This window comes from Pongo abelii, chromosome 16, assembly GCF_028885655.2.
Source record: "Pongo abelii isolate AG06213 chromosome 16, NHGRI_mPonAbe1-v2.0_pri, whole genome shotgun sequence".
Lineage (NCBI taxonomy): Eukaryota > Metazoa > Chordata > Mammalia > Primates > Hominidae > Pongo > Pongo abelii.
This window is the reverse complement of record NC_072001.2, coordinates 92,554,157-92,608,452: the sequence shown is the minus strand read 5'-3', so window position 1 is coordinate 92,608,452 and position 54,296 is coordinate 92,554,157. Positions and strand designations below refer to the sequence as shown.

Here is a 54,296-nt window from a genome sequence, read left to right as displayed (position 1 = left end):
AGAAAGCAATGACAAGTTATGATTACTGCTCTGAAGAGAGTGAGCAGGATACTGTGAGAGAGGGTTACTATTCCAAGTGGCACCTGGGCCAGCAGCATTGGCATCACCTGGGACTTGTGAGAAATCCAGCATCTCAGGCTCCACTGCAGGTCTCCTAAATCAGAATCTACAGTTTAACAAGATCCTCAGGAGATGTGTGTGTAAAGTAAAGTTTCAGAAGCTGATGACTATTGGGGGGACAGAGGAGTGAAGGAGGGGGAAGAAACAGCACAGCTAGTTTATGCCACTTGGTGTGCTTCTCACATCCTCATAGTTTCTGCCATGACCTGGCTACCAAGCCAGCAGGGGGCCTTCTTCCACTGTCCTGGGGCTCCATAGGAGAGCCCCACATTCACAGTCTTACAGTGAGGACAGCTTTGGTTCAGTGGGTATCACCCAGAGGCAAGCACCTAAAACTGGAGTTCCACTGGGCTTGGCAGGGAGCTTGCCCCTGATAGGTGGGAACAAATGGGGCCTCTGTTTATGCATACACAGTGCCAGGTGGGGACAGAGGCCAGTGTTGGAGCAGCCAGTTCTGAGCTCCCTAAAGACCCCTAGGAAAGCCAGACCCTCAGGGCTGCTTGGTCTGTCAGCCCCTCACCTGGCATGGAGGATGATAGTGAGTTGTCAGGTCCACAGCCACAAGGCTGTGAAGAGGCTTTCCTGGTGGGCAAGTGGGTGGCATTCTAGAATGCCATGCTAGAATGACTGTGTGTCCCATTTGCACAGGGCAGTCCTGTTGATACCTGCCATCCTGTTGTAATTATTAATAATGCCCCTTCTCATTCTGGTTTGGATCATAAATTGAAAGGGTCACCCTAGTTAAAGCCTGAGTTTAATCTCAGAATTCAGGAAGGTGCCTCTGAAAGAGCACTGGACCCTGAATCAGGAATAGGAACTCTTGTCTTGGCCTGCTTCTGGCGAGCTGGGGGACCTCAGGCATGTCCCTTTTTCCTTCTGGCTTCAGTTGCCTTATATGTCAGAATCGAGGGGTTGGATCAGACAATCCCTGCTAGCTGTGGAGTAAATGAATGTGAAACATTATCCTTGGGGGTTCTGCTCCATCAGCTCCATGTTGATGAGGACATTGTTCTCTCTCTAGCATCTTTGATTCTATGTCCTCTGGGGACCCCACATTCTGCTAGTTCCTCTCCTGGTCTGCAGCTTGCAGGAATCCTGAACTGGTGTCTCTGAGGCTCTGCCTTGGGGCTCTGTGCCAGTGGGGCTGCACTGCCTGTCCGCCTGCCTACTCCCCCATACTCTGCTCCACTGGGACCCTTCTTTAGCCTGTACTTCCTAGTTGTGTGACATTTGGGACAAATAACTTAATCACCTGTGACTGTTTCTCCATCTGCCATGTGAGATAGCAATGTCATTCTTGCAGGATCATGGATAGTGCACACGGTGTCCGGCCCGTAATAGGGACTCACCAAGGCACTTCTGTGCCTCATATGTCTTCAAATTGACCACCTGGAGGGCTCAGCTCAAGTCTTCAATGAGTTGAGAACTAAAGGAAGTGATTTGCAAGTGTGAAGGCTCTAGAAGTTTCCTCTCTGTAACACTCTGCAACGCTCTGAACATTTCGTTTTTTAAAAAAAATTATTTACTTGTTCATTTACTTAGAGACAGGCTATTTCTCTGTCACCCAGGGCAGAGTGCAGTGGTGTGATCACATCTTACTGCAGCCTCCAACTCCTAGGCTCAAGCTATCCTCATGCCTCAGCTTCCCAAGTAGGTGGTACTACAGGCATGTGCCACCATACTCAGTTAATTAAAAAAAAATATTTTGTAGAGACAGAATCTCACTATATTGCCCAGGCTGATCTCAAACTCCTGGCTTCAAGTGATCTTCCTGCCTTGGCCTCCCAAAGTGCTGGGCGTACAGGCATGAGTCACCATACCTGGTTGTAAGTGGAAGTTTCTATGAAAGTTCTCATTCCTCAGCTCTGCCTCACAGACTACATGCTCCACCTGCCATTTGACTAATTGCAGGGAGGAAGGAGGGAAGCAAAATGGACACTTTATCCTTTAAAAGGATCACATAGCTCCTGAGGGCTTTATCCTAGCAACACCATGTTGTGAAATCAAACTTTCTTGCCTGACTCTTGCTTCTGCGGTCTTACTTTGGGACGTTTTGCTCCAGCAGAAAGAGCACCATCTCTGCAATCTGACAGCCTTGTCCCCTCTGAACTCTACCTTTCTCTTTTTGACAAAGAAACATTGTCCCCAACTCACAGAATCATGAGGGTTATGCTAGATGGGATTGTAAAGTATCTGTCCTGTGGTAGGACTCAATAAACTTAGAGCTTTCCCTGCCTATTGCCCTGTTGTCTTTCTGATTGCTGAGAATATATACTTTTCTGTGGGGCAAGATAAGAAAGCAAGAGTTTTAATGTTCTAGTTTCTATTGCTGCAAAACAAATGATCCCCAAACATACCTGCTTGAAGCAATAGGTTTTTTGCTCATGATTTTGTGGGCCAGAAATTTGGGAGGCTTCTCTGGGCAGGTCTTGCTGAGGATTTCTCATGTAGTTATGGTCAGATACTAGATGGTGCTATCATCATCTGAAGGCTCAAATGGGCTGGGTATCCAAGATGACTCACTCACCACTGGCAGACAATGCTGACAGTTGGCAGAGGACTCCATTTGAGACTGTCAACCAGACCACCTACATGTGCCTCTACGGCATGACAGTCTTGGCTAGTTGGATTTGTTACATGGAGGCTGACTTTCCCCAGGAGCAAGCAACTCAAGGAGACCGAGCAAAAACTGCATGACTTTTTATGACCTAAGTCTCAACAGTTACATACCATTGTTGCAGGACTTTTCCTTAGTTCAGTTAAAGATGGGGTTCTTGTCCGTCCTATGGCCATGAAAATTTAAGTTCACAGATGGTTTGGAGGGTGAGTAAAGCAGGATTTTATTGGGTGAAAAGGGGAAAAAAGGGGGAAACAGTGACTCTCGCAAGGCCAGAGTCTCTCCCTTAGAGCACTTCCTGCCCCCGTCTTTCGAATCCCAGGTTCCACAAAGGAAGAGGAGGAGCCTGACTCCTTCCTGCTGCAAAGGGCATGAACTTCTGTGGCTCCACCCAGTGCCCAGGCTGGTTGGAGCTTTTTCCGGGGAGCCCCTCCCACCTGGCTGTCTCGCCATCACTTCTGCCATACTTATTTGCGGAAACCAGATTCAGGGAGGGGACATAGAGCGCACTTCTCCTTGGAAGGAATAGCAAAGTTACATTGTTGACCAGCATGTCGATGGAAGATTATTGAGGCCATCCTGTGAAATACAATTTGTCACATCTCCCAAAGTCATATGTAAATGTGAGCTTTTTAGCAGTCAGGATTCTTGCTCATAAACTACAGAAACTGGCTCTAGTTAAAGTGAAGATAACTTATTTGAAGACCTTTAGGACTCACAGAATTGATGGAGGTTGGAAGAACAAGATTGGAAAATGGGCCAGAACCACGGAGTTCTGGAAGACTGGGCGGCAGGTGCCCCAACAAAGCAGAGAGCATAGGGGCTGTCCAGTCCAAATAGCCTGAGCGGCCACTGCTAAAATAAATATGACCTCCACATACCCAGCTCTGAAGAGCAACACTTAGGAAGAGCGAGTTGATTGGTTGAGTCACATGCTTGCCTCCTGATTGGACCAGCATAGACAGAGGGAGGAGCCATTTGGACCTCTTGCTTTCCTAGTGGGAAGCTAGGACGTCCTCCCACAGAGACTGTGCTCAGTGTGAGATTCTGTAAAGGAGAGGTAGAATGCTTTGGGGGCTGAGTGGGGGAAGGGTGGGTAGATGTTGGATATTCGCAAACGGCAAATGTCCACCAGAGAACCCACAGACTCAGACACCCCACCTGCTGTAGTTAATGCCCACATTACTACAAGGGACAGAGAGCTGAAGAGGAAGCTCAGAGGGAGCAGAATATCCTCAAAATATTAAAGGACTGGCACTTTGAGAAGGAATTTGATTTGTTCAACACACGTAGTTGTAGGACAGATTTTTGGCTCAATACCAGGAAGAACTTAAATTTTTAAAAAATTTTATGTTTAGTGTTTTGAGTAGGTAATGCAGTCATTGAAAAAATACTAAAAGCAATGCTATGAAAGTCTCCCTCCCACTACTGTTCTTTATCCACTTACCCCTTACTTAATTCCCCACCTTCACTCCTGATGCTAGTCTTAATAGTGTCTTGTTTATGTTCCCATAGATTATTTTTCCTTTTGAGTTTTTGAATTTTACTTTTGGCCAAGTGTGGTGGCTCATGCCTATAAGTGAGACCCCATCGCTCCAAAAAAAAAAAAAAAAAAAAAAAAGCCGGGTGTGGTGATGTACACCTGCAGTCCCAGCTACTCAGGAGGCAGAGGTTGGGAGAATTGCTTGAGTCCGGGAGATAGACTGCAGTGATCGCACCACTGCCCTCCAGCCTGGGAGACGGAATGAGACTCCGTCTTAAAAAAAAAAAAAAAAGAAAGATAAAATTTACTTTAAAAATTGTGTTAAGATTCACATAACATAAAATCTACCATTTTAACCATTTTTAAGTGTGTGGTTTAGTGACATTAAATACTTTCACATTGTTGTGTGAACATCGCCACCATCCGGCTCCAGAACTTTTTTCTTTTATTTATTTATTTATTTTTATTTTCTTTCTTTATTTTTTTGAGACGGAGTCTTGCTCTGTCTCCCAGGTTGGAGTGCAGTGGTGTGATCTTGCCTCACTGCAACCTCTACCTCCCAGGTTCAAATGATTCTCCTGCCTCAGCCTCCTGAGTAGCTGAGATTACAGGTGCCCACCATCACAGCCAGCTAATTTTTTTGTATTTTTAATAGAGATGGGATTTCACCATGTTGGCCAGGCTGGTCATGAACTTCTGACCTCAAGTGATCCCCCCGCCTCAGCCTCCCAAAGTGCTGGGATTACAGGCATGAGCCCCTGCCCTGGGCCCAGAAATTTTTCGTCCTGCGAAACTGACACACTGTACTCATCAGACAGGAACTTCCCATTCTCCCCTTCCCCCACCCCTGGCAACCAACGTTCAACTTTCTTTCTATGAATTTAATTACTCTAGATACCTCATGTAAGTGGAATCATACAGTATTGCCCTTTTGTGACTGGTTTATTTCACTGGGTATTATGTCTTCAAGGTTCATTCGTGTTGTATCATATGTCAGAATTCCCTTCATTTTTAAGACTGAATAATATTCCATTATATGTAGACACCACATTTTGTGGGGTTTTTTTGTATTTTTATATATATTATGGAAATCGTGTCTGGCTATGTTGCCCAGTCTGGTCTTGAACGCCTGGACTCAAGTAATCCTCCCACCTCAGCCTCCCAAAGTGCTGGAATTACAGATGTGAGCCACTACACCCGCCACGTTTTATGTATTCACTCATTCATAGATGGACATCTGGGTTGCTTCCACCTTTTGGCTATTGTGAATAATGCTGCTATAAACATGGATGTACAAATATCTCTTCAAGACCCTTCTTTTAATTCTTTTGGCTATAGACCCAAAAGTAGAATTGTTGGGTTATATGGTAATTCTATTTTTAATTTTTTGAGGAGCTATATTATTGAGTTTTGAGAGTTCTTTCATATTTTAAATACAAGTCACTTATCAGATATGTAAATTGAAAATATTTTCTTCCAGGCCGTTACTTATCTTTTAATTCTCTTAGCAGAGTCTTTAAAAAATCAGAACTTCTTAATTTTGTTGAAGTACAATTTATCCCCCAAAATTTATGGATTATGCTTTTGGTGTCATGTCTAAGAAATCTTTTCTTTGAGAAGTCCTATTGTTTTCGATTTTACGTTTAGGCCTACGATCCACATTAAGTTAAATGTTGTAAGTAATGTGAGGTATAGATTGAGGTTCGTTTTGTTTTGTTTTTCATATGGATGTCCATTTGTTCTAGCACCATTTGTTGAAAAGTTTATTCTTGGCTGGGCGCAGTGGCCCATACCTGTAATCCCAGCACTTTGGGAGGCTGAGGCAGGCAGATTGCTTGAGCCCAGGAGTTTGAGACCAGGTTAAGTAACATGGTGAAATCCCATCTCTACAAAAAATACAAAAAAAATTTAGCTGGGCATGGCGGTGCACACCTGTAGTCCCAGCTACTTGGAAGGCTGAGGTGGGAGGATCGCCTGAGCCCCAGAGGTCAAGGCTGCAGTGAGCTGTGATCAGGCCACTGTACTGTAGCCTGGACATTGGAGAGAGAGACCCTGTCTCAAAAAAATGAAAATAAAAGTTTATTCTTTCCTTATTGAAATGCCTTTGCAGCTTTGTCAAAATTCAATTGACCATATATGTGTGAGTCTGTTTCTGGACTCTATTTTGTTCTATTGATATACACCAGGAGTGTCCAATCTTTTGGCTTCCCTGGGCCACATGGGAAAAAGAAGAGATGTCTTGGGCCACACATAAAATACACTAACACTAACGATAGCTGATGAGCTTTTAAAAATTGCAAAAAAAAAAACCACCTCATAATGTTTTAAGAAAGTTTATGAATTCGTGTTAGGCCACATTCAAAGCCATCCTGGCTGCATGCGGCCCATGGGCTGCAGGTTGGACGGGCTTGATGTATACTATCCTCTCACCAGGACCAACTATCTTGATTGTTATAGATTTGGAGTAAGTCATGAAATTAGTATAAATTCTCTAACTTTGTAGTTCTTGATTGAAATTATTCTGACTATTCTAGTTCCATTTTTTTTTTTTTTTTTTTTTTTTGAGATGGAGTTTCGCTCTTGTTGCCCAGGCTGAAGTGCAATGGTGCAATCTTGGCTCACTGCAGCCTCCACCTCCTGGATTCAAGCAATTCTCTTGCCTCAGCCTCCCGAGTAGCTGAGATTACAGGTGCCCGCCACCACACCTGGCTAATTTTTTGTATTTTTAGTAGAGACGGGGTTTTGCCATGTTGGCCAGGCTGGGCTCGAACTCCTGGCTTCCAGTGATCCACCCACCTTGGCCTCCCAAAGTACTGGGATTACAGGTGTGAGCCACCATGCCCAGCCCCATTGCCTTTTCATACAAACTTTAAAATCAGTTTGTCTACTTTTTTGTTGTTGTTGTTGTTTGTTTTTTGAGACAGAATCTCTCTCTGTCACCCAGGCTGGAGTGCAACAGCGTGATCTTGGCTCACTGAAAACTTTGCCTGCCGGGTTCAAGTGATTCTCCTGCCTCAGCCTCCCAAGTAGCTGATATTACAGGCGCACGGCACCATGCCCGGCTAATTTTTGTATTCATTTTTAGTAGAGACGGGGTTTCACCATGTTGGCCAGGATGGTCTTGATCTCCTGACCTTGTGATCCACCCGCCTCAGCCTCCCAAAGTACTGGGATTACAGGTGTGAGCCACCACGCCTGGCAGCTTGTCTACTTTTACAAAAAAAAAAAAAAAATTCTGCTGGAAGTTTTATTAGAATTGCATTGAATCTAAATCAGTGTGGGAAGAATTTATATCTTAGCAATATTGAATTTTCCAATCTGTGAACATGGTATGCCTCTTCTTCTTTTTTTTTAAGGTTTTCTTTGTTTTTGTTTTGTATTGTTTTGTTTTATTTTGTTTTGAGATGGAGTTTTGCTCCTGTTGCCCAGGCTGGAGTGCAGTGGCGCAGTCTCGGTTCACTGCAACCTCTGCCTCCCCGGCTCAAGCAATTCTCCTGCCTCAGCCTCCCAAGTAGCTGGGATTACAGGCACCAGCCACCATGGTCCTGGCTAATTTTTTGTATTTTTAGTAAAGACGGGGTTTCACCATGTTGGCCAGGCTGGTCTTGAACTCCTGACCTCAGGTGATCCACCCACCTTGGACTTCCAAAGTGCTGGGATTACAGGTGTGAGCCACTGCACCTGGCCTCTTTGATTTTTTTTCATTAGTTTATAGTTTTCAGCAGACCTTGCGCATATTTTGTTAGATTTATACCTAAGTATTTCATGTTTTCTGGTACTACTGTAAATAAAGCTTCAATTTTTTTTAAAATTCCAATTGTTTATTGCTAATATATAGAAATTTATTTGATTTTTTTATGTTGACCCTTCCCTTTTATTGTTAATCTTCATTATAGATTAACTTCCCTCTTACCTTTCTTACATAAAGACTTTATGGCTATCACATTTTCTTAAGATGGAATGTTAAATACACTTTTAAATTGAGTGAGGAAATGAAAATCAGCTGTAAAGAAAGGAAAACAAACTGTAGAGAAAAGAAAACAGACTATCACTAATTAATTTGTTGTAACTCTTATACCACTCTTGTATAGAAAATGCTGTAATCCCATTAAATTTCTTTGTTTTCTACCTGTATAAGCAAGAACTTAACTCTTAACTTTGGAGCACGGATCCCATTACTCTGGAGTCTTTGTCTCCTGGATGATCATTTTCACCTTTTCACTTGAATAAACTTTAATGGGGCATATCTGAGACTGAATTCTTTTAATTCTGATCCTTTTAATTCTTTCAGGTTTACAGAGAGAAGATTCAAGTCTCAACAGGCCAGGTCAGTTGGACAAGGTGACCTTTAAGCCCTCTTCTAGCTTCATGAAAACAGATCTGAAACTTGCCTGATCTCAGGAATGGTAGTGAAAACACCGTGTACCTGAATGGTCTGGTGGCTGGTATGTCCTGTGCACTTAGTATTCTCTAAGTTCTGGGAGCGGCAGGTTATCTGCCAGAAAGAGGCAGGAGATTCCAGCATCCTGATGTGCTTAGCAGTATCATCTCATTCACCAGACAGGCAGCCCTTGTGCCTCTCCACTAAGGCTAACTGCCAGGAGGCTAAGGTGTGGGTGGGTTTTATTCACTGCTCCATCCTCAGAGGCTAGCAAAGTGCCTGGAAGAGGGAGAAATCTCTAGTGTTTATAGACAGACCAACACTCGTACCCTGAAAGGACACAGTACCACAGGGGATTGGTAGAGGTAATGATTACCAGCAACAGATTGTTCAAAACAACTATATTTAGGCAAGTGTATTTTTGCAAAACAATGAAAGCCCAGTGTTCCTTTCAAAATGAAAACTTTCCTTTTCCATACCTCACTATCAATTATTTCAGTCTCAGATATGCCCCGTTCTGTTTCTCCCACAATATTTGACTTAATTAACAATACAGTCGATTATTTACAAGGAAGTTATTTCTAAAACTGTAGTTCAAAATCACATCTGATTTTTTCACCTGACATTTGTGGTATGGTTGTTTTTGTTTTTAATGATGTTGCCGGGGTTAACTTTTTCCAAAAGTAGTTTTTAAGAGTAAAACACTGGGGGGAAATCATACATGGCCAAAGAGGTTAAATAAATTATGTTACCTTCATTAAGTAAAATATTTGCAGCCACTATAATGATGTGAAATTTTATTTACTGGTAAGAAAAGTTCGTAAGGCATTACTGAGTGGGGAAAAAATCAGTTTATAAAACACTGTGTATAATGTGATTCCACCTTTTGTTTTTAAAAAATATTTTATATATTTAAATATATTAATATGCAAATATAAGAATACCTAAATATAAGTATATAAACATTCTAGAACAATATACAACAAAATGTTGACAATGGTTATCTCTAGGATTTCAAATCATTTTTGTATTCTTTGTATTTGTTATAACAGGGTTTCTTTCTTTATTTTTTATTTTTATTTTATTTATTTTTTTGAGATGTAGTATGTCTCTGTCATCCAGGCTGGAGCGCAGTGTTGTAATCTCGGCTTACTGCAACCTCTGCCTCCTGGGTTCAAGTGATTCTCCAGCCTCAGCCTCCTGAGTAGCTGGGATTACACGTGCCTGCCACCACGCCCAGCTAATTTTTGTATATTTAGTAGAGACAAGGTCTCACCATGTTGACCGGGTTGGTCTTGAACTCCTGACCTCAGGTGATCCACCCTCCTCAGCCTCCCAAAGTGCTGGGATTACAGGCATGAGCCACCATGCCCAGCCAACAGGGTTTCTTCATAATCAGGAAAGGCTACTGTCATCTTATGAAAAACATTTCAATAAAAGTACATTTCCCTCTGAGAACACAGCTCTGGAATTATAACGTGAGTAAGTAGAAATGAACAAGAACTAGATCTAATACAGGTTTCATAAAGTTTTCTGTTGCCCAGCTCTCTTGTGGCCCCCAGAGCTGTCCGTCTTCACTTGCCAACCTGTGCCCACAGCAAGCCCCCTTAACTCCAAGTCCTGGCACTCAGCACCACCAGCCTGGGCCTCAGCACCTCTCCCTAAGCTGGGCCTGCATGGAGCCAGAGTCCCAGCTGCCGGGGAGGCTGAGGTAGTGTTGCTGCTGATAAAGCCACTGTCCATCCAGCAGGGGTGAGACTCTTTAGACATCTGTACAATCTCTGGGCGCAAGAGTTTTCCTTTCTCTGTCTTCCCTCTTTTCCTCGTCCCTTTCTCTTTTCTTTCCTCGCTTCAACTTTCCTTCGCTTGCTTCCACTTCCCTTCCCTCATTTTCTCCACATCTCCCAAGCACCTGGAGGTCACAAGGGACACAATGATGAATCACCCACAGTCCCCCTTAAGGGACCTGCAACTAGAGAGGGAAGCAGGTGAGTCCTGGAGTCCACCTCTGTGTGCTCTGTGCCCTGAGGGAGGGCCTCCTGGAGGAAGTGACATCTGCCTTAAATCCTGAAGGATGAGAAGGAGTTGGTCAGGAAAGACAGTGGACAAGAGCCCAATCCTCATGGGCAAGTTGGTTGCTGCTTCAGGTTCCTGACTGGCCCTCCTGTTCCACAGGACCAATCCTGCCCAGGAAATGGCTTTAAGCCATTCGTTGGCTGGGCTGAGCTCTCTGGCCATCTCACACCACCGCCTCCCTGGCAGCCCAGCCCACCTGGCCCTATGATGGCAGCAGGGCTTGGCTGATGCTCACCCCATAAATGCAGCTGAGTCAGGGTATGTTTCCATGCTCAGGACTTCCTGGAGGGGCTTGCACAACTGCTCCTGCCAGGTCATGCCCAGGTTTTATAGTTCTCACCATCAGCTTGGCAATTCTTCCTTCTTTGGAATCCAGATCCTTCCTGCTGCATTCAATCCAGTGTCTTTTGCTGTATCCCCAAGGTTTTAAAAAATGAAGAAAAACTGGTCTCCTTGTTCTATAGGAGAACAGCTGTTCATCTAGAAAGCTGTCCCTCCTTCATTGTTAAGCCCTTGGGCTTTAAGCAAAGATGTGAGGACTGCTTTAAGCAAGAAAGTATTTGGGATCTTTCTCATTACTCTCGCTTCGACCATGGACCACCCTGGGCACTCAGATCCATTTGCCATTTGGGGGCTATAATTGAATTAAAGACCAATTCAGAGGTTATTAGCTCATATGGAACATTGATTGTCTCTGTGAATAAATCCACTACCTTCTCCAATTTTCTCCTAGTAACTAGTAACAGTTTTAAAAAGTATCCCGTAACTAGTAACAGTTTTAAAAAGTATCCCGTAACTAGTAACAGTTTTAAAAAGTATCACTTAAGAAGATAGACGTTGGAGAGGTCAGTTTCGGGATGAGTCAACCTTGAAGTTAGACATGGGAGCTGGAGACCAGGATAGGAGTATTGCAGCAAGGGTGAGGAGGCTCCCTAAGATTGTTCAAAGGAGAACAAATAAACATCCATTGTTGTGTAATTTTGAAATGTTTTAATACATTCTACTCATGGGGTGTGGAGGCTCACACCTGTAATCCCAGCGCTTTGGGAGGCCCAGGTGGGCAGATTACTTGAAGCCAGGAGTTTGAGACCAGCCTGGCCAACATGGCAAAACCTCATCTCTACTAAAAATACAAAAATTAGCCAGGTGTGGTGGCGCATGCCTGTAATCCCAGCCACTCATGAGGCTGAGGCAGGAGAATCTCTTGAACCCGGGAGGCAGAGGTTGGAGTGAGCCGAGATTGCACCACTGCACTCCAGCCTGGGCGATAGAGTGAGACTCCGTCTCAAAAAAACAAAAACAAAACAAAAAACAAAACAAGAAAACATACATTCTATTCAACAAAGGAGAGGGAAAGATGGTTTGGAGGGAAGTGCTAGATACAGTCAGAAGGAAGCATCCATTGGGGAAGTTGGTTTGGAAGAGTTGGAATAAGGTCGGAGGCGGGAGTCTTGCCAGGATGGAACAGAATCCGGAACTGCTGCCTGGGCAGCTCCCACCAGAGCCAGTAGAGACAGAGGGACCCTGAGGTTGGGGGACGCAAATGACTTTGGGGTCAGCGTGGCTACGCAGGCCTTTATCTCCTTCCTGTATTCTGTCATCGTGGGTGGTAGCCTTCAATGGAGAGGCCACATGGGCAAGCCCTATCCTCCTACTCCACTCTTATGTTCATCTGTCAAAGCCCTTTGAGTGCATCCTCAGTGCTCTGTAGGTCCAGTGCTCTACCCACTTTAAGTTCCTGTAGGGAGTTGGAGAAATAAGTTGTGACATGCACACCCATGTGACTTTTGCCCTCTCCCTGCACCTTTAACTTCTGATTCATCCCATGCATGCAGCTTCACCTGCTTGTGCCCATGGTGTTTTCTGGTGTCTTCCCTCATGCCGAAATCAATTCAGTCCAGAGAGGAGGTGACTGGGAGCCACCATGGGGCATATCACTGGTCTTTAACTGGCTGTTAGGTCCAGAGGCAGGACAGTCAGAGACCCCTCTCAGGGCCTTTGCTCTGTTCTTAGAGGTAGAAGGCAGCCTGTGCCCCAACTCCCTCACCCCCTACAAACCACACTCCAGGCAAGGGTGGCCAGCAGTAGTCTGTGGGTCCTCTCTTCCTTGTGAGCACACCCTGCCATGGCACTGCTTCACAGGAGAGAGCCATGTGGACAAGCCCTATCCTTCTATTCTACTCTGTACTCATCCAGCAAGTGCTGCAGAGCCACCCCATGGTGGCTCTGCAAGTGGCTAAGGATACAGGGCTTAATAACACACCATCTTTTGTAGCCAGCCTCCAAGATGTATCCCAGGGATCCTTGCTTCTGGCATTCACACACTCCTCGGCCCCCTCTCACGTTGAATCAGGGCTGGCCTTGATTACTGGATTACAGTAGAAATCTCAGCAGATGACTTCCAAGGTGAAGGCATTGTAGTTTCCACCTTGCTCTCCTGAATGGCTCGTTCCAGGGAAAGCCAGCCACTAGACCATGAGGACACTCAAGCACCTCCATAAACTCCATAGGGAAAGATACTGAGCCCCTGGACAATATAAACTCCATAGGGAAAGATACTGAGCCCCTGGACAATAGCTAGCGTTCATTTTCCAGCCATGTGAGTGCCTACCCTAGAAGTAGACCCCCAGCCCCAATCAAGCACTCAGATGACATATGATTGCAACTACATGAGAGATCTCAAACAAGAGCTGCCCAGCCATGACACTTCCAAATCCACAAAAATTATGACCGATTTTTTTAAAAAAGATTATTGCTGTTTAAATCCACTGCATTTTGAAGTGATTTGTTATGCATTAATAGATAATAAAAAGCAAACTGACTTGGCCATTTTTATTACTGTCCTAAATTCTCTGCAACAACATCCCTCCTTGTGTCCTGCACACTGGGTAAACCACAGCACCTGCCATGTCCTGGATAAATGCATGGGAGTGGAATTGCTGGGAATTAGAATAGGGGTATGTTGGCTTTTACCAGTTTATTTTCCCACCAGTAATGTATGAGAGCTTTATCTCCTCCACCTCCTCAACAACTCTTGGCATTGTCCGTCTTTACCATTTTAAGCCATTCTGATGAGCGTATCATAGAATCTCATTGAGATTTTATTTTGCATTTCCCTGACAACTAATGGTGTTGAGTGCCTTTTCAGGTGCTTACTGGCCCTTTAGGCACCCTTTTTGGTAAAATGTTTATTCAAGTCTTTTGCCCCCAATGTTTGTTGGTTTGGTTGCCTTTTTCTTACTGATTTGTAGGAAACCTTTATATATTCAGGATATGAGTCCTTTGTCAGATATATGCATTGGGAAAATCTCTTGTCCTCTTCTTAATCTTTTGATTAAAAGAGGGTTTTGTTTTAATGAAGTCTAACTTAAAATTTTTAAAAATTTATAGTAAGTGCCTTTTATGTCCAGCTTAAAAGATCTTTGCTTGGTCATGGAGACTGCCCCCCACCCTACTCTGTTTGCTTCTAGGAGGTTTATTGGTTTACTTTTCACATTGAAGTCTATGATTTATCTTGAATTAATGTGTATGGTGTGAGGGAGGGGTCAGAGTTCCTTTTTTCCCCTATGACTATGCATAGAAAAGAACATCCTTCTCTCTATAGAATTGCATCAGCTCCTTTGTTGTAAATCAAGTGACCATATATGCATGGATTCATCACAGACAGTTTTAAAAGTATAGATTTCCAGATCCTCAACTTCTCTATGTCTTCTTTTCTGATGTGGATCTATTTGCCTCTGCAGTCAAACCTCAAGCCAGTCTTCTTTTCCCATCTCATTCACCTTTCCAAATAAGGCCTTTAACCCAATCCCAGTCTGACCATGGTGCCTGAACTAGACATGTGCAAACCGCTGGGAACCCAAACAAAGTGGTGATTGGAGAATGCACACCCCTGAGAGAGAGACCCCTTCAAAGCACAGAGAGCAATGTCTGCTGTAGACATTGAGGGGAACAGCACCTTGTTCCATTTAAGGGACAAATTCCAGGTGGCAAGACTCTGTGCGTTGTCTGTCTATTTTGCTTAGAATTAGAATTTAGAATTGAAATGTTATGGGCGGGCTTTGTCTTGAGGCTGTGCATTAACACATTTATTTGAGTTTGAAAATGACTTCAGATTTTCTTTTGATGGTTAGTAAGACTAATTGGGCTGACTGGGTTGGCGATGAATTCTGGCTTTGCCAATTAGCTTATATGGCAGACATTTTCCATAAATTAAACAAACGAAATATGCAACTCTGAGGTTCTGGAGAAAATATACACAACATGAGGGAAATTATGTTTTTTTGCAGCTGTTAAAATTATGATATGAAATTTAGATGTCAACTTAAAATTGTGTAACAGAGTATGCAGTTTTCCAAAATTTATTTAGGGGATGTACAACAGGAAATGTTGAAGACCACTAGTCTAAGGCAGTGGTTCTCAACTCCGGTTGCAATTGGAATCACTTGGAAAGTTCAAAAGATGATGATGCCTGTGCTTCTCCCCAGGCCAATTAAATCAGAAAAGCCTAGAGGGAATAGTTTAAAAGCTCCCCGGGTGATTCAAAGTGCAGCCAGGCCTCAAACCACTTGCTCTGTCCTCCACCCTGCCATGTTCCTCTGTACTCACGGCCATCTCAGCCCCTCTCTCTTCCTCACCCCCAACGCTCAAGACTGTCTCCCCAACCCCCAGACCCATATCTAGCCCCAAGCCTAGATGTTACCTCTTGGACATCCACAGGCCTTTCAAACATAGCATGTCCCAAACCAGCCTTGGCAACATTTTTGATCATGCGTTAGTAAAAACTGTGGGGAGTGTATACCCCAAAATATGTATATTTAAAAAAAGCATGCATATGAATCACTGTTAATATGTTATGTGCATTATTAAATGGTTATAAAACAGAAAATATAAAAGTATGAGGCCAAAAATTAGTATAAATATAGGTTTTAATATTTTCTGTCTACATTCTATGGACAACCTCCATGCCTTTACACATGCTGATCCCTCCTCCTGGAATTCCCTTCCTACTTGTCCTCATGCACAATTTTCTGTTCGTCCTTCAAGATGCAGCTTGCAAGCCTCCCTTTAGATGCCTCTACAGGTGGAGCCGACCATGCCCTGCCTCCATGGCACTGCCAGGGGACCCTTATAGGCCTCTGTCTTTATACCTGTCATGGTGGCCGGGCACAGTGGCTCATGCCTGTAATCCCAGCACTTTGGGAGGCCGAGGTGGCTGGATCACGAGGTCAGGAGATCGAGACCATCCTGGCTAACACAGTGGAACCCCATCTCTACTAAAAATACAAAAAAAATTAGCCGGGCGCGGTGGCGGAAGCCTGTAGTCCCAGCTACTCGGGAGGCTGAGGCAGGAGAATGGCATGAGCCCAGGAGGCGGAGCTTGCAGTGAGCCGAGATAGCGCCACTGCACTCTGGCCTGGGCGAAAGAGCAAGACTCCATCTCAAAAAAAAAAACAAACCTGTCATGGTATATTAATCCTTGGTGTTTGAATGTCTCTCTCTCCCCTGCCAGGTCAATAACCTGTTGAGAGGAGCACCTAGCATAAGACCTGGCTTGTGACAGGTTTGTAATAAATGTATTGATGATGCAGTGAGTTGAATAGTGGAGTGAGCAAAGAGGAGGTGGTCAAAATATCTAACAACCCATATAGTGGCTGGGTGGGGGATGGCGGTGGGAAGTTCAAGGGCATGGCACCAGCATCTGCTTGACCATCTATCTGGTGAAGGCTTTCATGGCAGAAGGGGAGAGGGCAAAGAAGTACATGCAGAAGAGACCGCAAGGGCAAGCTGAGCTCACCTTTATGATGAGCTGCTCTCATGAGAACTAATGCACTTCCTAGAACTAACTCACTCCTGTGTTAATGGCATTAATCCATTCATGAGGGCTCTACCCTCATGACCCAATCACCTTTTAAGGCCCCACCTCCCAGTTCCATCAGTGGCAATTAAATTTCAGCATAAGTTTTTATGGAGACACTCAAAACATACTATATATATATAGTATGCCTCTGCAGTCAAAGCTCAAGCCAGTCTTCTTTTCCCATCTCATTCACCTTTCCAAAGAAGGCCTTTAACCCAATCCCAGTCTGACCATGGTGCACGAACTAGACATGTGAGATTTTATTTTGCATAAATATATATATATGTATGTATATATACTGTGTTTCAGGTGTCCCCATAAAAATTAACATTTATATATATCCTATTGTATATATAATATAACATTTATATATATCATATTATATATAATATAACATTTATATATATCATATCATATATAATATAACATTTATATATATCATATCATATATAATATAACATTTATATATCATATTATATATAATATAACATTTATATATATCATATTATATATGACATATATAAAATTTATATATATAAATTATATATGACATATATAAAATTTATATATATCATATTATATATGATATATATAAAATTTATAAATGTCATATTATATATGATATATAACATTTATATACCATATATAATATATAACATTTATATATCATATTATATATAATATATAACATTTATATATATCATGTTATATATAATATATAACATTTATATATATCATGTTATATATAATATATAACATTTATATATATATGTTATATATAATATATAACATTTATATATATCATGTTATATATAATATATAACATTTATATATATCATGTTATATATAATATATAACATTTATATATATCATGGTTATATATAATATATAACATTTATATATATCATGTTATATATAATATATAACATTTATATATATCAATGTTATATATAATATATAACATTTATATATATCATGGTTATATATAATATATAACATTTATATATATCATGTTATATATAATATATAACATTTATATATATCATGTTATATATAATATATAACATTTATATATATCATGTTATATATAATATATAACATTTATATATATCATGTTATATATAATATATAACATTTATATATATCATGTTATATATAATATATAACATTTATATATCATGTTATATATAATATATAACATTTATATATCATGTTATATATAATATATAACATTTATATATCATGTTATATATAATATATAACATTTATATATCATGTTATATATAATATATAACATTTATATATCATGTTATATATAATATATAACATTTATATATCATGTTATATATTATATGTAACATTTATATATCATATTATGTATATATAATTTGGTATATTATATATAACAGTTATATATCATATTATATATAACAGTTATATATCATATTATATATAACAGTTATATATCATATTATATATAACATTTATATATCATATTATGTATATATAATATGATATATTATATATAACATTTATATATCATGTTGTATATAACATTTATATGTCATATTATATATAATATATAACATTTATATATCATATTATATATAACATATAATATTGATATATATCATATCATATATATTATATATAACATTGACATATATCATATCATATATATAATATATATAACATTTATCTATATACACAAATATTTGACCCTTGAACAACACAGGGATTAGGGGCACCAACTACCCAGGCAATCAAAAATTCACATATAACTTTTGATCCCCAAAAACTTAACTACTAATAGGCTACTGTAGATCAGAAGCCTTCAATAACATGAACAGTCAATTAACACATATTTCATATGTAATATGTATGATATATTGTATTCTTACAATAAAGTAAGCAAGAGAAAAGAAAATGTTAAGAAAATCATAAGAAAGAGGAAATATATTTCGTATTCATTAGGTGGAAGTGGATCATCATAAAGGTCTTCATTCTCATCTTCATGTTGAGTAGGCAGAGGAGGAGGAGGAGGAGGGGTTGGTCTTGCTGTCTCAGAAATGGCAGAGGAGAAAGAGGTGGGGGAAGTGGAAGGGGAGGCAGGAGAAGCAGGCACACTAAGTTCATTTTTGTTGTTGTTGTTTTGTTTTGTTTTTTTGAGACAGAGTCTCGCTCTATCAACCAGGCTGGAGTGCAATGGCATGATCTTGGCTCACTGCAACCTCCACCTCCCGGGTTCAAGCAATTCTCCTACCTCAGCCTCCTGAGTAGCTGGGATTACAGGCACCAACCTCCGCACCCGAATAATTTTTGTATTTTCAGTAGAGACAGGGTTTCACCATGTCGGCCAGGTTTGTTTCAATCTCCTGACCTCGTGATCCACCTGCCTCAGCTTCCCAAAGTGTTGGGATTACAGGTGTGAGCTACTGCACCTGGCCAGTGCACTTTTTATTGAGAAAAATTTGCATATAAGTGAATCCATGCAGCTCAAACCTGTGTTGTTCATGGGTCAACTGTGTGTGTGTGTGTGTGTGTGTGTGTGTAGAGAGAGAGAGAGAAGGAGAGAGAAAACTCTTATAAGGAATTGGCTCACATGATTATGGAGGCTGCCAAGTCCCAAGATCTGCAGTCAGCAAGCTGGAGACCCAGGAGAGTTGATGGTGAAGTTCTAGTCTGAATGTCAGCAGGCTAGAGACCAAAGAAGAGCCAATGTTAAAGTTCAAGTCTGAAAGCAGGAAAAGCACTGATACCACAGCTGGAAGGCAGTTAACAGAAGGAGTTCCCTTCTCCTTCGTAGTGAGGGTCAACCTCTTCATTCCATTCAGACCCTCAGCTGATTAGATGAGGCCCAACCACATTTGAGGGAATCTGCTTTACTGAAATGATGATCTCATCCACAAACACCCTCATAGACGCACCCAGAAAGAATGGTGTTTGACCAAATGTCTGGCCACCCCATGCCCAGTCAAGTTGACCCGTAAAATTAACCATCATAGCAGCCAAGGCAGAAATGGAAGTGAGACAGTGGTGGTGGAGGAGCTGCAGCCAGCACCTGAGGCTCTGCCCTGCGGGAGGTCCTACAGAGATAATGCAGAGCTTACCTGGCCCTGTCCACCTGCCCACCCTCAGGGGCACAGATACAGTCCTCCAGCCAAGAGCAAGGCTGTGCCAAGAGATTCCCTTCAGCTTAGGGCAAAGTGTAGATGCCATACCCCAGTGGTTCTCAACTGGGGCAGTTTTATCTCCCAGGAGACATCTGGTAATATCTGAATACCTTTTTTGTTGTCACAATGAGGGAGTGGTCATACTCCTGACCACTCGCATCCAGTGGGTAGAGGCCAGGGGTGCTGCTAACGCACAGGACAGCCCCCACAACAGAGACTGATCAGGCCCCAAATGTCATTGGCGCTGAAGTTGAGGAACCCTGCCCTCACCTTCTTTCCTCCACATCTTCCCTCAAGCTGCTCCTGGCATGCCTTTCTCCACTAAGCCAACTTGTTAAACCTCTTCACGGCTGAGATCATTGCTACTTTCTTCTTCAGATCTGCCACCCTGTAGCTGGGTGACTTTTAGACAAGTGATCTGACCTCTCTGAGCCAGAGTTTCTACCTTGTAAAAAAAAAAATCCCTTCCTGCATGGTCAGCTGTCATGAAAAGGACACATGGTGATGGGCAGACCAAGACAAGGCTTAGCTTCATGTTTGACTCCTAGGAGCACCCAGTTCATAGACGCTGCTGCTGTTACTAATCTGTTTCCATCTTCCCCTGGGAATCCTGAGGTTTATCTGTGAGTCTTTGGACTGCTGTATGGACAACATACTCTGCAGTAGCATGAAGAAGTGAGTGAAGACCCTCCCTTGAACCATGTGCACTGAAAGAACAGAAGTCACATCTTGATATCTCAGTGCCTTTACAGTGCCAGGGATGGGGTACGTGCTGAGCGCCTGGTATGTGCTCACCCTATGCTGTACAAAACACAGAAAGCCCCACAGGGTTTGAACTGTAATTAGGTAGAGGGTGTGTGGGACTCCCCTTGGGTCTCTGACTTTGGCTTCTGCTCCTGGCCTTGGATAGGCTGATATTTTCTAGTAGATATCAGAGACTCCGGTTGATAGCACTACAATGGCTTTTCTCCCAACTTTTTGTTTTACATATTATCAAACCAACAGAGAAGTTGCAAGAATAGCACAATGAACATGCATATACCCTTCACCTGGATTCACCACTTTTGTTTCTTTCTCTCAGTATATATGTTTGTGTGTTTTGGAGACATATGACATTTTACCTCGAAACCAGGCATCTCCTAGGAAAAAGAGCAGCCTCCCATATAAAAACAATACAATGATAACCCTTAAAAAACTTTGCATTAATAAATCCCATTAGTTAATATACCATTCCTAGTTCATTTTCCTCAGTTGTTCCAATAGCGTTTTTTTTAAGATTTTGTTTTGATCCAGGAGCCAATCAAGAATCAATCAAAGCATTTTATGGGTTTGTCACGTCTCTTTAGCCTACAATCTTTGCCCTCCTTGTTTTTTTGTTTGTTTGTTTTTTTGTTTTTTGACATCCATCACACCTACATTTCTTTTTAAGACTCCAGACCAGTTGTTTTGCAGAATATCCCTCAATTTGAGTTTGTCTGCTGCTTCTGCATGATTAAATTCAGGGTATGCATTTTTGGCAGGAATAGCACATTTGGGATTGTGTCCTTCTTGGAGCAGCCCATTAGGGAGCAGCACATGATGTCCAGTTCCCCACTATTGCTGTTCTTATTTTTGATCCCATAAGTTGTCATGGAAAAGAGTTTTGCAGAGAGACCTACACCCTTTCCCCTCCCTCCGCAAGCCACCTACACTGAAGATCTCCCATGAGTACGGGGAGGCAGCCCTGTCTGTGGCTTTGAGGGACTAGAGATGATGGAGGCATGTCCAGAGCTGCTTCCCGGGGCCCCTAGCCCCTTCCCCCAACCCTAATCTCTGCTCCCAACTCCAGGGAGGGCGTGGGACCCCCTCTCCTGGGCCCTGCCTTTGCAGACTTTTCAGAGAGCAGCAGAGGGGAATGCCATTACCCACCATCATAGAAGCAGCACCAATTATATTTGTGACATTTTTCAGTTTACAAAAGACTTTCCTATTGCTTCCTTTTCTTTTCTTTTTCTTTTTCTTTTTTTCTTTTTTTTGAGATGAGGTTTCACCATATTGCCTAGGCTGGTCTCGAACTCCTGGGCTCAAGCAATCCTCCTGCCTCAGCCTCCCAAAGTGCTGAGATTGCAGGCCTGAGCCATTGTGCCCAGCCCCCATTCATTTCTAGTGGCAAATGGTAAAAGCTGCCACTTCATCAAGTACATGCTACCAGTCTCGGGGTTAAAAGCATCATTATGCATTAAGGTCATCCCAGGTACTCCTGTCACCCTCTGTATGGATGGGGAAACCAAGGCACAGAGAAGTTAAGCAGCTTGCCCAAGGTCCTCCAGCTAGGAAGTGGCAGGGCTGGGACTGGAGCCCGGGCCTCCTAGAGCCTCTGGGTCACTGTGCTAAGCACCAACCTTCATGGTCTTTGAGCATCACAGCAAAACGAGAGCTGAGCAGTGCAGACACGGAGGCACCCATTTGCAAATCAAGGAAATCAGGCCCACACAGGGGGTGTGATCTGACAAAATTTGTGAAACTGGGACCAGCCCCAAGAACTTCTGAGTCCTGGCCTAGTGTCTTGCCACAGCCTCGGGCTGCGTGTGGGACCAAGGCCAGAGATGTCAAGGATGCGAACAGTCATCTATCAAGAGGGATGAGTAGAAAGAAGAGTGATAGCAGGGACAGTCCCAGCACCACGCCCTCAACACAGCCACACCAGAGCAGGGGAGACTCCACCTCACCTGGAAGAAAGGCAGCCTGAACCACCTTCGCCTCAAAATCCATCTCCCTGCCTGCCAACGTGGCTACCACACCCTGCCTCTCCCTGGCTGGGGAAAGAACCATCGTGTCCCAGCTGCCAGTCATCCCTGCTTGTCAAGGCACACACATTTTAGGAGGAAGAGGCTGGTTCCTTAGGAAAACCCCTGCCTGGCCTGATAGACTTGAGCAGCAGGTTTCTTAAACCCCCATCTCAGAGGACAAGGCAAAAATTCCACCTCTTGGTTGTCATCTGAAGTACCAAGCTGGGGTGGGGAGAGGGAGGTAGCCTGGAATCATGTGGCAGGGCATACCTGAGACAAGAAAAGCCAAAGGGCAAAGGGTGAAGGTCTACCTATTATCTGCCCTGCAAATCCTAGATCAAAGTCCACCTCTTCCATGAAGTCCACCCTGATCACCCCAGGGCCCATCAAGCTCTCCTCAGGTACACAGGAAAGTGCTCATTCTGCTTTAACCACTGGGGCAAACTTGTACCTCCTTTTCTATAGTGCAAATCTGGGGGGCATGCTTATACAGTTATTTGAGCCTGATATGGAGCTGTGTGCAGTGGGTGCTCCGTACATGTTTTAAATAACTGAATAAATTGAAAGAATCCATTCATCCATTCATTCCATTGGAAAAATAATTAATGGGCAACAACCGCAAGCTAGGATCTCTTCTAGGTGTCCTTGCCCTTGGTTTCTGATGTTCTAATGTAGGAAGACATCATAGACAGACACGAGAAGCGCTAGGAAGAAACAGTGCATGAATGCATGACGTGGAGGTTGGGATAGGAGAGAGTGGGGAGAGAGACCTCCACCCTCCCGCCATCTCATCAAGCCCCTCTAGCCCCAGCCCCCTTTACCCACAAGGACAGACACTCCGCAGAGCAGCTGGGCCTTGCCTGAGGTGGGCGGGCAGGCTGCTGGCCATGCCTTATGTGAGCTGGAGACAGAACGTTCTGGGAGGGGACATTTTTCCTAGGCTTCTGGAATAGAGGCCATTTTTTCTCCCAGGAGCACCAGAAATAAAATTGCCGGCCACCCAGGGGAGAAACTGAGAGCTTGGCCCTTACTAATACCAAGGGCAGTTGAGGAAGGGGACAGCTGCCTGGGGTGTTCAGAAAAGGGCAGTCACAGCTGGGCGTGGTGGCTCACGCCTGTAATCCCAGCACTTTGGGAGGCTGAGGCTGGCGGATCACCTGAGGTCAGGAGTTCAAGACCAGCCTGGCCAACATGGTGAAACCCCGTCTCTACACAAATACAAAAATTAGCTGGGCATGATGGCGGGTGCCTGTAGTCCCAGTTAGTCGGGAGGCTGAGGTGGAATAATTGCTTGAACCCGGGAGGTGGAGATTGCAGTGAGCCAAGATCATGCCACTGTATTCCAGCCTGGGCAACAGAGTGAGACTGAGTCTCAGAAAAGCAAAGCAAAGCAAAGAAAAAAGAGAAGAAAAGAGAAGAGAAGAGAAGAGAAGAGAAAAGAAAAGAAAAAAAGAAAAAAAGGGCAGTCACATCAAAATGCTGCGGGCTGGGACTAGGGCACCAGCAGATGAACTGATTTTCCCTGCCTCCCTCCATGGGGCCTTCCTTGGCCGCTCAGTGTACATTGTACTCCTGGCTTCCTCTCTCCTGCTTTCCTCCCCTCCGCTCCACACAGCATGTGTCACCCTCCCACATGCTGTCTGCTTTACCTATCTATTGTTAAAAACAGTAGATAAGTAAGGTACATATTACCAGGTTGTTTGCCAACCTTCCCCACCATTCCTAGAATGCCAGCTCCACCAGGACTGGGATTGTTGCTTCATTTGTTCACTGCCATGTCTCAGCACCTAGAACAGTGCCTGGCACATACTAGGTGCTCAGAGAATATTATTCATTCCTTCCTCCATCCTTCCAGAACACTCTCCAAGTGCCTCTTCTGTGCCTCACACTGTATTGTGAGCAGGGGACAGATTTATAAATAAGATGTTACCCATGTCTTAACAGAGTTCATGGACCCTCTCGGGAATGAATGACTTCAGAGGGTGGTGTGCTCCCCACCCACCTCATCCCAAAAGCTCTCTGTCCTAGCCCAACTTTCAACTTGGACCTCCAGTAACTGGGGCTGTAGAGCCTGCAGAGCTGGTGTCAGCAGTTGCTGCTGCTGTCTGTGGTCTCATCTTCTCAAATATTATGCAGGGGGCACTAGGAGAGGGCCCCACTGTCTCAGGGTGGTAGGACCTCACACAGGGGACAGGTGCCATGATCGATGTGGCTGGGAGGATGCTGGGTGTGGGAAAGAGAGGAGAATGTGGAAAGGAGGAAGAGGGCACGCTGGGAGGAGAGGCGGAGGAAGGCGGAGAGGGCAGCCTGCAAACCCCACACAGGATGAGACACTGTGACTGTGGTTGAGGTCACTCCAGGATCAAGGGTGAGGTCTTTCCTGGGTGACTTAGGTCCTGGCAGGGCTGCAAGAGGCTGTGAAGCAATGCACTTAGCTTGTCCAACCAGAGAGAAGGCTGCATGTGAGTGGGGAAAAGCAACAGAGGGGCTAGCTCCTCTGGGCTGGGGGGCACCTTGCAACTACAAGCAGCTTTGGAAATGACCCATTCACACTGTTCATTTCACAGGTGAGGACGCAAGCCTAGAGAGGCTAAGAATTTGCCTGAGATCACCAGCAGAGGGAGACAGAAACTGGACCCAGACCAGGCCAGGACACCTTCCACCATCCCACACTTCCCTGCCTCAATTCTTCAACCTTGATTACCTATCTTTCTCTGGAGAATCTCAAGTGGCACGTGCTTTTTAATTGTTCCAGGCACTAGGAAAAAAATGAACAGGAACTGAGGGCATGTCACATGCCAGGCACTGTGCTGGGCTCTTCGCCATGCTGTATCTCAGAATAAGTCTCACCAGCTGGGTGCAGTGGCTCACGCCTGTAATCCCAGCATTTGGGGAGGCCGAGGTGGGAGGATCACTTAAGCCCGGAAGTTCAAGACCAGCCTGGGCAATATAGCAAAACTCCACCCCTACAAAAAAAAAATACAAAAAAAATTAGATGGGCATGGTGGCACAGACCTGTAGTCCCAGCTACTCAGAATAAGTCTCACCAAGACCCGGGGGGAGATAACTGTCTCGATTTTACAGATGAGAGAGTAGAGACTCAGAGATGTTGACAATTTGCCCAGGGTCACACAACTACTCAAGAAGCAGAAGTGAAACCAGGGACGTCAATGCCTAGCTTTCCCTCTGCTCCCCCTATTCTGCAGGGGGGTCACACCACCCAGGCCCTCAGGCTGTGGAGGCTCTGACAGTTGGTCTTGCCGCAGAGAAAGTGATGAAGAGAAGACTTCTGGACTGGAAGAGGCTCCCTGAGCTCCTTCCTTGGTTGGTGATTGCTGGGGCTCACTGAGGTCAAGAGAGACCTAGCAGCTTCCTGGAATAAAACAAAGGGAGAAATACCATAAAGGGTTAAATACTATGGTATGTTGATATACCATAAACAAATTATTATTTTTTTTTGTCGAGATGAAGTCTTGCTCTGTTGCCCAGGCTGGAGTTCACTGCAACCTCCACCTCCCGGGTTCAAGAGGTTCTTCTGTCTCAGCCTCCCAAGCAGCTGGATTACAGGCGCCCGCCATCACACCCAGCTAATTTTTGTATTTTTAGTAGAGACAGGGTTTCACCATGTGGGCCAGGCTGGTCTCGAACTCCTGACCTCAAATGATTCACCCGCCTCAGCCTCCCAAAGTGCTGGGATTACAGGCGTGAGTCACTGTGCCCGGCCAGGATTTGTTTTTGGATGTTAATTCATGATGACATATATTAGTTGAGTGGCCCAGAAATGTAACCCAAGAAAAAAACCATCTGATAGCAGTGTCTCCCTTGAACCTTGTATCCCCTTGGTAGTCTGAAGCCCATCATTTGTACCTTTAGTCTACCAAATATGAAGGTCAAGGGCAAACGGCCTTCTTGTGCTGGCTGTGGGTAGTGACTGTGCTTGGCTGTGGCTCCAGGTCTGTCCCACTGAGCCTCTGCAGGGCTCGTGAGTCAGCATCTCTCTCCTGGACCCTGTGCCCTGCCCCATCAAGGAGTCCCCCAAGGGGGTCCCGGGTTCCAGCACCACAGGTGTGCTAGAGGACTCTGGAGGAGGTCTGGATGGGAGGGCAGTTCTTACAATGAGCAAGGCACCCCAGCTTCCCTATCCTTTAAGCAGGCCAGCCTGGTGAGCAGGTCTTCCAACTGCCCTCTCCCGGCCCAGGCTTCGGGGACCACGCCACCCACTGCCCTCTATCCCATAATGCCACCGCTCCTGTGGGGAACCTAGACACTCATGAATCTACTTGCAGCAGCCTCCCCCATCCCAGCCCTTGTCTCCCTCCCTCGACTTACTCCCATTGCCGTGTACTTAGATGTTTTTCTCCCCAGCAGTGAATCCACATGCATGAAGTCAAACCCTCCTTCTAGCTCCTTCCAGAGGGGACAAGCAGAATGGCACAGTATAAAGACTACAGCCTTTGAAATCAGACAGCCCGGGGTTTGAATCTCCAGCAAGTTCCTTAGCCAATCTGAGAACTCAGGTTTTTCAACTGTAGGATGTACCTACAATGTCCACTTCGCAAGTGTTTAGTTGAGAATTTAAATATATATCAAAAGGATCCGGCAACCGCAGGCACTTAATAAATGGTCCCTATTGCTGGTATTGCTCATGCAGTGTCTGGCTGCTTCTTTGCCAAGGGAGTGGGGATACCTTGGTACCCCATGCTGGCACAGTATGGCCACACTCAAGTTCCAAGCACCCTGATTAGGTGCTTAGCCTCAGATGTTATGCATGGCATTAGTGGCTTTACAAATCTGGGATTTCAACTGGCAAGATTTTTTAAAGCCAGCATTGGCAAGAGTGCATGGGAAAAGTCACTGACCACTGGCTTACAGGGTGCACGCTTTGTCTGGTAAAATCTTTCTAGGGGAACATCTAGAGATATGTATTAAAAGAGCTCTGCCTCCAGGAATTCACAGCAAGTTGTGCAAAGACTTACATATCTGGATGTTCGTGACAGCATGATTTGTAATACTAAACAAATAAAAAATGACCTCATCGCTCGTCACCTAACCCTAGGGATTGTCTAGATAAAGCATAGTATATCCTGCTATAAAAGTGATGTTGTGGCAGGCTGGGTGTGGTGGCTCATGCCTGTAATCCCAGCATTTTGAGAGGCTGAGGTGGGAGGATCACTTGAGCCCAGAAGTTCAAGACCACCTTGGGCAAGATAGGGAGACCCTATCTCTACAAAAAAAAAAAAAAATTAGCCGGGCGTGGTGGCGGGCGCCTGTAGTCCCAGCTACTCAGGAGGCTGAGGCCAGAGAATGGCGTGAACCCGGGAGGCGGAGCTTGCAGTGAGCCGAGATCACGCCACTGCACTCCAGCCTGGGCGACAGAGCGAGATTCTGTCTCAAAAAAAAAAAAAAAAAAATTAGCTGGGCCTGGTGGCACACGGCTGTGGTTTCAGCTACTTGGGAGGCTGAAGTGGGAGGATCCCTTGAGCCCAGGAGATCAAGACTGCAGTGAACCATGATCAAGCCACTGCCCTCCAGCCTGGGCATCAGAGCAAGACCCTATCTCAAAAAAAAAAAAAAGAAAGAAAAAGAAAAAAAAAGTTGTAGAAGTATAATATGGGAAGGTGTTTACAAAATATGAAAGGAGTTTAAAAGGCTATAAATTAGTATGATCGTTTGAAACACTCCCCCTCCTCCCCTCCAGCCCCTCTTCAATGAGCTAGAAAAAGACTAGAGTACATACACCAAAATATTAGTATTGCCTCTGGGTGGTGGGATTATGAGTGATTTTTACTTTCTTCTTTGTGTTTTTCTGTATTTTCCAAATCTCTACAATTATCTCCGTATTTTTAAAGAAAAATTAGAAAATCAAATTTATTTTGACAATATACAGGCTAAGCATAGATTTTACCTAAATATTATGGTTAACTCATGTCAAGATCACAGATCTTAACCAAAAGACAGTTTCTGATTATAGATCAATGAACTTGTGAAAAACTCTTAAATTGTTCTTACAATCCTTTATACGGGTTTTTTTTTTTCTTAAAACCCTTGTATTTTGGAATAATTTTAGATTTACAGAAAAGTGGCAAAGACAGTCCCCATATAGCCCTTACCTCCTGTTAACATTTTACATAACCATGACATTTGTCCCAACTAAGAAAACAACATGGGAACGTCACTATTAACTAATTTTCAGGCTTTATTTGGATTTTACCAGTTTTCCCATTAACATCCTTTTTCTGTTCCAGGGTCAAGTCTGGGGTAGCACATCACAGATGTCTCCCCAGGCCGCTCTGTTGTGTGACAGTGTCCCAAACATTCCTTGTTTTTCATGTGCCCTGTGTGAATTTCATAATCAGAAAAAGAAAGGACAGATGATGATGCAGATGATGATGATGATGATGATGATGATGATGATGATGATGACTTAGGTCTGGGAATTCCTTCTGATCTCGTTGGGAGGCCAATGATCCCCCTGTTTCTCTGTTCAGCAGAACAAAAGGAGAAAGGCCTCAGTATCAACGGGACACACAGAAGTTGGGGCACCCTGATCCTCCTGCCCACTGCCTTATCAGCCTCTGCTCCTGCCGCTGTCCCCCAGCCCGACGCGGGGAATCTTTTGGGGCCCTCGGCTTGGGTTGGGCCCCCGCCAGTTGGGCTAGCTCGCGGGCGGTGCCCGAGTCAGCTGCTCCGCGCCCCACGTGGCCGCCCCGCCCCCCTGCCCGGGTCTCAAAAGCCCCGCCGGCCTCCGAGCGTCCGAACCGCCCGCTGCCCGCCCGGCCCGGCACCCCTGCAGCATGGCCTGGAACACCAACCTCCGCTGGCGGCTGCCGCTCACCTGCCTGCTCCTGGAGGTGGTTATGGTGATTCTCTTTGGGGTGTTCGTGCGCTACGACTTCGACGCCGACGCCCACTGGTGGTCACAGACGAAGCACAAGAACTTGAGCGACGTGGAGAACGAATTCTACTATCGCTACCCAAGTAAGTCCCGCCGCCTGCAGGCCCAGCGCAGGCATATCCGCGCCGGTCCCCACCTGGCCAAGGGCTCGGCCCAGAGCGGGGCAGAGGAGGGGATCTGCCCTGCAGCCGCGGACTCCGCATCTCGCCGGCCTCTGCAGGGCATTTGTGGGAAATTGTCAGATGTGCACAAACTCCTCTTCCCCGTGAAAAACTAGTAGGGAAAACACCGGGATGAGGTTTTTATTTGACCGCCCTCCCAGCCGTCAGAGCCCCCCAACATCCCTGTCAGAGAGCCCTGCTTGGTATCCTAAAAAGATCCGAGTCCTCTCGCCCCATTACCACCCAGTGGATGACCTGGCTCCCTTGTCCAGAGGAGCGCTTACTCCAAATAAGCGCCAGCCCTGCTGCGGGCAGAGGTGTTGTGGGACCACTGGTGGACCAGGAGGCCAGGACACCCACCCCCTTTTAGCTTGGAGAGGGAAAACAAGCGCCCCTGAATCTTCTGGTGTCAGCGGTGCTGTGGTTAAGAGCATGACCCTACAATCACATACCTCCCTTTCTCTCGTGCTCTCGTGGCTCTTGCCATAAACCAGGTGGGTGGCCTCAGGCAAATGCCAACCTTCCTAAGCTTCAATTTCCTCATCTACAGAATGAAGATAATGAGAGGACCTCCCTCACAGGGGTTGGGGTGAGGCTGTGGCGAGGCAGTGCATGTAAAGCTCTGGCACAGAGTTGGGGTGGGATCCTCTCTTCATAATGGAGCAATTGCTACAAGAGCACCAAACACAGGTGCCCTAGGACTCAGGAGCAGGGAGAGCTAGCCCAAGGTCACTCTGAGCTGCCCGACCTCTGGACTCCCAGCCCGGGGCTCTTCCCAAAATCAGAATGCCCTTGTACTTTCTGATTTTCCACTCCATCCGCCATCAGCCAATGACAATTATTCTAGCCGGTGGTGTTCATGTAGTCATTGACTGCTGGCTTTGAAAGGGACCCTAAAGCCCCTCTCCAGCAGCCGCCTATATCAACGGATATTCCCTCCACAGCTTAGACATTCTCGGTAACAGGGGATTCTCTGTCTCCAAGAAAACAACTGCACGCTTTCAGAATGGCAGCCTGCATGACAAAAGACTGCGTTTGGGGGGCTGCAGGCTTGGTGGGAGCCAGCCATAGTAAGTGGCTGCCAAAAAATTAGGGCTATCATGGGCTGCATTAATAGTTACATGGTGCCTAGAAGGGAAGTTAACAGACAAGGGGTGCACCTGGGGAGACCACAGTTTGTCCTGGGCTCCATTTAGGGCTGTTTTTTAAAAGATGTCTTAGACAGCTGCAGCCTTAGGATTCAGGCTCCAAATCCACTGTTCACATTGTCCACCTTTCCTCTCCTCGGGGGGGACTTCCCAGCAAACAGTGAGGCAGGCAAGCTTGAGACCCTCCTTTGCCTGTTCTTCTCCCTCCCTCCCGCTCTTGACCCCAGAGCATAAGGGGCAAGGCCTCCCATGGACATTCACAGGGCCTCAGTGTGTGTGGAGAGTGGAGGACCTCAAGACCTTAAATAGGCTGGGTGCGATGGCTCATACCTGTAATCCCAGCACACTTTGGGAGGCCGAGGTGGGAGGATCGCTTGAGCTTGGGAGTTTGAAGCTACAGTGAGCTATGACAGCACCACTGCACTCCAGCGTAGGAGACAGTGAATCTCTATCTCTCTCCCTTTCAAAAAAAAAGAGAGACCCTGTAATAGGAGCTGCAGAACCTCACCAGTGGGGAGGTACAGTCCTTACATCTCCCCAGCTCTTATCCTCCTCCCACCACACTCGCCCACCCACCTTTCACACCCCAGCTTCACGTGTTCATGCAACAAGCGCTTATCTGTAGTGTGATCATACAATTTATCATCATCAGAGGACACCTCTGAGAGTGAAGGTGGTGCTGGTAGTAATTTGCTGAGACCCGTGGATAAGCCATGACTCTCCCGGCAAACCAGGGCTATGGTCACTCTGGATAAATAAGTTGAATATCCTGGGTCTCTGTCCCCAGACTTTTTGGAAGCAGAGAGGGGCACCGTGGCACCCAGGGCCTCAGTGGGACCTAGTGCTCTGAGCAGAAGGGATCAGTGATGGCTTCTTGGCAAGTGGTGGATGCTGAGGAGGGGAGAAGCCAAGCAGCCAAGGGGACCACTAAAAGGGGGTGGTGTTGCGAGGAGGGGGAGTGGTTCTGTGTGGCCCAAGAGTAGGGTTTCTGAAAGGGATGGGGTAAGGATGCTAACAGCGGAAGAGCACCAGCACCAAGGAGGACCTTGAGTTTCCCCTGCTAGTTCTCCTGGAGAGCTCTTGGCCACTGGAGCAGGAAGCAACAGAGGAGAGGGGTATAGGGAAAGAATATTGGCAAGAAGTAGTGGCCATCCCTCCAACCGCGTGTGCATTCTCTCCTTTAATCATCACCACCACCTGTGAGGGAGGCGCTGTGACGACCCCCATTCTATAGATGAGGAAACTAACGCCAGAGAGGAGAAGTGTCTTGCAAAGGTCACTCAGGTGGGAAACCAGGGAACGAGAGGAGCAGCCCTGGGGGCTGAGCCCACACTCCTGGCCCACTCTCCTCCCTAGTCTCAACCTTCCCCCTTTCCCCTGCTCCACTCACTGTGGCTGTGGTTAGGAGTTAGAGGGCACAAGGCTTCCTGGCCCATGTGAGTCCCCAAGCCTGGGTTCCTGGGCAGTGAGGTGATTCCTAGGGGATTGGGGTAAGGGCAGGCTCTGAGGTGCCTTCCCTGTTCCTGGATCCAGGCCATCAGCAGCTGTGCAGGCCTTGTTTTTACTCAGGGGATTAGTGAAGCCTGCTGGGCATCTCCAGTTTCCAGAGGAGTCCAGCTCCAGTTGGCTTGGCCCGAGGGTAGCTCCCCAGGCATGGGCTCTGCAGCAGGTAGCAGGCACGGAGCCAGCTGGGGACTCACCCTGGCAGTGCCCTCAGAGGCCCGTGATGCGGGCAGTGGCTGTGGCTGCTGAACACGCAGCTTCCCTATGGGCTGGTGCTCCAGGGTCTGGGTGAACCGCTGAGGGCAGTGGCTTCAGGGAGGCTGACCCAAGGAGGAGCCACCAGGGCTTGGACTCCAGAAGCTCCCTGGAAGACCAAGGGAGGAGTGGCACACATTTCAGGAGATGACCCAGGGCGGAGGAAGCTCTGGTTTCAAACACCGGAAGGACTGTGTCATGAGGCTGAAAAAGGCTCCATTTGATAAAGGACGAGCTTACCCACAGGCAGAAGGCAGTGGAACTTTAGAATTAAACAGATCCCATTCGGGTGCATCACTGCATGGAGGAGCCAACCACCTCGCCACAGTGAGCCTCAGTGTGCCCATCTTAAGTTAGAAATGTTATTTAAAGTACAGGATCTCTAAGAAGATTCAAGATGACAGGTGACTGGTAGGGCACTCATCTCCTGGCATAAAGGGAGAGGACAGTAAATGCTGCCACTGGGCTTCCCCAGAAGGGAGTAAGTACTCCTTCCATGAAGGTGTGTAAGTATCAGCACCTTGTTAGAAACATGGTGAAGACACGTCTCCCTGAATATTAGTTGGAACTATTACAGCATTTAAATCCTTTTGTGCACTTCCCAATCACAAAATGCTTTTTGCCTGCCCTGTCAGGTGGGGCATTTATAGTTTCCATTTTATGATGGAGATAATGGAGGTTCGAGAGGAGCTGGACGCTCTCAGCCAGCCAGTGGCACAGGCAGGGTCAGAGCCAAGCCCCCCTGCCCCAGGGCCTACCTGCTTTCCAGGGTCTTCTGTGGCATTGCGGCCACTCACCACCTCCCTAGGAGATTTTGCAGTGTTGATGTGGAAGAGGTGGGCATGGCGTCTTGGGGGAATTGGGGAACTGGACAGTAGGTCTCAAAGAAAACAGGCTGGGCTGCGAATGGGAGGGGGAGGGGGGCAGCACCCAGCCCCTGGAGGGCACCATCCTTCCTGTGCTGATGCAGCAGAGGGGAGGGCTGCAGAGGCGCATTAGTGTCGGACACTTTGTTCCCCTAGACTCAGCCAGCTTGGTGGGGGACTCATCTACAGAGGGAAGCAGCAGGAGCTAGAATAGGGCTGGGAGCTGGGAGTAAGGGGAGAGGGAGAACAGCTGGGTACTGGTGTCCTCTGGAGGCCAGAGTGCCAGCCCTGCCCCATCAGGGACCTCCAGGTTGAGGAAGCCAGTTCTGGGCAGGACAGCAGGAGTCACCAAAGCTGGGGAGGGAGACTGAGGGTCAACTTCTGTTGACCCTCAGCAAGTTGCCAACCCCATGCAACCTTGTCAGTCTTGAAAGAGAAAAAGAGAAATAATAACTTATATGATGGGGCAATTGCTAAAGAGCCAGCTGCCTTTGCACAGGGCTTTGATTGGGTTATCCCATTACATGTGTGCTATAAAGCTCTGCAGTGAGCACTGTCCAGGGGCTGTTACTATCTCCCATTTGACAAAGAACCTGTAGATCTGAGAGGTTCTGTCCTTTGCTGAAGGTCCATACAGTTTGGACCCTCAAATCGTCACTATTAAAAATCTTTTTTTTTAATTTTTATTTTTTTGAGACAAAGTCTTACTCTGTTGCGCAGGCTGGAGTGCCGTGGTGCAATCTCAGCTCACTGCAACCTCTGCTTCCCGGGTTCAAGTGATTCTCCTGCCTCTGCCTCTCGAGTAGCTGGGATTACAGGCACGCACTACCATGCCTGGCTAATTTTTGTATTTTTAGCAGAGATGGGGTTTCCCCATGTTGGCCAGGCTGGTCTCGAACTCCTGACCTCAAGTGATCCACTCACCTCGGTCTCCCAAAGTGCTAGGATTACAGTCACGAGCCACTGCGCCCAGCCTAAAAATCATTTTAGGTAGCATCAAACTTTACGAAACAGAAATTAATAAATGGATACATTTTGATGCTGAATTAAGACCAGTTTGACAGGTAAAGAGACGGGAAGCAAGAGGACAAATCGGGGAGGTGCCCAAGGAGAAGGAAGTGGGTGTCTGTGTTCCTGACGGAGGGAAGAGAAAAAAGAGACACCCCCAGACAGGGTGAAAAGGAGAGACAGGGCACCCACCAGAGCAGGGAGAAGAGCAGGGTGAGAGGGGACAGGCAGGGAGGATGGACGAGGGAAGTGAGGGCTCCCTGCTCCTGCTCTCAGGCCACACAGAGGCCAAGGCAGCCCTGAAACCACACACACCTTCCTCTGCAGCAGCGGCTCCCTTGGTCCTCTTCAGCTTCGCCCCTGCCAGCATGGCCCCTCTATACCACCAGGCAGCTGACACCCTTCTCATTGAAAGGACCCCACTTGCAGTGATGCTGTCTTTCCCCAGGGGCTCCTCCTACCTCCGTGCCAGCGCATCCTTCGTCTTCTCTGCTAGCTTCAAGGCACGGCCAGTTCTCAGCTTGTGTCACTCTCTCCCTTCATTCCCACATTGCAACTCACAGCTCTATTTGCAGGCCTGCCCAATCTCAGACCTCAGCTCCAAGCCCCAACAGCCAGGCTCCATTTCTCCCCCTGACCCCCGCCCACCAACCCAGCCCTCACCCCCCTGGTCATCTGAAATTCACCACGGCCAGGCCAGACCCAGCACCTCCCTCCCACACAGCAACCTCTTCCCACTGCCTTGTGTTTGTCAACAGCACTGCCATCCTGTCGTCCTGCCAACGCCCCTCCCCGCTTCTGGAATTGTCATCTGAATTTGTCACCTCCCTCTCTTTCACACCTCTCTTCCAGTCTGTCACCCATCAGTTCTTCCCAGAATAACCATAATACCATTTATGGTGCTTCACATACATCAGCTCAATTTCTTCCACAACAGTTAGAAATGTGATAAACCCTGCAACACGATCATACATGAAATCATTTGCGCACACTGAGAAACCTAAGCCGAGGTGTATTTGTTCATGTAAACTCAGCACCAACGCTAAATTCAGAGGGAAGTTCAGAGCACCACCCTGGGGCAGGACCCACAGCTCTCCCACACTGGCTTGTGCCCCTGCCCTTCAGTATGCCAAGCCCCCTAAGCCTCCTCCAGGTAGCTGCTAGCTGAGGGGGTCTGTGGCCTCGGCCTGGGCCTCAGGGAAGCCTGGAGGGGAAACAGATGAGGGCAGGTGAGGTCCAGGCAGCTGTGCCGTAAGCATTGCTCCTGCAACGTTGGCCAGGCTGCAGTGGGCACCAGAACCTGTCAGCCCTCCTGGTGGGAGGAGTTGGACTGGAGGGGGGCTGCAGCCCTTCCTGTGAAATCCCACCTGAGCTCCTGAACCACTGCTCAGCTGGCACACTTGGGTGCTTCTGAGACAATAACAATCATTCATTCATCCATAGCTATTAACTGAGAGTCTACCTTGGCACTCTCCTAGGTGCTGGGAATACCACAGTGAACAAAACAGGCATGGCTCTGCCTTCTTGGAGTTTTTTAGCCGAGTGGGATAGACAAACAAATGTGTAACTTCAAATTATAACAAGAACCGTGAAAGAAAAAAAGGAAGCCATAAGGGAGAGAACCTAGGAAAGAAAACAGGGTGCCGTAGGGAGAGAAGCTATCTTAAATGGGCGGGCAGGAAGGCCTCTCTAATGAGGTGACAATTTGCTGAGATCTGCTGGCCATTCTGCAGGAACAGCATCCCAAGTGGCGGGAACACCACAGGCAAAGACCCTAGAGTGTGGGGCTGAGAAGCAGAAGGGAGGCCAGAGTAGCTGGAGCACTGGGGGAGGTGAAGATGTGGGGAGGTAGAGATCCCCTGGGAGGCAGGTGGGTGAGGGAGTAGGAATCCCCTGGGAGACAAGTGGGTGGGGCTGGGACAGGCCCGTCAAGGCCCTGAAGTCTCTTTCCCTTTTGACATTTTACTTGGAAATAATTCCAAATTTACAAAAAGTTGCTCAAACAGAAATAGCACAAAGAATGCTACATTCTGGCCGGGTGCAGTGGTTCACATCTGTAATCCCAGCACTCTGGGAGCCCAAGATGGGCAGATCACTTGAGGCCTGGAGTATGAGACCAGCTTGGCCCACATAGCAAAACCCTGTCTCTACTAAAAATTAAAAAAAAAAAAAAATTAGCTGTGTGTGGTGGCACATGCCTGTAATCCCAGCTGCTGCAGAGGCTGAGGTGGGAGGATCGCTTGAACCCCAGGAGGCAGAGGTTTTGGTGAGCTGAGATTGCGCCACTGCACTCCAGCCAGGGCGACAAAGTGAGACTATGTCTCAACAACAACAACAATAAAAGAACACCGTATACTGTAACTCAGACTCAGCTATTTGCTCACTCTTTCTCTACACGGATGCACACGCACATACACACATGCACACATACACATGTGTGCTTTGTTTTTCTGAACCATTTGAGGGTCAGTCACATACATCATGGCCCTCTACCCTTAACTATTCCAGTATATTTCCTAAGAATAGGGATATTCTCTTTCATAACCATGGTAATCAGCTTCATAAATTTCCATTAATGCAATATCTTCACCTGTTTATATCTGATTAATATAATATCTTAATCTGTTTATATCTGATTTTCTCAATGGACCCAATAATGACCATTATAGCACTCCCCCCCATTCTCCCAGCCCCATCAAATACAGAATCCAGTCTAATGTAAGGTATTGACTTTAATACCTTTTGTCATGTCTTTTAATCTGGAACATTTCAAAGGTCTTTCATGACTCTTTTCAAGAATACAGCCTTTCCCCTTTTTAATAGCGTGTTCCTCATTTTGTGTTTGTCTGATGTTTTCTCATGATTAGATTGGGTTCTGCAGTCTCAGCTAGAATCCCACCTAGGGGATAGGTCCTTTTCAGGGTATCACTTGTGGAGGCATGAGTGATATTAATTTTGATCATCCAGTCAATATGTTGCCCAGTATAATTACTGTTATTTTCTTCCCCTGCAACTAATAAGCAGTCTATAAGGAAACCTTTTAAGACAATGCAAATGTCCTGTGCATACGCAAAATTTCCCCCTGCATTTAGCATCCACTGATTGAATCTTTACCATGAAAATGATGATTTTCCAACTCTAGCACTTTTTCCATATTTAACAGTGTAGCCTCAGCATTCCACTGTAGGCAAGAGCCCTATCTGCTACCTCATTTATTTGTTTACCAACTGATTATCAGTATGAGCTCATGAGTTCCTTTTTTAATGGTTTTAGTTCATTATAACACATAATTACTTTGATGCTCAAATTGTCCCAGATTTGGCCAGTGGGAGCCCTTCCATCTGGCCCCTGTGTCCTGTGACATCTGCGGTTCCTATTAGTGTGTTATGCTTCTGCAATTCTCTGTGCTTCTCAAAGCTCTTTGTCTTCTGTTATTTTCTTGGAGTTGAGAACCATGCAACATAAGCGCTGAGAGGGCAGTTAAGATCATCCTAATACATCCCTTTAGTTTGGTCGTTGAGAAAACTGAGGCTCTGAGAAGGGAAGTGGCTTGCCAATGCCACATTGTGAGTTGGAGAAGACTTGGGTCAGAACTCAGAATTAGGCCGTGCCTGAGTGAAAATAAACGATGACATCTGCCCATTTAGATCACCTACTATGGGGTAGACACTGTGCTAGATGCTTCTTTACATACACATCTGTGTTTAATCCCCACAACATCTGTGATGTAAGCATTGCAGAAGCAGGTGCCAAGCCCGGAGTTAAAATACTTAACTTTCCCAGAGTCATCCACCCAGGAGATGGAGTAACTGGGGTCCAAATTCAAGTCTCAGTGATGCGGGGATGTGTATCTGCTGGAGTCAGTGGTGTGACATGGGGATGTGATCAGCTATAACTGATGTGCTTGGCCTGTCCAGGCTACTCCTTGGCGAGATGAGCATTGATTCTCCATAGCAAAGGAGCAGGATTGTGGTGGAGAGGGCAAGGCATCGTAGCCTCAGATGGTCTGGGCTATAGACCTTAGACCCTGCGTGTAACCCAAACCTGGCCCCAAATTCCGATGCCCAGCTGCCACCTCCAGCCTGGGCCAGCAGAGCCACCCAGGGAGGAGGGTAGAACCAAGGAGCTGCCATCTCTCAAGGAGGTTGCTTGGGAATCTCTTGGCACTACAGCCCAGTGGTTTAAATAGGCTAAGGTGGTGGCCCACCTCAGGTCCCCCCCAGCGCCTCCGTTTCTAGAGAGGCCCTTATGAAGGAACTGGAGGCTCTGCCCGCAGCGTTACCGCGCCCAGCCCCAGGGTTCAGATGTGGGTGTGGGGGAACCGGGTTAGGATGGTGGAGCAGGAAGATGGGCCAGTGGCGGCGAAGACTGAGGCGCTGCCCCGGCCTTCCTGGCCCAGACCCAGGGCTGGGATGAACCTTTGTCAGACCACCGAGTCCCAGGCTGCACTGTCCCCGCAGGCTTCCAGGACGTGCACGTGATGGTCTTCGTGGGCTTCGGCTTCCTCATGACCTTCCTGCAGCGCTACGGCTTCAGCGCCGTGGGCTTCAACTTCCTGTTGGCGGCCTTCGGCATCCAGTGGGCGCTGCTCATGCAGGGCTGGTTCCACTTCTTACAAGGCCGCTACATCGTCGTGGGCGTGGAGAAGTGAGCGCGGGGCGGGCCCCGGGGGCGGGGCGGACTGGGCGGGATGGGGCTGGGCAGGTGTGCCTGCGGGAGGAGGGCGTGCCCATTGGCGGGGCCGGGGCTTGAGGCTGGAGGGCAACTCCTCCTTTGGGCCACACTGGGCTTGCGAGACACACACACACACACACACACACACACACACACACACACACACACACACACACACACACACACACACACACACACACTCTTTCTCTCTCTCTCTCTCACTTCGCTTCCTGATCAGCGATTCTCCAGGGTGGGAGTCGTCCAGGTGTCATACATAGGAGGGTCTCCCTTCCCCTACGACAAAGGCTGCAGGGACTTGAGGCTAGACTTTCCTCTGGGGGAGGGTCCGGCCGGGCCCGGCACATCAAAATCGCCCAGCCCTGTGTCCTGAGAGACCGCAGCCCACGGGACTCTGGTGGGAGTGCTAGGATGTCTGCGCCAGCCTCAGAGGCTCCTTGTGAAGGAAACACCGAATGGGGACTCCAGCCAAATGGAGGTACCTCTCTCCCTGCCTTGCTTCACCGCCCCCACCCACCCCAGGGAACAGGTGCTGGAAACAGCTGTGAGACAGGTGTGGGTGTGGAGTGTTAGGGCTGAAGCCCCGCCCCCTCCTCAGCTTCCAAGGGGGGAGCACCCTACTGTCACTTCTCAGCTCCATCCTTCTCATGACTTCTCTATGATGACTTGGCCTGATGAGCACCACCAGCCCCTTCTTGTCAGGTGACTCAGCCCCTCCCTCTGTTCTGCAGTGACCTCCTCCAAGCCTCAACACACCTCCCCAACCCACAATACCACCAACAGGTTATAAAATAAATTCACCCAAAGTCAACTTGCCAAAAAAATCAATGGACAAAGTGGTCAGCTCACTGAATGACTCATTTATCAAACTCTCTATCCCATGGCAACTTATGAAACCTATAGCAATTTGTGTTGCTCAGGTCCTACTCAAGAGCCTTTGGGAGATTTTTCCTACTTTAGCCAAGTTTTAGTTTATTGGAGGTTCTTCTTTAAGTCCAGTTTAGACAGACTTTTATTTCTGTAGACATATGACAAGGTCAGCTAAAGAAAAAAAAATGTTTTCCTCCATTCTCCCATCCTTCAAGAAAAAAAAATTAATTTGAGAAAAGTAATCATTGGTGTGTGAAAATGAACATTCATTAGCTCACTCATAAACTGTCCACAGAAAGGGCTTAGAGGCAAACTGGTATAAACCACTTTTAAAGGGCAAATCCCTGCTGTTACTTTTAGGATACCAGCCAGGTATGATAGCCAGGTGTCTGAAATCTAGGACACAAGTCAAATATTTGCAAAAATTTACTTCATCCAAGCCAGATAATTAATCCATGAATTAAGAGAAACAGGAAAGATAGTTGACTGGATATGTGTTGGAACCAGTAAGTGAGTCTTTTTGTGTATAAGACCCTTGACACACATATCACCCTGAAGTTCAAAATGCACAAGAAATTATCATTCCCAAAGCCATAGATCCAAAGTATAAAAACACCTGTAATATATGTCATTGGCCACCACAGCAAAATAGCTATGGCTAAATGAATTTTTTAATCTCAAAAAAAATTCAAAGGGAATTATTACAAACCGTGAGTTAACAGGCTTTTGGTGAACCAGTTGTTCAGCAAGTTGGTCACTTGAAAAACTGAGTTTGGACAAATTGGCTCTCAGGAGATTGATTTTTCAGCACCTGACTTGGAGCTGATTTCTGGTGCCCGGGGCTGGGATGAGCATGTTGTCCCCAGACCTGACCTTGTGGATCCAGAGATGTGGACCCTCCCCCTGGCTTCTGGCCTGTCCCTGTCGAAGAGTCTTCCAAGTCCCACCTGTCACTGTAGAAAGTGCCCCTCTTCAGGCTCTGCCCAAGCCTCCTCGGCCCTCCTGAGATGTGGCATCTGGATCTCCATCTCCCAAATGCTGATAGCCCAAGGGATGGGCCTTTCTGTTCTCTCTCTCTCTCTTTTTTTTTTTTTTTTTTTTTTTTGAGACTGAATCTCACTCTATCACTGAGGCTGGAATGCAGTGGCGCAATCTTGGCTCACTGCAACCTCCACTTCCCGGGTTCAAGCGATTCTCATGCCTCAGCCTCCTGAGTAGCTAGGATTACAGGCACCTGCCACCAAGCCCAGCTAATTTTTGTATTTTTAGTAGAGATGGGATTTCACCATGTTGGCCAGGATGGTCTTGAACTCCTGACCTCGAGATCCACCTGCCTTGGCCTCCCAAAGTGCTGGGATTACAGGCGTGAGCCACCGTGGCCAGCCTCTCTCTCTCTCCTTTCTAATGGTCACTTCTATCAAGATGAATGTTCCAGCTGCAGTTATGGGATCTTGGGCAAATAACAGCCTCTCTAATTCTCCGTGTCTCATCTAAATGATGTGGCTAATGACAGTGCCTGTCTTGTATGGCTCAGGGATGGCACAGGAGGGCATATATAGTACTTAGTAGATACCCCAGAGCCTAGCACTTAGGAACGGCCATCGCTCATTTAGCCAGGCCCTGCACTAGGCCCTGGGGACACAGCGGTTAATGAGTGGAGTGGACAGTCCAGTGAACTGGCCCTACAATTAGTTTCATTCTCACTCCTCACCCCATTCTCTCTCACACACACACAGCCCTGCGCATAGAAGGGGAGGGGAGTCCCCTCTAGATGTGACAGCCTTGAGGAAATAGCCCCTTTTATCCCTACACCACCCCATCAACAACTCTCCTGGCTTAAGAGCCACACTGAGGGTCTTGCCTTGGAATCCAGAGGACAGCTTTGCTGCTGGCAGGGGACAAGGAGGCCAGGCTTGGGCAAAGTGAGCACATGGATGGAACCAGGGTCTACACAATGTCCACCCAGCTGTCTGCCTCTTCATCAGCCCTCTGCTGGCCTGGCAGCGTGTTTCAGGGTCCAGGCTTGAGCAAGGCCTATGTACCTGCCCCTTTGCCTCCATCCTCCCTGCTGGCCTTCCTGCTCCCTCCTTCCATCCAATACCACCCCAGCTCCCTCCTTCCTGCAGGAAGTCCCCCCTGTCTCTTCCCTGGACATAGATCCTCTCTCATGGGTAAGGTAAAGGAAAGATCCCAATAGCAAGGCCCTGGTCACCAGCAGAAGAGGTGTGTGCAGAGTGAGAGATAAGGATCTGGAGGCAGAAACTGCATCTGGTTGGAGGAAACAGGAAGACTTCCTGAAAGAGGAGGCAGTAAAAGGAGGTTCTGGAAAAGCAGGTAGAAGCTACAGGGCAGGGCAGGACCCCAAATATGGGCATGTTCAACAATAGCAACCAGACCACATGGTGCCCTGAGCCCAAGCTGTCTGCAGGCAGTGGGGGCCTGAGATGGGCTGCATGGGAGGGGGGCATCTAGTGTGTGCTGCTGTACTGATCCTGTCTCATGTGTGGTTTCTTTTCATTCTTGGAGTAGCTCTAAATGTTAGGTGCCCATTAGTGTAGATGATGAAACTGAGGCTCAGAAAGGTTAAGCCACAAGCCCAAATCCATATACGACCAAAGTCCAGAGCTTCCAGTGCCACTTTTTGCTGTTGCCTCAGCTTCTCCACTGGCCTGTCTCCCCACAGCCTCATCAACGCTGACTTCTGCGTGGCCTCTGTCTGCGTGGCTTTTGGGGCAGTTCTGGGTAAAGTCAGCCCCATTCAGCTACTCATCATGACTTTCTTCCAAGTGACCCTCTTCGCCGTGAATGAGTTCATTCTCCTTAACCTGCTAAAGGTGAGCAGGGCTCAGAATGGGGACGAGGTGGTGGGGATGCTTTGGGGGACAGCAGGGTATGGAGAAATAGACAGTTGGGGAGACATGCCAGCCTGGCAAGTCACTCGACCTCCTGAACGTCACTCAGTTTTCTCATCTCTAAAGTGGGAGTAATAATATCTACCAGGCAGGTACCATAGTCCACCTAGCAGATCAATCCAGCACCTGGGCAGAGCAGGGCTTCCTTGAATGTTGTTTTTTCCCCCCTCCTTTCTTTCCCACACATCAGATGGAATGAATAGGATATCCCTGCACATACTCTTGCACACATACCATATTTCCGGATTCCTCTGCCAAGAAAAGGAATCCAGTGTATTGAGGGGGCAAACCTGTAGGGCAGGATCCCAGGTGAATGGCCAAGGTGGCCATGGTGTGTACGACACAGCACCAGACCTGCCATTCACATGGGCCATGACAGGAGTGCTGCTCCCTGGGGGAGGTCAATTCAGTGGCTCAGATAAGAGGCACCTTAGACCTTTGACTCTATCTCAGAAGCCTCCTTGGTGCCTCTGGATGGTAGGGGATCTCACGTAGAAATTGCACCCTTTTCTTAGCACCCTCCTCTTCTACATTTGGACTCTGTCTGGAACTCCCCCTCCTTGGCAGGGAGTGATTTAGGTCACCCTAAATTCAGTCATTCATTTCGTAATTTTTTTCAGCTACCAGATTAGTCCAAGCTACCATATCTCTTCCTCCTAACTCATCTCCCCGGCTGCATTCTTGCCTTCCTTGCCCCTAAGGAAAGTCATCTCCAGCAGCCAGAGTGCCCTATAAATAATGCATAGAGAAGAGGCCAGGCACTGTGGCTCATGCCTGTAATCGCAGCACTTTGAGAGGCTGAGACAGGCAGATCACCTGAGGTCAGGAGTTCGAGACCAGCCTGACCAACATGGAGAAACCCCGTCTCTACTAAAAATACAAAATTAGGCCAAGCGCAGTGGCTCACGCCTGTAATCCCAGCACTTTGGGAGGCCGAGGCGGGCAGATCACCTGAAGTCAGGAGTTCGAGACCAGCCTGGCCAACATGGCGAAACCCTGTCTCTACTTAAAATACAAAAATTAGCCAGGCATGGTGGCGCATGCCTGTAATCCCAGCTACTTGGGAGGCTGAGGCAGGAGAATCGCTTGAACCCGGGAGGCAGAGGTTGTGGTGAGCCGAGATCACGCCATTGCACTCCAGCCTGGGCAACAAGAGCAAAACTCCATCTCAAAATAAATAAATAAATAAATAAATAATGCATAGAAGACCATTCACCCACTGAAAATCTATCAGCAGTTTTAACATTTCATTCAGGAGAAAATCCAAACTTGTTATAAGGCCCTTCCTGTTCTGGCGCCAACTTTTCTCTCCATGTATTGTCTACTCTTTCCCCATCTTATTGTCTACTCTCTCCCCATCTTCCTGTGCTTTGTCATAGCGTGCTGTCTGCTCTTCAGGCACAAAGCTTGGTCCCACCTCAAGGCCTTTGCAATTGCTGTTCCCTTTGCCTCCAAGGGTCATCTCTCAGTCCTTTGCATTACTGAATCTCAGTATGCATATCCTCTCTTTTTTTTTTTTTTCTGAGATAGAGTGTCGCTCTGTTGCCCAGGCTGGAGTGCAGTGGCATGATCTCAGCTCACTGCAACCTCTGCCTCCCGGGTTCAAGCGATTCTCATGCCTCGGCCTCCTGAGTACCTGGAATTACAGGTGCACACCACCATGCTCAGCTAATTTTTGTATTTTAAGTAGAGATGGGGTTTTGCCATGTTGGCCAGGCTGGTCTTGAACTCCTGACCTCAGGTGATCCGCCTGCCTTAGCCTCCCAAAGTGCTGGGATTACAGGCATGAGCCACCACTGTGCCTGGCTTACCCCTATTTTATAGATGAGAAAGCTGAGGCTCAGAGGGGTTAAGGGGCTTACCTAAGGTCACACAGCTAGTTGAGGCATCCCCTAGGCTGGGAGTCGAGAATCCCAGCCCTGTCGACAACCAGCTCTATGACCTTGGATGACACACTTACCTCTCTGGCTGGGGTTCCCCCATCTAAAGTGAAGGAGTGAGTCTGTGATTCTATTCATCTGAAATTGGTTCTGGGTGGGGAGGAAGGAGGAGGTTAAAGAGAAGGGGAGGTGAGTGTGAGGGGGACCAATATAAATCGGGCACCTGTTAAGTGCCAGGCCCTCGCCAGGGGCAAGTCGCCTGCATGAGTCCTGACAACAGCCCTGCTACGGCATTAGCAGGTGGTGTAAATGCAGCGCTTGTCAAATGAGAGGCACAGAGGTGGAAACCAGTGGGTGACAAAGCAGGTAGGTCATTTCCCTCAGTTCTGCCTCTGCCTTACCTCCTCCAGCGGTATGAGCAAGTCCGTCTCCAGGCCCGGGTTTCCCCATGTGGGAACAACCAAATCTGCTGGGTGAGGACACCCTGGCATTTTGCTGATGGGAATCCCTACCTTCTCCCCATTACCAGTTGATTGGTCCGTGAAGGCCCCAGGCTCCATCCTGCACCCTGAAGAGTCCGAGAAGGCTGGAGCTCTGGGCATGTGTGTGTGTGGCAAGACAGGGACGGCAATGAGGAGGGAGGGAGAGAAGGTGCCAGAGTCTGACAGGCCCCTTGCACCCCAGGTGAAGGATGCAGGAGGCTCCATGACCATCCACACATTTGGCGCCTACTTTGGGCTCACAGTGACCCGGATCCTCTACCGACGCAACCTAGAGCAGAGCAAGGAGAGGCAGAATTCTGTGTACCAGTCAGACCTCTTTGCCATGATTGGTGAGAACTGCCATGATGACCGAGGGCCACCATGATGGGTGAAGGTGGCCATGATGGGTGAAGGCGGCCATGATGGGTGAAGGCGGCCATGATGGGTGAAGGCGGCCATGATGGGTGAAGGCCACCATGATCAGACCTGATCCCCACATGGTATGGTGTGTGGCTGCCAGTTCTCTTTGGGGGAAGGGCAGACAGAGTTTGCCTGTAGATACTTCTAGAATCCCATATGTCTGTCCCCCTTCCCCATGAAGCTGAAAGAAGTTGGTCACTCATCCTGTATTTCCCCTAGAAGGCCCCAAGGCAGACACAGTGGTAACCAGGAGCTGCTCACTCCATCCCCTGGGCTAGGGCAAGATGTGCATTTCCACTTCCTGTGTCCATTCATTCCAGAGAAGACACTGACCACACCCATTCTGGTCTCAAAACCCAGCCCTGCCCTTCAGGAGCTCCTCACAGTGTAGAGGAAGAGACAGCAGCGCCACCTGGAGGATCTCCCTACAGTAGAGAAAAGATTCTTCCTCCTGGCGCTGTGGGAAGAGGGTGGGGGCATTTAGCCCAGAAATGGGGGTCAGGGTAGACTTCCTGGAGTGGTGTGGAAGGCTAAGTGGGGGGTAAGGAAGGCAGGGAGGGCCTTCCAGGAAGAGCCCCTGCATGACTAAAGCTGCAGAGGTGGAAACAGCTGGGTGTGGGGTCATCTCTAGAGCTAAAGGACAGGATGCCTGCCTGAGCTGTGGGGCTGTATCCAATGCCTCTCCTCCGCCCATTGGGCCTTTCTGGTCTGACCAGGCACCCTCTTCCTGTGGATGTACTGGCCCAGCTTCAATTCAGCCATATCCTACCACGGGGACAGCCAGCACCGAGCCGCCATCAACACCTACTGCTCCTTGGCAGCCTGCGTGCTTACCTCGGTGGCAATATCCAGTGCCCTGCACAAGAAGGGCAAGCTGGACATGGTGAGCATGAGGGCATTGGGGGTGTGGCTCTGACTGCCTGGGCCTGGAGGGCGCTGATCACCATGCCCTGCCAACAGCTCTGAGGGGATCATCACACCCATCTTGCAGATGAGGCTGGGGGAAAAACGATTTGTTTTGAGCACATGGCCAGTTTTCAGCAGCACCCAAAGCAAGGATATTCTTTATCCTGTATTTTTTTTTTTTTTTTTTTGGGATAGAGTCTCACTCTGTCACCCAGGCTGGAGTGCAGTGGCGCTGTCTCGGCTCACTGCAACCTCTGCCTCCCAGGTTTAAGCAATTCTCTTGTCTCAGCTTCCCGACTAGCTGGGACTACAGGTACAGGCCACCACGCCCAGCTAAGTTAGCTAATTTTTGTATTTTTAGTAGAGATGGGGTTTCACCATATTTGTCAGGCTGGTCTCAAATTCCTGACCTCAGGTGACCCACCCACCTCAGCCTCCCAAAGTGCTGGGATTACAGGTGTAAGCCACTGCGCCCAACCTATCTTGTAATCTGACACAAGTGTCTTGACATGGGCATATGTGTGCTGAGACACTGTCTGGAGTATCCATTATTTGGGGACACTATCACCATGCAGAGAGGTGGGGATTCAGGCACCTGGGGAAGAGAATCAGACACAAAGACTGGCACACCTGTGTGTATCCACACCCACCTGCAGGGAGGGACATGGAATAGGGTCAAAGACAGGGACTCTGGGGCCACACAACCTGGATCAAGACACCTTTCTGCCTGTTGCTAGCTCTGCGGTCTTGGACAAGTCATTTAACCCCCCTCACCTCAGTTTCCTCATCTGCAAATGTTGCAAGATAACGGTCCTCACCTTGCAGACTTGTTGTAGAGATGGAAAGCGCTAACCCCTACAGCCAGCAGCACGGTACCCGGTACAGGTTAGCATTTAGACAGCAGCAGCTGGTGCGTACGTATGTTTAGACCCCATAGGCACTTGACGTGGACTTGCATCCATGTCAAGAACATTCAGACATGCTAGTCTGGGCACACAGGTATACATGGTACACATAAAACAACTGTGCGCTTGTTGTCAGGGCTCACCGGCAGGTGCAGCAGCACGTGGAAAATGCCCAGACCTGCTAGGTGGGATGGGTGGCATGTGCAGAGAGGCACAGGGAGCAGCTGTAGCAAGCCTGGGTGGGGCTGAAGTCCTCTGCACGCTCCTGGGTTGCTGAGGTGAACTCCCAGCCATCCCTGGCTCCCAGGACCCAGGCTGCACCCTTGCACAGCCAGCGAGTGAGCTCCTCCAGGCCCGGTGCTCCAGGGAGAGGACTGAGTTCCTGCCTGCTCTGCCTGCCCTGCCCAGGTGCACATCCAGAATGCCACGCTCGCAGGAGGGGTGGCCGTGGGTACCGCTGCTGAGATGATGCTCATGCCTTACGGCGCCCTCATCGTCGGCTTCGTCTGCGGCATCATCTCCACCCTGGGTTTTGTATACCTGACCGTAAGTGCCCCAGGCAAGGGGCTGGGGGCTGGAGAATGCTGAGGTCTTTGTGTTCCTGACAGTGAGCTAAGGGTTCTTAGGGAGGGGGCTGAGGTCTAGAGAATCCTGGGTCTCTGTGTATTTGAGGGCCTCTGGAATCCCAGCCTCCCCACACCCTTGATGCAGCGCCTGGCCTGAGCAGCACCCACCTCCCCTCTCCAGCCATTCCTGGAGTCCCGGCTGCACATCCAGGACACATGTGGCATTAACAATCTGCATGGCATTCCTGGCATCATAGGCGGCATTGTGGGTGCTGTCACAGCGGCCTCCGCCAGCCTTGAAGTCTATGGAAAAGAAGGGTAAATGTGGAGGAGGTGCGGCGGGATGGAGCTTCCCCCTTCCTTCTCCCATCCCTTCTTCCTGCTGTTCCTCTGGGACCCGACTGCATCTTCCTTTTCTTCCCCACTCTGGACCAATTGTTTCATGGGTCTCTCTCCCCAAACTCTGTCCCTTAGTTTTAGAGGCCAACTGATATGTCCGGTGTCCCCATGTTGTGGGTGGGAAGGCTGAGGCCCGTGGTACCCGGTCACATTTTTGGGGTGGCAGCAAGCGGTTACTTGCCCTCTCCATGGGGCCCTGACCTGCCCCCTGTCTCCACCCCAGGCTTGTCCATTCCTTTGACTTTCAAGGTTTCAAGCGGGACTGGACCGCAAGAACACAGGGAAAGTTCCAGATTTATGGTCTCTTGGTGACCCTGGCCATGGCCCTGATGGGTGGCATCATTGTGGGTGAGCAGGAATGGCTGAGCCAGAGAAGGGGGGGGCTGCTGTGGGGCTCCCTGGGTGGCGAAGCAAAGGGCGTGCAGCACAGGTCAGCCAGGAGCCCCCAGGAATCCCTGATCTCTGCACTTCTGGCTACAGGACTGGGACAATTTGGACCTCAGCCTAAGGACCCCAGGAGGATTTTCCCAGCTGAGGGAAGTGGCTGGGGTGAGCAGAGAGAAGGCACTTCCTGACATCCTGTAATCTCCAACTTTCTGTAGGGCTCATTTTGAGATTACCGTTCTGGGGACAACCTTCAGATGAGAACTGCTTTGAGGATGCAGTCTACTGGGAGGTGAGTTCTAGGCACTTGGCCCCCTGAAGGAGGGCAGCTGTGTTCCCTCCCCGCCTCCACCTGCATCAGCTGGGGTGGGGCCTGGGGACCCAGATGCCGGGGGTGGGGGTCAGAGCCTACATTACCCTACTTCTTCATCGGGGGAGGCTGTGTCTCATGGAGGTTGAAGACTCTTCCCTCGAGACCCCAGGGCTTGGAGTAGGTGATCTGTACCTCTCTTTCTGTACACCCTAGGTGAGGTGACAGAAGCAACCTATAGTCAGGGCTGCAGCTGGAGTTTACTCTTGTCCCTAAAGACTCAGTCAGCTTTATTCTAGAGCAGTGGTCCCCATGGTATGGTGCCCGGCACCATCAGCATCACCTACAGACTGGTTAGAAATGCAAATTCTCATGGGTGCAGTAGCTCACAACTGTAATTCCCACACTGGAAGGCTGATGCAGGACGACAGCTTGAGCCTGGGGGTTTGAGACTAGCCTGGGCAATATAGGGAGACTCCGTCTCTACAAAAAATAATAGAAAACTTAGCCAGACATGGTGGAATGCGTCTGTAGTCCCAGCTACTCTGGAGGCTGAGGCAGGAGGATCGGTTGAGCCCAGGAGGTGGAGGCTAAAGTGAGCCATGATGGCGCCACTGCACTGCAGCCTGGGCAATAGAGCAAGATCCCAAGAGAGACAGAGAGAGACAGAGAGAGAAGTGGAGGGGAGGGGAGGGGAGGGGAGGGAAGGGAGAAGAGAATGAGAGAGAACGAGAGAGAGAGAAAGAGAGAGAGAGAAATGCAGTCTTAAGTTCCTCAGACATCCTGATTCCAAAACAAGGGGGCGGGCCCAGCACTCTGGTTTAACAAGGCCCCAGGTGATTCTGATGACAAACAAGTCTAAGCACCACTGCATTTGAGCAGTGGTTTTCAGCGCTAAGATGCACACTAGAATTACCTAGGGAGCTTTGACAGCATTCCAAAGCCCAGGCCCCAGCCCACAGAGACTTGGATTTATCTGCTCTGGGGTAGGGTCTAGACATTAGAATTTTTTTAAAGCTTCCTCGGGGATTCTAACACCCAGCCTGGGTTAGGAATCACAGTGCAGTGCTCAGCTTCAGTCTCCGTAAGAACCACCTGGAGACCTTCCCAGGCACCACCCCAGAGGTTCTGATTCAGTAGGAACCAGGACTCTGCAACTGACAAGCTCCCAGGTGATTCCGATCCAGAAACTGAGTTCTGGACTGGGCGCAGTGGCTCATGCCTATAATCCCAGCACTTTGTGAGGCCGAGGCGGGCAGATCACCTGAGGTCAGGAGTTCGAAACCAGCCTGGCCAACATGGCAAAACCCTGTCTCTACTAAAAATACAAAAAATTAGCCAGGCTCAGTGTCTCGTGCCTATAATCCCAGCTACTCAGGAGGCTGAGGCAGGAGAATCACTTGAACCCCAGGGGTCAGAGGTTGCAGTGAGCTTGTGATTGCGCCACTGCCCTCCAGTCTGGATGACAGAGCGAGACAAAAAAGGAAGGAAAAAAAAGGAAGGAAAAAAGGAAAGAAAGAAGGAAGGCAGGCAGGCAGGCAGGCAGGCAGGCAGGAAAGAAGGAAGGAAGGAAGGAAGGAAGGAGGGAAGGCAGGCAGGCAGGAAGGCAGGCAGGCAGGCAGGCAACTGAGTTCTGCAGCATCCCACCCCTTTCAGCAGTTGAGGAACATTGTTCTAGATATGAAAGTGGTGGAATGTCACAGAACTCAGTTTCCTTAAAAACATGCCACAATCTGGGCTTTCTGTGACTTCAGGCTGGCCTCTCCCCATGAATCATGATTGGAGGTGCCCACCTGCCATTGGATGATGCAGGATGGCAGGACTCCCCTCATGCCTCCTGCACTGTCCCCTCATGACAAGGGTGAGGACCGGCCTGTGTCTGTGGCTTCTGGGACAAGGGGCCACCCATAATGCCTTTCACTTAGCTCTGTATTTTTAAAACCATACCGGAAGTTGTAAGGGTAATTTTAACTAATATCTACTATAAGGTAACTTCAAGCACATAACGAATGTCTCTTAAATTAACTCTTTAAAAATGTTTTTAATTAAAAATGACTAGGCGCTCATTAAAGAAAATCTGGAAATAGAGAAAAATAGAAATCCCATCACCCTATGTCAAGCAATATTAATATTGTCTGGTATATTTCCTTTCTTTTTTTCTCTGCATAGATTTTTCTTACACGGTTGAAATTGTATTATTCACCCAATTTAGTATCTGTCTCTTTCTCCTTACCGCTCTATCATAAGAATTGTTCTGTGTTATTACATTCCTAATAAACTTTCTTTTCTCACAGGATAATTATTTCTATTCTATATTTAATAAAGTCAGAACTTAAACTATTTTAGACACCACAATTAGAAACCAACAGATTTTATGCTAATGAAATAAATCAGAAATGTTATCAGTTCCCCCATGTAGAAGTTCCCTCTTGGTTCTGTTTTGATCTTTATAATTTATTCCAAGTTCACACCTCTCAGCTCTATATACCTTGAGCAGTACAGACGTCCCCCAGTAACCTCAGGGGATTGGTTATAGGATCCCTTGCTGGGATGCTCAAGTCCCTGATATAAAATGGCATAATATTTGCATATAAGCTTACATGTATCCTCCTATATATTTTAAGTAATCTCTAGATTACTTATAATACCTAACACAATGTAAATGCTGTATTGTTTATTTGTATTATTTTTGTTGTTGTATTGTCATTTTTTTGTTGTTGCTTTTTCTGAATATTTTCAACCTGTGATAGGTGTAACCTGCTGATACAAAACCCATGGGTATGGACAGCTGGCTGTACCTGGTTGGGAATAATGAAATTCTGTGCCAATAGAAGGAACACTATCAGGCAGTCCCTGAGGCCCTGAGTAGTTTACCTTGGGAGTGAGGTGGCTTCTCAGAGGATGGGGATTGGACCAGTGTTCCCCAGGACCACAGATGGGGCAAGGGCAGGGCTGACCCGCCCTGCCTGCCCTCCACCTCTCTACCCACTTCTGACCTTCCCTGCACCTTCCCCACCCCACTTTCGGACCTGTCTGCAGTTTACAGAGCTTGCCATACTGCCTTTTACCGCCTCTGCCCCTTACTCCAACTCATCTTTTAAAAGTGGGTTCAGCACAACTTCTCAGCATCCCCCAGGCTGGGTTATAAGCCTGTCGTGTGCATTTACAACTCTTACTGTCACTGGGTATTTCACTGGAATGCCTCACCATTGCTCTCATGGGGCAAGGACACTGTCTCATCCTTGCCATGCCCCAGCACCCAGGACAGTGCCTAATATAGGGTAGGGGCAGGACACCTGTGTTGAAGGACCACCCTGCTCTCTGTGGCATGTGATCCGCACGGCGATCACAAGGTGGCGCTCACCACACACCATTTGCAGCTCCAGGAGGTTCTAGTCGCCAGGGACACCCTTGCCTGGCCTGGGACAGGGCCCTTGGAGTTGCATCCTCTCTCTGCAGATGCCTGAAGGGAACAGCACTGTCTACATCCCTGAGGACCCCACCTTCAAGCCCTCAGGACCTTCAGTACCCTCAGTACCCATGGTGTCCCCACTACCCATGGCTTCCTCAGTACCCTTGGTACCCTAGGCTCCCAGGGCAGGTGAGGAGCAGGTGAGCATGGGCTTGGCTTGGTCTGTGGGGATGACAGGGAGGTTCTCCCAGTGGGTGCCCAGCTCTCAGAATCAGATGCTACCAGCAAAGAGGCAAAAAGCAAACATCAAGAAATGAGGGCTTCTACCCCTCTTGCCTGAGGTGCCGTGGGCACACGGGGTTGGCAGGGGAGCTTCTTAGAGTCAGACAACATGCATCCAGGACAGACACAGAAACATGTGAAGGCACAAGGACCTGGAAGGAATATGGAAGGAGACCTGGGGGCACACTTGGCTTTGTGACTGTGCCTGCTGGTGTGTGACTTTGAGAATCTCTTCACCCCAGAGACTGAGCCTCGATTTCCTCACCTATAAAAGTGAAGCTGACAGGTCTGGCTTTATTCAGTTGCTCAGCTCAGATGAGACCCACCCTCCCCTCTTTCTTTCCATCAACTAACACTTCGCCTCCTCTGTGGAATGCACCAAGCCCTTGCTCATGGCTTTGACATCTAACCTTCCCAAGATCTCTACAAGGCAAGTAGAATTACTGCCCTCATTTTAATAGATGAGCAAACTAAGGCTCAGAGAAGTTCAGGTTCTTCAAGATCACACAACTAGCAAGTGGAGAAACTAGGGTCCTTGCTGGTCATTGTTACTGTTCATATTATTGTTATTTAACTTCCTTGGAGGCCAGAGCTTGGCAATAGCTGGGTCTGGGGCCTGAGTGATGTGGCAAGAGAGGATGGCAAGAGAGGATGGTAGGGCGAGGCTATGCCCAGTTGCCTATAATGTCCACCCCATCCAGAAAAGAAAATGGTGCCTGAGAGGCTACAGCAGGACCCAGCAGTGACCCACTACTCTTGGCTGTCTCCCTGCAGGCTCCACAGACTGTCCTGGGGCTCCAGAGGAGCTCGTGCTGACCTAGCTAGTGACACAAGAGCGAGCAAGCAGTACCCCCACCTACTGGCTTGGCCTCAAGGTGCCTCCACCCCTGCCCTCCCCTTCATCCCAGGGGGTCTGCCTGAGAATGGAGAAGGAGAAGCTACAAAGTGGGCATCCAAGCCAGGTTCTGGCTGCAGAAGTTCTGCCTCTGCCTGGGGTCTTGGCCACATTGGAGAAAAACTGGCTCAAAGTGGGGCTGGAGCCTGGGGGGTGAGCCTGAGCTCTCCCAGGAGACAACTTAGCTGCCAGTCACCACCTATGAGGCTCTTCTACCCCGTGCCTGCACCTCAGCCAGCATCTCCTGTGCTCCCTGGGTCCCCCAGACCTCTCTGTGTTGTGTACGTGGCAGCCTCCAGGAATAAACATTCTTGTTGTCCTTTGTAAAATGGGTGTGAATGCTCCAATGGGGCCAGTTTGAGAGAGAAAAGGACCCAAGAGACCTGCTTCTACCCCAGCCCTTACCTTCATCCAAGGGTACCACCCACACTGCAAGGAAAATCATCCCAGGCTGAAGAGGCAGAACTTGGGTGCTAGAGCCTGCCTTCAGCCTGGGACACCCAGCAGGGCTCAGCTCTGGGCTGGGGTCTTGCTTCAAGGCCCCTCCATCAGCTACTCCAGAAACTCAGCCCTTGAGAAAGCTGGCATCTCTGTTGTGTCCTCCATGTGGTCCTGCTCTGGACACTCCAGCAGGGTTGGGAGAAGGGAGGGAGGGCTCCTTTGGGCC

At 47.8% G+C, this 54,296-nt stretch overlaps 1 protein-coding gene across 15 annotated transcripts; it reads left to right on the top strand.

The window, feature by feature from the left end:
• Positions 1–19,858: 19,858 nt before the first annotated feature.
• RHCG (Rh family C glycoprotein) lies at positions 19,859–53,958 on the top strand. 15 transcript variants are annotated; one of them, XM_054531841.1, is made up of 14 exons: positions 19,883–20,385; positions 25,046–25,209; positions 25,685–25,898; positions 28,967–29,456; positions 38,775–38,961; positions 42,560–42,710; positions 45,353–45,500; positions 46,287–46,453; positions 47,790–47,927; positions 48,129–48,265; positions 48,570–48,694; positions 48,949–49,022; positions 52,500–52,652; positions 53,509–53,958. In XM_054531841.1, exons 4-13 carry the CDS (start codon positions 29,273–29,275, stop codon positions 52,626–52,628), a joined length of 1,440 nt encoding a protein of 479 aa, XP_054387816.1. In that variant the 5' UTR covers positions 19,883–20,385; positions 25,046–25,209; positions 25,685–25,898; positions 28,967–29,272; the 3' UTR covers positions 52,629–52,652; positions 53,509–53,958. The 15 variants fall into 15 exon arrangements, 14 of the variants coding, with proteins under 14 accessions (XP_054387821.1, XP_054387820.1, XP_054387817.1 ...); XM_054531840.1 differs by having other exon boundaries at positions 19,883–20,475; positions 28,970–29,456; XM_054531837.1 differs by having other exon boundaries at positions 19,883–20,475.
• Positions 53,959–54,296: the final 338 nt, after the last annotated feature.

Excerpts from the sequence above, each read along its gene's own strand:
- RHCG (XM_054531846.1), top strand. The coding sequence starts at position 29,273 with ATGGCCTGGAACACCAACCTCCGCTGGCGGCTGCCGCTCACCTGCCTG. Across the intron at positions 29,457-38,774 it reads ATTCTACTATCGCTACCCAA|GCTTCCAGGACGTGCACGTG; the intron begins GTAAGTCCCGCC and ends CTGTCCCCGCAG. Across the intron at positions 47,928-48,128 it reads TGGGTTTTGTATACCTGACC|CCATTCCTGGAGTCCCGGCT; the intron begins GTAAGTGCCCCA and ends TCCCCTCTCCAG.